The 72,089-nt window shown below is 35.8% G+C and overlaps 1 pseudogene; it reads right to left on the reverse strand.

Annotated features, from left to right (window-relative positions):
• Positions 1–7,295: 7,295 nt before the first annotated feature.
• On the reverse strand, positions 7,296–7,942 carry LOC132027164 (MAM domain-containing glycosylphosphatidylinositol anchor protein 1-like; annotated as a pseudogene).
• Positions 7,943–72,089: the final 64,147 nt, after the last annotated feature.

A 72,089-nucleotide genomic window follows, 5' to 3' on the forward strand; every position in this document is an offset into this window, starting at 1 on the left:
TATTTGTAAACATTTCGGTGTAAGGTGCAACTTCCTCTCACTATTGGAGAACTCAAACTAATTTTACTATTCACTTCATCTAAATGAATTATGAAGTTAAATACGTGTGCAAAAAAAACACTGAAGATTTGGAATAATCAATGCATTCAATAGTTCCATGTCACAGCTTACTTCTTTTGGTGTAAATAAGAGTAAATGAACAATATTTTAGTTTGCTGTCAAGTGTTCTGCTAGATCTAAAGGCATTTTTCTTCTGCAAATAAGAAAAAAAGATGTATTTTATATCCTGTTTTGAGAATAACCTGCTTTTGAAAATGTGGACTTTCCGTTCTTGGATGAACATTCTATCATTTGACATTAAGAGTTGCATAATAGCGTCTGGCATTGGCTCTGGTGAGGCATGCACTTCGATCTGAGTAGCTGATGGTCGACAGCAATATGTCTGACCTGTTCTCACCTGCACTGGTGGAGCACAACATTGAAGAACTTGCCGCGTAGACAGTCAGTCCTGATGGGGCCATGAATGTGTGCGAGAATTTGATTTATTATTGTAAAGCTAATTCCTCTGACACTCCCTTCTAACTTGTGAACTTCTACCCTCTTCACAACAGAGACTCTACAAAATATATGATCCAACATGGATTTTACTCAAGATTTAAACTAAAAGGGCTTTTATTTTTTATCTTTTGGATTGCTCTTGAAATTTTGTTGAACTTTATATTTTTCAGAAGGCAATTTTACTCATTTTAGAAAAGTTATTTCCACAAGAACATAAAAAATTTGTATGCCAAATGTATTCAGGAATAAATTAAATTTTTTCTATTAGGAGCCAAACTATAACTTACATAATTATATGCTAAGTTTAATACGAAGTGGGCATATTTTACATAAAATTTCACCAAGACTTCAGGTGATCATATTTGTGCAGATTTAATAAACATATATTCATATTATTGTTTTATTTATATCTGTATCTTCATCTTATATCCCAGTTCTGAGCACAGAGTATGTGCTCAACCAACTTTGTTGATTTAAAAAAGTATTTTAAAATGTATTGGCATCCAATATGTGAAGCCCTAGGCTTAATACCACAGTATCTGCTCTCAGGGATATTTCAATATTACTAATATACATACATATATGTATGTGTATATATATGTATCTCTCTCTCCATCTATATGAGTGTGTATGTATATACATATGTATGTATGTATGTATATACATACACACTCACTATACATAAACACTCACTGGCGAGAAGTCTTATTAGCCCTTTCTCCTAGATAGCTTAAATTCTAATTTTATGATTACTTTAAAAATTATGAATATGTTGGGGCGCCTGGGTGGCTCAGTGGGCTAAAGCCTCTGCCTTCAGCTCAGGTCATGATCCCAGGGTCCTGGGATCGAGCCCCGCATCGGGCTCTCTGCTCAGCAAGGAGCCTGCGCCCCCCCCCACCCGCCTGCCTCTCTGCCTACTTGTGATCTTGTCAAATAAATAAATAAAATCTTAAAAAAATATATGAATAGGTTAATGGTGCCAAGGGATAAATGTTTACATTTTAAATAGATATATGTGTGACATTACATTGACAATCTAAGAAATAGTCATGCCATAAAACTTTATGTATTCTGGCTTTCCTAAACTCAGAATTTCAGAATATTTGACCTGAAATGAGCTGAAGTTGATATTTGAAGTGCTTTGAGAACAATGTCAACAACAGCAGCAAAAGACTTAGTACTCAAACTAAATCTCAAATTGTAGGAGATTTGATAAATCAGTTTAGGAGAAATTGATTTAGGAGAAAGTTCATCAAGCCCTTTAAAAGTATACTTGCATATACAAAATCATTATAGTATTAAAAATGAGTTTCACTCATCAAAACCAACAGAAATTTAACTTTACTGGGACTAAGTTTTGCCCATTATCAATTAAAAATTCATGAATTTGCAAGGAAATCGTTTATTATGAAAAAAGAATCTTGATCCTGGAGTCCTGGAATCGAACCACACATTGAGCTCCCAGCTCAGCAGGAAGACTTCTGCCCTTACCCCACAATTCACGTTCTCACACACTCTGCTCTCTCTCTCTCTCTCTCTCAAATAAATAAATAAATAATCTTAAAAAAAAAATCTTGTACTCAGACTAGCAATCTTTCCATTAATTTCTAGTCAGTGAGGTTTTACTCTATTAGTATTTATGATTATTTGAAGGCATATATTCAATAGACATTTATTGAACACTTACACATATCAAGCACTAGGAATATAATGTGAAAAAAAGTCTCTCCCCTCATAAAACTTACATTCTAACAGAGAGAAAAATGATTTAAAAAAAAAAAAAAAGGAACAATTACAAACAACTGCACACTCAGGGCACCTGAGTTGAGTATCTGCCTTCAGTTCAGGTCATGATCCCAGGGTCCTAAGATCAAGGCCTACGTTGGGCCCCCTGCTCGGTGGGGAGCCTGATTCTCTCTCTCCCTCTGCCTATTGTGCCCCCTGCTTGTGCTTATTCTCTCTCTCTCCATCAAGTAAATAAATAAAATCTTTTTTTTTTAATCTTTAAAAAAAAGTTACAAACAATATGTCAGATGGCCTAAGTGATAAACATAAAAATAATGTATGCTGGTAAGGGCACTGAAAGACATATGGGCAAAGGGATGTTACTCACTGCTGCAGGCAGATTATTGAGGGGAGACCTCTCTGAGAGGTGATATTTTAATAAAGTTAAAATAAACTGATGGCAATATTTATGCAGCTCTCTGGAGGGGGAAAAAAAAAAAAAAAAAAAAAGAATGTTCCAGGTAAGGGAATAGCATATGCAAAGTAATAGTCTGACATTTTTAAAGAAATGTGAAAGGAGGCCAGTGTAGCTAGAGCACTGGTAAATCAGAGAAAGCAGTAGAAGATGAGATCAGAAAGATGATGTAGGGTTAGATCATATAAGACCTTATAGATCATAGGAAAAGTTCTAACTGTCATTCTGGTGAAATAAAACATATTTGTTAGGAAGGTGGCAAATGATAGGATTTTTGCATAAAGAAAACTGTCAGTCTTTTGTAATTACTGACACTCTACATAGTTGTGGGAAGGGAGCAGGGGTGGAAATGCCAACAGCACGTAAGAGAGTGTCGTCTGAATCCATGCTAGAAATAAAGTGGTTTGGATACAGAGTTTAAGAAGTAGTGAGAAGTTTCTAATTCCAAACATAGTTTAAAAGTAAGGTTAACAGATTTGCTGTTGGATTGAAGATGCGGGAACGTTAAAGAGTCAAGAACTGCAAGGTTTGGAGTCTGAGCTAATGTGAGATGGAGTTACCATTCACCGAAGAAAGGAACATTGGAAATAGAGCATATTTTGTGGAGAAGATCTAAAACTGGATTTTTATGCGTTAACTTTGAGATGCATATTATACGCAGAGGTGGAAAAGACATGCAGGTAGTTAGATATAGGAGTCTTTGGAGGGGAGACAGCCAGGCTGGTGATGCACAAATTAGCAGGTCACAGCATTGTAGCCATACCCCATTTCATTTAAGGGGTGGAAAGAAGAGGCGGGACCAGCAAAGCTGATGGACAGGAGGAGGTTCTGGAGGACAAAGAGGAGGAGTTTGACTGTGAGGTCAAGCTAATGAAATGAATTGTGTCAACAATGCTGATGGGTTATATAAAATGACAACTGAGAACGGACTACTGATTTGGGGGGAAAAAGGGAGTTCACTGGTTATTGTAGCTGGGCAGTCTTTACACCTACCTAAAATAGCACCTCATCAGCCTCTGCCTCTCCATACTGAGGTAGCTCCTTTTTTATGTCTGTAATTACTTGACATTACATGTGTGGGTGTGCTATGTGTGTGATTTGTTTGCCCATCTTTCATCCTTCTTTGGTTAGACAATGTGATTTTTGAGAGCAGGGACCTTACTCCCATTTGAATTTCCAGTGCCCGTAGATCATATGCCTGGTAAATAATAAATGTTTGTTGTTAATAAATGTTTGTTGAAATAAAGAATATTCACTTGCAATGCTCTGCCAGGTTAGTTTTTCTGCTTTTCTCAAGAGTTGAAATAAGCATTTCAGTGGGGTGGGGAATGGGGGAAATGAGGTGAAGGGGGTCAAAGGTACAAACTTCTGATGTAAGATAAATAAGCTTTGGGGATGTAATGTGCAACATCATAACTATAGTTAATAATACCGTATTGAATATTTGAAAGTTACTAAGAGTATATGTCCTTAAAGTTCTAATCATAAAGAAAAAATTGTACTTATGTGAGATGATGGATGTTAATTAATTTTATCATGGTAATCACCTTGCAATATATGTATACACCAAATCATGTACACCTTAAATTTATACAATTTTCTATGTCAATTACATCTCATTATAACTGGGGAGAAGAAGAAATAAACATTTCAAAATATTTGTAGGGGGGAAAATTCACATTTATATTTTTTTTAAGTTACAAAATCAACTTTCATAGATTAAAAAGAGTTGACTCAGGCCTTGAAGATGAGAAATGGAATGGGAATTCAGGAGTTGAGTTTTAACATGAGGTGTGTCTCTCACATGTCCCCACTGTAAGAATAATTATGTGTGTAAATCCAGGGGAGGGCACAGTATTACTCACAGCTCCTCTTTCTCCAAATACACAAAGAGTTCTATTGTTTGCAGCATCTAAGCTATTCCCTGGTGATAAGTTAGGCCAGACATTAGCAATTCTCAGGGAGGAAGTGAGCAGGGTGTGGGTAATGGTTGTTTAGAAATAGTCCCTCAAAAGAGGGTTTTTTTTGTTGTTTGTTTTGTTTTGTTTTGTTTTCCTCTTTCAGGGTGTCCATGTCCAGCCCAGAGAAATCTGTGCAGTCAGGGAAATTGCTAGAAATGCTTTAGGGTGCCTCTTCCACCCATACCCATCTTTAAAAAATACCCCAGCCATAGAACCTGCTGAGTGAGCGTCAGAACACAGGTTCACCTGCTGCTACCACAGAAGATTGGACCAGGATAGTTGAACTTCTAACTAAAAGATACCTAAGGACTAGTGACCTTTAACTTCCCTGACCTAATTGGCAAAAGTGAGCTGGGCTAAAAAGATACCTTCTGGGAAGTGCTGGACTTAAACATTCAAAAGAAAGTTGGTGGTGGTTGTTTGAATGAAAGATCCTACAACCTGGGACTGAGATGACCACCAGCCAATGAGTCATGTGCCAGGTGAATAAACACATGAAGCCATTTGGGCTGGAAGGACCATAGGTCAGATTCAGCAAGGGTGAAGAGAGGAAAGGATTAGGGGGAGGGAGGGAGGAGAAGGGAACAGAGACACTATCCTAAATCTGTTTTCCTTTTTGTCCTTCCTAAGGCCTGGCTGTTTAAATTTTTTTCTGGATTTATGAGACCCCCCTCATTGCCCTTACAATAAACTGTGTTTTCTAGAGCTGGTTTGAGAGTTACGTTCCTTACAATCCGAAGACCCATCACTAAATCATATGGAAGATACAAAAGAACAGCTGAGATGGTTAGTCCATGGCTCTGTAAGTTTTCAAAAGTTAACACCTTCTGATTCTGGGGCTTCCAGAAATCCTCCCCATTCAAAAAATGACTATCAACTGCTCCCATCCTTGTCCATCCCAGTTGTCTCTCTAGCATGTCCAATGCCAAAAATAAGCAGAGCAAAACAGTAGATGTAAAGGTGGGGCAGGGACTGACTGGGGTCAGGTCCCAGGAGATCGCCTGCAAATGCATCTAAAATTGATTCATTAAAGAGTGTCCCAAGGCAGGGGGAGGGAAAACAAAGGAAAGTAGTCATTTGCCCTACAAATGCCCTACAAATTTCCCTCCTAAGGGAGGGAAACAAGGCAAGGATGAGATGTCAAACAAAGACCCAGGGATGGTAACTTTGCTAACTTCTGCAGGGGACCTCTGCAGCCCCTTAAGTCACAGACTTAAGTCACACCTAAGTCAGACCCCTAAGTCACACCTCCAGGCTACAGGGAGCTGAGTGTATTTCACACCACAAGTCAGTGGTGGAGATGCAAATTCCGAGGCTATTCTGGTTCTCATAGCCTTGAGGGAAGGTGCAGGGGAAGTATGAGGAGCACTGAGACAAGAGATGTAGGTGAAGGCATTCAGGGAGTTGTTATACATGGAAATGGAAAAGATTTGGAGAGGATATGGGTGGATAAGGAGAATCTGCTGGTCAGGAACGTAAACAGCATGGATAGAGGGATGGTATAGGAAAACAATCATATCACTTCACTGCATACCTTAAAAACAACAACAACAACCACCCACTCTTTTTATATCACTACACATTAGTCTCATTTTCCCACCTCCACAATGGACATCCTAAGAGTAAATGTGATGTGATTTCATTGGCAGATGGTCTCACTCTTGCTCCATTTCCAATCCCCAAATAATGTCCCTTGTCTTATATGAAATTCTTAAGTCTCAGAACATAGAATGTAGTCCCTTTATGGACGGATTAATGTGAAAATATCCCCAAGACTGGAAACACATTGACTCAACTCAGAACTGAGACTTGTCCAGGGTATTTGTGGCTAGGTCCTCTGCCCAGCCTTGGTAAGCATTTGGTGTATGCTGTCTGTTTTATCTGTTTAGAAGCCACATCTCAAACCTGACTCATCGCCATCTCCTACATGAATTACGGGGCCATAGTTCTATGGATTAAGATTGGGTCCATGATGCCGTCTTCCCCCATCAGATTCCTTTATTTGCAGAATTTTGGATTCAATCTTTCTCTATAACACAGGTGGTATTTATACAAAGGCAATTTCAGTAGCTATATCATTCTGTCCTATAAGATCAGGAAAGCAGAAAAAGGGTTTCTACAGAAAGAGGGAAAGAAATACATATTAGGCATACAGAGAAGAGCATGGCTGAAAGGCAGCAGAAAGACTGCTAGTATTCCCTTCTCTGACTCCACCATGTTCCTGAGGCCCAGATGCATGATGGTTCTTGGAGCCCCAGAGACCCCAGTATATTCTTAGCATTCATTCCCATTTTGTGTTGAAGTTGGGTTGAAATTTAGTTGGGTTGGAAAAAAGTTGGGTTTTTTTTTTGTTTGTTTTGTTTTGTTTTGTTTTTTCAGATAGAAACTTGTGCTTTAATATATCTGTGTGTGTGTGTGAGTGAGTGTATGCGTGTGTCGAACGACTGTCTCCAGGGCCTCAGCGCTGGGCCTCTGTCCTTGTTTTCTGCTCATCCTCGAAGCCAGTGCAGGCCCCCTCCCTGGCAGGCCGGCCCTGCCCCTGGGTACCCCGGCTGGCGGGGGTCAGTCTTTGGTACGATGCGGACACTTTGGTGTGCCGGGGGCGGGGTGGGGGAGCCACGCAGCTCTCATCATCTCTGTGATGCCAAGAGGAAGATGACCATGGGCCCCCAGAGCTGTGGGTGGGGCTGGCGGGGGGCTCCACTGCCCGGCATCACCACCACTTTGTTGAGATCCATCTGCTTCCGGGGACACTCTCCCTTCTTCGGTGTGACGTCATCTACGGCGATAGCCCCCAGGTAGCCAGAGCCTCGCACCCCCTCAAAAATAATCTGGAAGGGCCCGCTGGGTTGATGGGCACGTGCGCCTGCTGCCATACGTTGCCCTTATTGCCACTGAGAGACCAGGCGTGTGTGTCCAGGGCCCCTTTGTTCGGGGACCGCACCAAGAGGTTGAGGGAGCCGATGTGCTTCCCGTACATGTGGTAGAAAAAGGAGACGCAGTAGAACTTAGCACTGGCATTGTACAAGGGACTCACCAAACGGGCTTGGTCCCCCAGCTCCCGGGGCCTTGATGTCTCGATGAACATGTAGTAGCCCTCAAGGGTTGCAACCAAAGAGTAATAAATAAGAAGGGGAAGACAGTAACAACTTTTCTGAGCTATGGACTCTGCCTGGGAGAAATTCTGAGTAGAGAGGAGAGGGCGTCCCTTTTCTCCTGGCATCTGGATGAGCGTGGCGTGGTCCAGAGGCTAGGGTGGCAAAATGCATAATCCAGGGGTTTAAAAAGTCTTTCCAGAAGTTACCAGATGGGAACACTTTTTAGAGGATCATTTTCCAGATCCTCAAAGTTCATGCTTACTTTTTTTTAAAGTTGATCTGTTAGGCGATCTCCTAACCTGAGATCTGACCTGACCATTCTCCTTTGCCACACCTCTCTTCACAGACTCTCATGCCCTGCCCCTTCATCTGAAATTGGTATGGTAGTTATCCCAAGCTGTGAAACCTCTTGGGTGCCAAACAAAGGAACAATTTGAGAAGTGAGGCTGAGAGAGCATCACATGGTAAAGCTAGAAAGGCATGAACGAAAATATCGGAGGAAAGTATTCTGTCTTATCCAAGTGAGAGACTCATGGCTATGTTCCTGTCACTTTATCTATCTCCCCAAAACCACACATTAGTTATGTCTTCACATTCAGAAGTTAGATGATAGTGGGGATGCATATTTACATGTTTATTGTGATTGAAAAACAAAATCAGGTTTTGGATTTTTTTCTTCCTCACAGAAAGCCTAGTTTAGATTATTGGTTTCACAATTAAGAACTGAGTTTGCCAACTAAATTCCTTGGCAGATATTTTTCCTCTAAATAAGTTAAATTTGTCACTCTAATGGTTTAATAGAAAATATTTAACACACAAATACAATACATAATTTGCTAGAACATACAATTATGTGCAGCTATTAAAGCTTCAATATAAAATTTTACCTTACAACTGAAAATATAATGTTTAAAAATCATTTTAGGAGATACCCAAGCAAAAACTATATGATACGTCTAGATTACCAAAATGTATCCATCCAGATTAAGTCACTGTGATCAAGTCAAACTGACCAAACACATTTTTTTTCCTTTTTATACTCTTGAAAACCTTGTGATCCTAAGACTACAACACTTGGATTAGCTGAATCACCAAGGTATAAAAGCATTCGCTCATTTCTTATTTGAACATGTGAAAGTAAACCAAGTATACTAGCTACCTGAAAGGTTGTAGTTTTTGATATTCGAGGGAAAAGGAATAAAAATAAACTTTTTAGTTGTTTTATAATTCTACATGTTATTAACATCAAACTTTAATAGTATAGTTAACAGAATATATCCTATATATTTATTTTTTCATACTGTTTAAGTGGGTATTTTTGTCTATCTAAGTTTATCTAAGAGCAAAGCCCGAGATAGAGATCCTTTTCAAATGATTTAGTGAAAAAGAGCCCTCAAGAGAAAGATTAAGGAAAGCAGGAAGGACAGGAAATAAAAACTAAGCAAGAGAGAGGTCCTAACTGGTCATTAGCTTCAGGCTAATCCCACTGAAAAGCTCTGAGCCTGAACCACACCACAGAATGAGACACCCATGTTGCAGGGAGATGGCCTTTTGGCCACATTAGCCAAGATCTCTGGGCAAGTGGCAGTTCCTGTGTGACTGACACTTTGGGGGCAATTCTCTGGAGAAGAGGGCCACTGTCAGTCAAAACTCACAGCTGATGGAGAATGGGTGCTCTGGATGGTAAAAGGGATTTGGAGGGGACAACAACAACCTCTGAAGTTTTCTATTTAGGAATAAGGAAACCAAGGCTCAGAACATTTAAGGATCATGAGCCACTGTTCCACAGGTAGTGAATGATGGAGTTATGGCCCAAGTTTGGTCATTTGACCTTGAAGCCCCGGTGAAGTTCAGATCTTTTCTGTGTCAAACTGTTTCATGTCCTATAGCATATATAGTCTATGGAGCTAAACAATTTGATATGAAATCAGACTAGCTATGCTGTTGTACTAGCTATGTTCTTGGAAATATATCCTTTGGAGCCATGACCTAGCGAGGTTACTTAACATTTTTACTTAACATTTCTGAGTCTCAACTTCTTAATCTGAAAAGTGTGAACAATAATAACTAGCAGCATAAGTATTCTGATGATGAAAGAAAACAAACATGTAAAACACTTAGTGCTCTTCCTTATGTCATACATGTGTATGTATGTATCCATTTCCTTTCCTTTTCTTTTACCTATAGGTAGACCCATTAAAGTAGTGTAGAGAATATATTGGGTAACACATAAATAATATATTGGTCAGCACATAAATACATACCTATGTTGCTAAGAGGGAACACTGTCAAAAGAGACTAGATTTTCTAGAAAGTCCTATCTAAGTTGCTACCACAAAAGCTTTAAAATTGACTATTACAATTTAATGACAACTTTATCCCCGTTTGAATCTGTATGATTTTTTAAAAAGCCTTCAAATCATAACATACATATAAAAAATGAAAAAGTCATTTGCCAGTTTGAGGTTGATGCAAACGGAGTCAATGTTAACATGATTTCTTTTACTTAATTGTTACTGTCTTTTTAAAATTTTCACTCATGAATAGTATTATGATGTGTATGTGTGTGTGTACATACACACATACACATACCTATATATTTATATACACACACTTCTTTAAGTATTTCATTGCTGATGAACATTTAGTTGTTTCCAGTTTTGGACTATGATTAATAATGCTTGGTGAATATTACTGAACTTCTCATGTGGTGCACATGTGTGCATTTCTTTCGGGTCCAAAAGGTAAGAGTTCTTTCAGGTCCAAAAGGATTATGGAATATGTTTATGATCAGCTTGAGTAAATACTAACAAATAGCTTTCCAAAGTGGCTGTAACGAATTATACTCCATTCTCCCACAATTTATAGTACTTCCTGTTGCTCCATATTTTCACCAACACTTGGTTTTCTCTGTTTGGTTTCTCTTTTTACCATTCCAATGGCATGCTGCTACATACTTATCAAAATAACATTTTACTTTCCATTTCCCCGATGCCTTATGATACTGAGTACCTTGCATATGTTTTTAGCTATTTTGGTATTCTTTTTTGTGAGTCACTTTTCAAGTCTATTGCCATGTTTCTTTGTTTTCTTTTAAAGATTTTATTATTTTATTTGATGGAGAGAGAGAGAGAGCATGAGCAGGGGGAGGGGCAGTGGGAGATGGAGAAACAGACTCCCCACTGAACAGGGAGCCTGATGTGGGCTCAATCCCAGGACAACAGGATCATGACCTGAGCCGAAGGCAGACACTTAACTGACTGAGCCACTCAGGCCCCCTCATTGCCATATTTCTATTGGGTTTAATTTTTTTATTTTTAAGTGTTTACTTAAATTACAAATATTTGGGGTGCCTGGGTGGCTCAGTGGGTTAAAGCCTCTGCCTTTGGCTTAGGTCATGTTCTCAGGGTCCTAGGATCAAGCCCCACATCGGGTTCTCTGCTCAGTGGGGAGCCTGCTTCCTCTTCTCTCTCTCTCTCTGCCTGCCTCTCTGCTTACTTGTAATCTCTCTCTGTCAAATAAATAAATAAAATATTTTTTAAAAATTACAAATATTTAACATACAGTGTAATATTAATTCTGGGTATACAATATTGTAATTCAGCACTTCCAGACATCACCCAGTGCTTATCACAAGTGCACTCCTTAATCTCCATTACCTATGTAACCCATATGTACCCCTACCCAAGGTTCCTCTTGTTCTCTACACTTAAGAGTCTGTTTCTTTTTTTTTTTTTAATTTAGTGATTCATCACTTACATAGGATAGCCAGTGCTTATCATAACAATTACCCTCCTTAAAGGGATGGTGGATTTTATCTTTTTCTTACTGATTTTTAGAACTTCTCTCTGTATTTTGGATACCAGAGCTTTGTTGGTTGTATCTTCCCTCCCTCTGTAGTTTACTTTTTTGCTTAATTTTTTTTTAATTTTTAAAAGATTATTTATGTATATATTTACACAAGAGAGAGAGTGAGTGCCAGGGGTGGGGGGAGGAAGAGAGAATCCCAAGCAGACTCTGAACTCCACACGGAGCCCAAACATGGCTCGGTTTCATGACCCTGAGATCATGACCTGAGCTGAAATCAAGAGTAAGATACTCAACCAACTGAGCCACCAAGGTGCCCCTCCATTTTTCTCTATTAATGGTGTTTTTTGATATTCTTATTATAATGTACTCCAATTTGTCAGTCCTTTCTCTTATGATCAGCACATTTTATGTTTTCAGAAATCTTTACTAGCCTCATATTTAAAATGTAATCTCGGGATGCCTGGGTTGCTCAGTGGGTTAAATCCTGTGCCTTCGGCTCAGGTCATGATCCCAGGGTCCTGGGATTGAGCCCTGCATCGGGCTGTCTGCTCAGCAGGGAGCCTGCTTCCTCCTCTCTCTCTCTGCCTGCCTCTGTCTACTTGGGATCTTTGTCTGTCAAATAAATAAATAAAGTCTTTAAAAATAAATAAATAAAATGTTATCTTTTATCCATGTTATCTTTTAGATACTATCCTCTAGATACTTCTTTCTTTTATATTTCATATTTTGTTTTACTAGCCATCTGGAATTGATTTTTATTTATTTATTGTATGATGTAGTAGTTAAGCTTTATTTTTTTTTCAAATAGATATCTAATTAATGTAACATCATTTATTGAAAAGATTGTGTTTTGCCATTGTTCTACAGTGTCTCATTAGACATAAATCAAGTGTCCAGATATTTGGGTCTGTTCCTGAACTCTATTCTGGTCCTTTAGTTTATCTGTCCTTACATCCAAACTGTACTTTCCTTATTATTGTAGCTCTGTAATTACTTTTATATTAAGTAGAACAGGTTTCTCCAATTTATCCTTCAAGGTTGTCTTGGATAGTTGTATTTTAACATACATTTCTACAAAAAAAATTTACTGGGATTTTAATTAGGATTGCATTCTATTTTTAGATTTATTTTGGCAAAATCTTTACAATACTGAGCCTTCCAATCTATGAACATGGTATATTTTCCCACATATTTAGGTCTTTAATTTTTTTCAATATTATTAATATTTTGGGAGAAGAGGTATTGTATGGATTTCTTTTGATTTTTAAAAACTGGGTCGTTGAAAGTTTTTGGTAAACCTGTGTCCTTTTGAAGAAAAATTAATTGACTCAGAATTTGACTCTGTTTTTCTGAGAATGCCAGTGCTTCAGGCTGATGCTCATTTGCACACAAGTATCAGGTAATAAGGAGGCTGTGAAGGATCCTCCCTCAGATATATTATCTTAATTTTCTATACTAATAACTTTGATGAATTTTAATTCAGTGTTCAGTATTATGAAAGGTTTCCAGAGAAATGGCCATATTAAAAAAATAGTTCACATAGTCAGTCTATCATACTCTATGTATTTTAAGTGAGAATTTATACATGTAGTAAGTTGTGTCTAGAATGTAGTTTAAGGAAAATACTCATTTTGGTTATGACATGATATACCACTTATGGAATTCAGGGTCACTTTAGGAAACAGATAGTAAATTTAATTTGAGTACTTTGAAGAAAGTTTAATAAGGAAATGTTTTACAATAGAATAAGCAGTATATATGCTGTATCATGAATCTGGTAACAGCAAAGCGTTCTTTGCTACTCTTTCACCTACACTGACAAGAAGAGAAAAAATTACCAAAACCTGAGACATGGGATCATTGAAGGCCCTGGGACCTTCAGAGCAGGCACACATAAACCCCAAATGAAGGAATCCTTCTGGCTCATAATTCGTCTTCCAGTGATCCTACTAGCCTGACCCAATCAAAAACCAAAGATAAGAGAATATTTGACACAGTTCATGTATTTCAGCTTCCAGGATATAACAGCTCAAAGCAGAGAACAATACAGAATGGCTCCAGAGGACCAAACAGAAGACATCCAACATATTACTTTTATAAATCAAGAAAACCTTTAAAATTCTATTCTTCTCAACTTCCAGAAAGTTAAACTATTAAACCATCAATTTCATTAAAAATAGTACCTCTAGACATTTTAAATATAGCTTCACTTTCTGCTGTATAGTGCATGCTGTTGGCATCCTACTGAGGTTGTCTTTACCCATCTGTACCCATCACCCTGTTACTGGATTTGACTAGCAATAGTAGTAATAATAATAACTATTCTTATTATTCACCATTGGCCCTTCTCTAGAGAATCACTCTTGGCTGATAAAGAGCTTCTTTCTTAGGGGGCTGCTTTCTCTCTCTGCCCTCAAGAAGTCAACCAATGTCAGGCTGACAATGGTTGGCTCACTTGCCATGATGAAGGATTAACTCTTGTGCAACTTGTGTTTTCAGATTTTCCCAAGGAATTAGACTGAAGCTAGTGTCTAACTAGGACTACATTCTTGATTAGTTTTTTACACACTACCCTATGTAGATTCGCTCCCTTTGTTCCACTGAGAGCACTTCCCCAATAAACCACTGGAACAAGAAGTCCTGTCTTGGGCTCTACCTTTAAGATACCTGATCTAAGATGTTCTGTAATATGATACATATGTGTACATGTTGTTAATGACAGCATATTTTTGTATCTTCAATTGTTTATTTTAAAATAGCTGGCATTTATTAAGCACTAAAAATAGACTTGGATTTTAATAAGTATTTTATAATATATTACAGTTTTATCATCTCAACAAAACAAAGAACACTAATAATTCTCACCATATAAATGAGGATATATTTAAAGGTTAAGGAATATCCTGAGGACACAGAAATAAGAAACAGCAAAGCTGATATTCAAAAAGGACCTCTTGAACTCCAAAAACAAAACTATTAACCACTAAAATATATTATCAACTTTTTAAAATTAAAACATATAATATTTATTGAGAACTTATTAATCATTTTACCCACATTATATTATTAAATTCTCATAATGTTCTATAAAGTGGCTGCTAAAATTATCCTTATTTTACAAAACAGAAAAATTGAGAAAGACAATATATAAAAGATATATAAATCTAGAAATAAAATTCTCTATCTCCAGATGAAGGCCTCCTTCCTCAGCACCTCCTCTAGAGGTAGGTAGGTGGTCTACATTACCATATCACATCAATATGGTCTTTTTTTTTCCTCCACAATGACTAGTCCCACTGAATATGCAGAGGGCTAATAATTATTTCCATATTTCTAGCACCTCCTAGAAATATACTAAACACACAGTAGGTATTCATTAATCTTACATAAATGAATGGCTGAAGAGTCAATAGATTGGGAAAATTCACTTTTGCCCTAGTTTGGGCTATGACAGAATACCATGGACTGGGTAGCTTAAGCAACAAATATTTATTTCTCACTGTCCTGAGGCTAGGTAGTCCCAGTTCAAGGTGCCAGCAGACTGAGTGTCTGGTTAGGACTTGCTTTCTGGTTTGCAAATGGCGGCCTTCTCTTTGTATCCTCCTATGATAAAGGGCAGAGAGAGGGAGCAAGCCCTAGTGTGTCTTCTTATAGAAGGACTAATTCTATTCATGATGGCTCTACCCTCCTGGCCTAGTCATCTTCCAAAGACCCCCTCCCCCCACCTCCTAATATCATTATGTTGGTGGTCAGGATTCCAAAAACCGGATTTTGGAGAAAACAAACATTCAGTCCATAACAACTCTTTTTCAATTATATTAAAATCTATTGCTGAGTCCTTATCACTCATTGAATTTGGCAAGAGAAAGTCTCTTCAGCTTTTTGTTTTTCTCTCTTTTTTTTTTTTCAAAGATTTTATTTATTTATTGGACAGAGAGAGAGATCACAAGGAGGCAGAGAGGCAGGCAGAGAGAGTAGGAAGCAGGTTCCCTGCTGAGCAGAGAGCCGGATGTGGGGCTTTATTCCAGCACCGGGGGATCATGACCTGAGCATAAGGCAGAGGCTTCACCCACTGAGCCACCCAGGCGCCCCTGTTTTTCTCTCTTGAGAATAACTTTAATCTGTGAGTCCACGTATTACTACTTGTTACTGTAAGTATACTCTGAAAAAAGAATCATCAACTATCAGGACTGGATTAGAATCATAAAAATCCTCTCTTAGGTGAACTCTCATTTTATAAATGGGGAAAGTGAGAAGATGTGGAGAAGCCGAATTCACCAAGTCACAAAACATCTGGTCAGCAAGCCAGCCTGGACCTTGTTCAGTGCAATTTCTGTTGGTCTGGGTTGCCTCCTTAACCCAAACAGTAAGATGTATATAGGCATATATATTTATATTTAAACCTTCATCATCTATGATGGCCTATGTCATTTAAGAATAAGAAGAGCTAGCAATTATTCAATTTTAAAATATGTGCAGCATTATGTTGGGAGCACTACATACTTCATCTCTTTCAGATCTCCAAACACTCCAATGAAATAAGTATGGTTACATTCTCCTGTTAGAGATAAGTAATTTGAGGTACAAAGAATGTAAGCAGCTTACCAAAGTGGTGGTTTTAAATCAAAGTATTGAGCCCAGAGACGTCCACTAACCACTAATACTAAGGAGGTTTGTTCTGGCTTTTACCTTCCATGAAATTCCTGATAGAAGATATATGTTTTTACTGTTTGGGTAAAAAAGTCATTAAAACCAAGAATTTTCAGCTTCAATTTTCTCATCCTCTCACTGAAAACTACCACTGGCATAATAGAGTTCAAGATATTTTTCATTAAAGGAACACATATTTTGTATAAAAACAAAAATCACTAAATTATGGTGCTTAATAATAAGAAAATCATATTTTTAGTGTAGTACAGTTCTTACTACTTGGAATTAAAGAAATTTTATTTATTCTATAACTTTCATAGTTCTTTTTCTAGTACAGGTACTTTTTAGGTTTAAAACAAAGTAGAATTATTTTTATTGATTAAACAGCTCACAAGAGATAGAATAAATGAAGGCAAAGAAATTGTTTTCATAAAAGTGATCATCAATGCACATGCTTAATGTTGAGATATTGTAAGTGTGAAAAGTAAAAAAAATGTTTAGTAAACAAATCTTCTCAAGTATTACATGCTTTATTTACAGATTGTTACCTTGATTAGTAATCATGCAAGCATTATTGTTTACATATTTTTAAGGAGAGAGGCAAAAACATATGTCTATTTGCCAAAAAGCATTGAGGCAGTCTCAGTACACATCTAGATGTATAAATGAAATTGACATGTGAATTTATCTTTAATTCACATTTTTCTCTAAGAAGACATCACCATTTTTCTTTAATTAAGGCATAAACAGAATATATGCAATTAAATGTATCATTTGATTCATTCATGGCTTTGCATAGTTTGATAGCTCTTTCAATTTTATTACATGAGAGCATCATATTACATGCATGTACCACATTTGGGTATCTTTCCCTTTAGTCAAGGTTGTCTTTGTTCATTCAACTTTGAATTTGAATTTGGTTGCTCTGAAAATAAGCACTGTATTTCAATTATATTTACAAACTTCACTGAAGGGGATGAAAACAAGTCCTGTTTTAAATATTTGTTGCTGTAATGGACATATCAACAGTGATGACCACTTGCCATTGGATATCTGAGTAAACACGGCCTGGTTTCGAGCTGGAGGTCTCATATCAGCTCCAAGCTCCCTTTAAAATTTGTGTGCTGCCTTGCTGTATTTTTCATTTCTCTATGCCTCTGTACACTTGTTCATGTGTGCTATTCTAGTTTTCTGCCATGTCAAACCCTGATGTGAATATCCTCTCCTTAACTACTTGCTCAGAATTTCAATCTCAGTCAGCATTTTGTGATTTAGTGCTCTAACTGAATATTTGAGGCGTTCTGAGGAAGGGCCGTTTCACACAATCTACAACATTCTACCACTTGCTTACTCCTTTGTTTCTTCCTTTCCATTCTATTAGCTTCCAAAGTCTGGAAACCCCCATTTGGTCCTCCTTTTATATCACAGCCCCCTTGTCCAATGGATTCTATCAAGTGGAGAAGCCCTGCCAGGTCACTCTGCTCTCTCAGTCACCACCTAAAATTCCGATGAACAAATATTCTCAAATTTTTTTTAAAGATTTTATTTATTTATTTGACAGAGAGAGAGATATCACAAGTAGTCAGAGAGGCAGGCAGAGGGTGAGGGGGGGAAGCAGCCCCCCCCCCCCTGCTGAGCAGAGAGCCCAATGTAGGGCTGGATCCCATGACCCTGAGGTCATGACCTGAGCTGAAGGCAGAGGCTTAACCCACTGAGCCAGCCAGGTGCCCCTATTCTCAAATTTTTAATATGAAGTACAAATCCTCTAAATCTTTTTGAGTAAATTCCCCTTTCTTTTTATTTAAATCAATTCCAAAATAACCTTCTTTACTTGTGTAAAGAAAAATATATCAAATGGAGCCAAATTTATTTAACAATGTAAAAGTCACAAAGAGAGATGGTATTATCTAACTTAAAAAATTTAGACCTGAGCCTTAACGCCTTAACCATCTCTTAAAAATATCTAACAACTACGATTAATTTTACATAAAAGAAAGACAAATATTTGAATACAGAGGGAAAAGAATTGAGGCATGGAAGATGCTGGCCAGTGGAGTACATGAGAATTATTGACTACTTTTATGAGCAGGTGGGATGGAATATACTTGGCAAGAAAAAGTTTCTCTTTACAGCAATTAAAAAATAAATTTAGAGAGACAGAAAAGCTTAGGGAGAATAAAATCAGCACTCATGCAGCCAACACTAAGCATAAGAAATAAATCATTACATGTACAATTGAAGCCTCCTGTGAACTGTCTCTTACTGCATTCCCCTGAATTTTGTATCACACTGCTGAATGTTTTATATTTCTACTACATATGTATGAATTCCATAAATAGATATGTTATTTTGCATATTTTAAAAATTTTAGAAGTGCTATTATACTCTATATGTTCTTTAGCAGTTTGCTTTCTCAATTTGTTTTTAAGTTCTATTCATGCCCATATATTTAGTTTGAGTTCTTTAATTTTAACTGCTGTATGGTTTGTTGTTGTTGTTTTAAAGATTTATTTATTTATTTGACAGAGAGAGAGATCACAAGTAGAGAGGCAGGCAGAGGTTGGGGGGGTGCGGGAAGCAGGCTCCCCGCTGAGCAGAGAGCCTGATGAGGGACTCGATCCCAGGACCCTGAAGGCAGCGGCTTAACCCACTGAGCCAGCCAGGCGCCCCTGGTTTGTTGTTGTTGTATGAATAAATAGAAGTTTATGCAGAGTTCCACCAGAAGACATTTAATTTTCTCTCTTCTTCTTCTCTTTCTTTTCCTTCCTTCCTTCCTTTTTTTCTTATTTTAAATTTTTTATGGATGATGATGATTTTTTATTTTTTTTATTTATTTATTATTATTATTTTTTTTTGCTATTAAACCAATGCTGCTATGAGCATTTGGTTAGCTTCCTTTATTTGTGTGCACATGTGAATAGTATACACCTAGTAGTAGAATTACTGGGTTAGAAGGTGTGCACATCTTTAATTTTATTTGATATTCCAAATCGTTTGTTAATGTGGCTAAACCAATTTATATTCTTCCAGGAATACATGATCTTCACTAACACTTTTAATTTTATCGAGTCAGATGCATGGGAAAGAGTACCTTACTGTGTTTTCAATTTGCGTTTTTCTCAGTAAATGTGAAGTTCAGCATATTTTAGTATGTTTACTGGTGATCTGTTTCCTTGTGGGTAAATTGTTTGTCATAACTCTGGTAGTTTTATACTGTGTCAGCTTGACTAAATAGACCTGTTTCCCAGAATCCTTTCCTTTTATAGTTCCAGGTAGAGTTGGCCAAAGAGAAATTTGTGTGAGATTTGGAAGCAGCTCCCATTTTGCTTTGAAAGTGTCATGATCACATATGTTGAGAAATAGATGTAGAGATGTTCACGGTTTCCACTTTGCCCTTTCTTTTCCCCACTATATTTAGCTCCTTTTCATATAGCCAGCCCTGGCCAGTCATGTTCCCAAGCTCCCCAGGAGACTCAGAAGCCACAGCCTTCAACATGCCTCTCCACCAACACTCCTTTGTGTTTTCATGCTAAGTCATAGGACTTAGGAGACTGCCCCTGACTTCAGGAGAGCTAGTTAGTAATTTGTCTCTAGTTCTCTAATTTCTGTCTTTGGAATCTTCATTTCCCAGTTTTGCCTAATTGTGTAACTTCTTATTATTATAATAAGATTCTCATACAAAACAAAAACACAGTAAAGTTGGAAGCTTTGAAGAGCTTATAAATTCATGAAAACCTAACTAAGGCTGAGATCGGAGAGAGAAGGCAGGGACTGAAATGAAACCAACACTGGCATAATTTTTGCCTCAAAGCATTTGTCAAATCTTAAGTACCTCTCCAGATTCCAAGAGGATGAGTGTAATAAAAGTAGACTGAAGGGTACGCCAGGTGGAAAGAAACCAAGAGGGTAAGAACTAAGCAAAGCTTTAGGCAGTCTCAACAGAGCTAGGGGGGGCGGAGGGAGAAAAAGAAATTAGAGTATCAAGTTCTCCAAGGCAAGGAGGTCTGGTAGAAACTTTGGTTTCTAATTGGATGACTGAAGAGGTACATTTTATGAGTGATTGACAACCAATAATAGAACAGAATTTACAAACTGAAGCCCAAATCAAATCAATTTAAATCCAGACCGTATAAAGGTAATCTGCCCCACATTCTTTAAATGATAGAAGCAAAAATAAATTCTCTATAGAGAAAGATAGCATCATTCTGCTGTTTAAATTATTTCTAGAAATGTTCATATAAAGTATCCTGCATTCAATAAAATTACTGTATGTTAATTCAACACAAATACTGTACAAAAATAAAACATATACTGAGAAATACATTCAAATGAGCAGAAACCAACAGATAAAAAAGTAGAAATAAACACACAGGAAATACATATATTGGAATTTTCAGACAGGGGCTTTAAAATGACTGTGATTAAGATATTTTAGAAAAATGAAACGAAAGAGGAGAATTTTATCAGAAAGTTAAAATCCATTAAAAGATATCTAAAGGAAATTTTATAACTAAAAAATTTAATACTTAATTTAGAACTTAGTAGATAAATTTAAAGCTGGTTAACACAGAAGAGGAGGCCTAGTGAACTGAAGCACCAAGAAAAAATTATGGAAAAGCATATTAAGAGACACATGGAGACATAGTGAAAATTTATACATGCAATTGATATTCCAGAAGGAAATAAGAGAAAATTGGGAAAGAATCCTTATTTGAAGAGGTACTGGATTAAAAAATTGAAAAAATTGATGAAAAAATCTATAGCCACATATTTAAGAAGTACAACAGACACAACATAGGATAAATATAAAGAATATCACATGAAGGGTCATCATAGTAAATGTCCTTAAAATCAAAAGGAAAAAAAATTCTTAAAACCATCCAATAAAAATATCAGAAGATATATTTTTTGTTGTTTTTTTGAGCAAGAGAGAGGGCACATGTGTGCATGTGCACGCATGAGTTGGGGGAGGGGCAGATGGAGAAGGAGAGAGAATCTTAGGTAGACTTCAAGCCCAGCATGGAGCCCATGGTAGGGCTCCATGTCAGGACCCTGAGATCATGACCTGAGATGAAATGAAGAGTTGGACACGTAACCAACTGAGCCACCCAGGCACTCCTCAGGAGATATTTTGAAATGTAATTTAACAAGGTGAGTTTAAATCTGCGCACAGATGCCAAGGGCCAAAAATAGCCAAGTCATTCTTGAAGGGGAAAATCTCTTGAGGACTTTGAATGTAGAGGAACATTTTTAAACAGGACACAAAAAATATGAATAAGTATCACTATATTAAAATGTTCAATATATGCCATTAAGAGAGTAACACAAAGGTGGGAGAAGATATTTGCTATAATAGGACTATTACTATGTAAAATGACTAGTAAGACAAATACAGACAAAGCAATAGAAAAATGGGGGAGAGATATTAACTGACACTTTAAAAACTTAGAATGACCAAGTGACCAATGTACATATGAGAAGGCTCTTCTCCACATTAATTAGCAGGAAAATTGGAATTGTGTGATTTCTCTACACTCACCAGCATTATAAAGTATCATAAAGCCTTGTAAAGGAGACATGTAGATCCATCATATATGGTTGAAAAAGGATTGGTATAAGGACTTTGGAAAACTATTTAGCATAGCCTACTCAATTTGAAGATACATATTCCTGAAAACCAGCAATTTCACATCTAAATCCACACTCAATAGAACACATTAAAAGCCCTCTTCAAAAACATTCTTGCCTGCCTTAATTTTATTAGCCAATGGAACCAATCCAAATGTCCACTAAACAAAATGAGCAAAATTTGATATATTCATAAAATATAATACTTGATAGCAAAGAACATGAATGAACCCACGCTAAAAGTAATTTCAAAAAGAAAATATGTATGGGCACTTTTTCTGCCAATACCTGAAATCTGGCTTTAAGTGGGACCTGGCCTGAGAATCATCTGCTCACACCTGGGCAAGGCTTTGCTAAGAGTTGGGTAGGGCTAGGGAAGTTCTACTTTCACCAAAGTTGTACAAAGCTAGAAAGAGTGGTGGTTTAACCCTAACAATCAGCTTTCTGATTTAGTTCTAGATGCTGCAGAGAGCATCAGGGAGTTCTCTTTAGTAAAAAGCCACAGAAAGCTAATTTGGCCCTGGGCAGTTCCTTTCTTTCAAAATTTAAGATTGCTCCAAATGTCTCTGTTTCTCATCTCTCTTCAAAAATGAGTTGTCGTTGTTTTTCTTAAATTTCTGGTATTTATATTTGTTATAATCAGAAGGGCTAATCCAATAAAAGCAAGTATATCATGATTAGGAAGTTGTAATTAAAGTTTTATCTTAATCTTATATCAAACAGCTTTGCTTCTTTGATAAATACTCTTGTTATCTAAATACTTTTTTAAAATATATTTTCATATTTAAAATGTATAATGCATAATGTCTGAGAAGGAAAATAATTGTAGCTTCTCCTTTTTAAATTGTATGCCTTATTTTTATTTTTATTTTTATATTATATTGGCTAGAATCTCTGATAATGTAAAAATGGTCACTGAAGGCAGATGTCCTTGTCATGTTCCTGACTGAAAACAAAATTCTAAGTTTTCACCAATCAATATTATGTAAGCTGCAAAATTTGATACTGTTTATTAAATTACCGAAATCTCCTTTTATTCCTAGTTTGCTAATAATTTATTTATTATCATATATGGAATATTGAATTTTATTATTTGATCTTTATATAATTGTGATATTTGTTATTTTTCTTCTTGAAATTATTACTATAATAATTCAGTTATTAAATGGATAGCTTATATGAATTATCTACTATTAAAACAACATTGTATTCCAGGGATAAATCTAAATTTGTCATATATTTAAATACATGTATGTGAGAAGGTATAGTAATATATATTTTCTGGATTCAACTGACTAATTTTTTAAAGTATTTTTATATTTATGTTATAGAAACACTAAGTTATAATTTTATTTTTTATTATCTTTTTTCTAATTTTGACATCAAGATTATCATAGTCTCATAAAATAATTGGGAATTTATTTTCCTTTTATTTTTTTATTTTTCCTTTTTAAAAAAGTTTTTATTTAAATTCCAGTCAGATAACGTATAGTGTATCCTTTATTTTTATCATATGGAACATAGTATATAGGATAAAGATTAGCTCTTATGTAATTATGCAAAGAACACCGCTGTAAAATTACATTTTATTTGAAAATGTTTAACTCCTCTTTTAATTACTTTCATTGCTCTATGCTCATTCTCTTATAATCCTATGTTTTCTTGAAACAATTCTGGTAAGATGCTTTCTTTTTCCTAGCAATTTGCCCACTTTTTATAAATTTGCAATATATTGGCATAAAATATATATTATTAAGTCTTGTATATGTATAGTTCTGTCTCTTTTTAATGTATCATAGTTTTTATTTGTGCCTCCTGTTTTCTTGACTTATCTTTCTGTGAATAATATCTTTCCCCATTGTTTTTTTCTCTTCCTTTGCAATGTTTTGTTAGATTTATGTTGGTTCTTCCATTTTATGTTTCATGTTACTTTTTTCTCTTTCCCATTTCCTATTTCTTTTTCTTCATGTGTTGCATTCTTACTAATTTCTCCAAATATATATTTTGCTTCATTCTTTTCTTTTCAATCTGCTTTATAACCGAATATTCTCCTGTAAGTTTTTTTTTTTTTTAACAGCCATTACAGTTTTTATTCCTCACATTTGTACTTGTTTATTATTGCAAAATTCCTGGTCTTTTTGGATAATGTTTGTTTCCCATGTGTTTAATTTCTTATTTTATCTCTTCCACAATTTTAAACATTATCTGACTTACATCTATCAGTCTTTCATCTAAATATTTTAGGAATATATGTGTCTGCCCTTTTTAAAAAAAATTTTTTTTTTGCTGACTTTGGTTCATTGTGGGTGTTTTCCTCATGTGTTTTATAATTTTGAAAGCAGAAATCATGTTCAACTGACTTTATCTATTAGGATCCTAGAAGGATGATGACATGTTTTGTCTTTATAAGAAAGTCTTGGGTTTGCATCTGCCAGGCTTAAACATTACCACTTTGAGAAACACAGTTTATATTAATTTTCCAGACCATGAAAACTGTGTTAATTTAAACCCCTAACCTTCCTAAGGCAGACCTATGAATACAATGTTTTAAGGGAGGTGTTTTTTCCCTACCTAGAGCCAAGGATGATACAAAGTTCCTTTGTCATATCCGTTTTCAAGTGGAGAGATTTTAATGAAGTTCACACTTTCATTGTGGATGATGTCCTTCAAGGGTCTTAGTTGTATGAGTCATCTTCATTCCAAATTATCAACTCACAGGTGCCCAGGGCTTCATGTGGCCTTTAAAGGCCAAGCCTCTTGATTACTCAGCCTAGCAAAACCTCTAAGACTGCCAAATTGTTAGTGCCTGATTATAACACTGGTTTTCAATTTCTCCTATGTTTGGAGACACTAGAGGTATCCTTCAGTTACTTGTGAAGTCAAACATTTATGTTAAGGACGTTTATCCAGGATTTTGACAGATTTCCCTAAGAGGGCTTTTATCTTTTCACCATATAATACACAAAATTCTTGGAAAGAAAAGCTGACCTTCTCCAAACTCTCCATTTCAAAACCCTACATTAGTTTTTTCAGTGGCTGATAATCACTTCTGAGAAATAGAAAGGATTGCTCACTTAAGAAAATGGCTCACAGGGCACCTGGGTGGCTCAGTGGGTTAAGCATCTGCCTTTGGACCAGGTCATGATCCCAGACTCCCAGGATCAAGTCCTGCATTGGGCTCCCAGCTCCACAGGGAGTCTGCTTCTCCCTCTGACCTTCTCCCCTCTCATGCTCTCTCTCTCTCAAATAAATAAATAAAAATCTTTTTTAAAAAAATGGCTCAATACCTTAAACTATACTAAACTAACTATTGTTTCCATTGAATGGCATGAAAAAAATAAGAAAATATAATTTATGAAGAAATTATACAAGGTTCAAAATTATCAAGGACTTCAAGAACATTTTATTTTGGGGATTACAGTTATGTACTCTGTTGTAAATTAAAAGTAAGAGCTTAAAATTTTTTAAATTTTTAAATAGTCATAATTATATTACATTTTAATAAAAATAAGATATTTTCATGAAAATTATATTTTTCAAAACAAAAAATGAGGAAAGTGTCATTGTTTTATATTTTTGCATATGTCCTTAATAGAAAAAGAGCTGCATTCTCACATGTTTCTGCATTCAATGTGTCATGATATTTCACTGCATTTATTGAAGAATTGGTTGCCTATAGTACAGATATAAGCAGAAAATCTAGTCTTATAGGGACAGGTAGTTGGAACAGGGAGGAGTTATTTTAATAAACTTTTCAGATCTCTATGAATGTTCTTTGATTCAACATCTTTCTAGCCCACTTAATACAAAGGAGGATGGCCAGACAGTTGGCTAGTTACTTGGAACAGTGTGGAGTAGGAATGCCATTGTGTTGTGTGTCCTCATAGTCCTAAAGTTACAGAAACAATAGATATTGCATAAGTTTAATGCTCCTTCCTCATCTTAAATCTTCTTTTTCTCTGCCTTTTTTCTGCCTTTTTTTCTCTGCCTTTCCATTCCTCACCCACCAACTTTCCTTCCCTTAAGATTTTCCAAATACAAAGGGTTGAGAAAAAGATGAGTGAAAGAGAAGATGCAGTAAGACTAGAACACTGGAGATGAAATTATGGAGAGTATAAATGAGAGAGAAAGTGATCAAAGAGGCCCAGAATATATTGCTGTGGAATAGAAAATAAAGTGCAATGGGGAGACAAGAGACGAAAGACAAGCAGTAAGATAGGAGAGAAATCAGCTAGGAGACAGGCATAAATACCCCAAGGACAGGAGTGGAGGACCGAGGCTCATATAAGGGGAATCTTTTCTGTAATTTATCAGGAAGAGAGCTACTTTTACAGAACATTAAGAACAGTAAGAATATAATTAGCATGGCATATCCAACCTCATATTTGGTAACAAAAGCCCCTGGAGACTGTGGGTGCCCTCCATGGCTATCCTCATTCCAAAAACCGAGGAACTCCCAATAAAAAGCCACCCTTCCCCATATTTCCTTAGAAGGAAAGTCATTATGTGACCACAACCCATGGTATTAAAAAACTTTCAGTTTGTTTTCATTCTCTTGAAGCTTGTTCTAACTCTTAGGATATAATAATTAATTTACTTCTCCAGTGTCTAAAATGACTCTTTTCTCCACCTCTACCTTGTATATTACTTATTTCACATTTCAAAGAGTTCCATCTCATGCCATTATCTCATTTTTGCAGGTGGAAGATTTTATCTTCAGGTTGTAATCTAATTAAACCATTTGCCAAGCCCCTTCGTGCTCTCAGATTGTCATTGTTGGGCTTCATTTCTAATGTGTCCTTGTTTATGACTTTGTGCAATACCCAGATAAGTTTTATCCTTTGATTTTCTTTGAAGGATAACTAACTTTTGAATTCTTCCACCTGAGATTCCCAGAGAACCGATGTTCTCCGAAAAACATTTATAATGATTGCCTAGTCCTTTATCTGGATTGTTGGTGTCTCTGCCATTCCATGAGCAAAGTTTGGATTATCTTTCCATAAGCAACTTTCTGATTTTGTTATATAGAGGCTCATTTACCATTCTTATGCCCTCTCATGTCAAAAGAGATTTCTGTAGTTTACCTGTTTTAGGTCAGAATCTCACTGCAGTAAAAAGCCTACACCATTTATAGACTTAGAGATTTGACTACGGACTGCTGCCTCCAAATTATTTATACATCTATAAAAGAAGACTACAAAGATAAGGATTTTTTTAATCATTATCCTATAACTCCTATTCAAGTCCACTGAAAACCATGCCTCCCATTACTAGATAACATAATGCATTTATTTAACACAAAATTTAAAAAAAATCTGAAAATCTAAATAGACTATAAAACTACTGGTTCTCATTTTTCTCATATTATTCCAAACAAGTTTTCTTAAAGAAGCCATGTTAGCTTTTGTACAAGATATACATGTATGTGTATGTAATACATAGATAATAAAATATGTAATATATATATATATATATATCCTTATATTTTCTAAGCTTCAGTGCTTTATTGTAAATTGTAACAACCTCTGTGAAATGGGAAAGAGATTTAGGTAAATGGTAGTTCCTAGTATCCCCTCTGGAGCCCTGATAGAAATGATTATCACACTGCACAATCACCAGCTGTCTTATATAAAAGCCTGAACATTCTGGGAAATATTCCATAATTGTACACCTCAAAATTTTCCAATCTTATATGCCAGTGACAGGTGAATTATTTATATTTTCCTAGTGATTTGGTATAGAATATTCTGTAGTTTTACTTTTCTACAACTTAGAAATTCCAAAATATCAATTTCTAAAACAATTTGGGAGTGAGAAGCTTCCTAAACTTTTCCTCAGTAAAAACCCAGACAAATAATGTATTATCCTCTCATTGTTCTCTCTCTCCAATCCCAAATTCTCCTTGTATTCCATGAGACTCAAGGAATTCCGTGGTTTTTTAACTGAATTTTTCCCTTTATTCTATTATTACTTTCATTTAGAAGCCCATTTAATAGACCCTTCAAAATATATTCCCCCCCCACCCTGTTTTTAATTGTGACCACTTCATTTAATAAGGAACAAAAATTATTCTATGAAACTACTATACTAGATGAAACAATATTATAGATATCGGGTTGAGGGCAGGGGTCTCAGGTATGCATCCCCAATTCCCCAACTTATGTATGCCACCTCTCACCAGCCTAAAATTTCTTCTCAGATCATAATAGCTTTGTAGAACAATTTCAGGTCTGAATCACTAAGGGGGAATGTTCTCCCTAATGCGACATAAGCAGAACTCACAACTTTCTAGAGAAGTTTTGAACACAGAAGAGGAGATAATTCAGGAAGAGTTCGAGTCGTCGTGGCTTTCAAATTGCGGTTAGTTCACAGGTGGGCAGGAGCCACATCTGGGAGCTTGTTAGAAATGTTTGCTCCCCTTATTCCAGACCTACTGAATCAGACATTCTGTAAGTGGGATCCAGAAATTTGTGTTTTAATCTCCAAGGAATTCTAATGCCCACTAGAGTTTGTAAACCGCTGCAGTAGAGATTTAGGTGCATTTATCAAAGGACAGACAACGTCCAGGAGTAGTGCTTCTCAAACATGACATGTACAAAAATTATAGATCTTTGGTGGGACTGCAGAGTCTGCATGTCTAAGAACCTTCCGGGTAATGCTGCTGGTGTTGCTGTTGCTGTTTTATAGACTTTATTTGACAGCAAGGCCACTGATAAAAGGGAGGAGAGACCATATGAGGAGGTGCCAAGAAAAACAGGCAAAATGGGGTGGCCTTGAGGAGTGTGGCCTAATACTGAGGAAGACTGACTAGACTTGGTTTTATTGGGAATCTTGACAGCTGACACAAAGGAAGGCCTTATCGTGGTTCCAAGATTTTAAGAAAGGTGATCTGACATGAAAGGTCAGTAGGCAAAGAAAAAGGAATGTCAAGCTTTAAGCTTGTGCCAGGTTAGCTTGTCTGGTTTGGGACTTCATGGTGTACTATACTCAATTCTTTACGGTACTCTTTGGCAGAAATATATGCTTGAACTTGCCAGGACCAATACTAACTAGACACAGTGGGGCAAATTGTACTCATAAAGGACGGGAACCAGGTTTAAGTCATGTTGGTGAAACCCAGGTTAGAAAGCCTACAGTTTGCAGGGGGGGGCTGATGTATGACATTGGGCAATTTACTTAATACCTCTGCTCCTCTGTTTTATCCTGTCTAAAATGTGAAGAAATTAGAATCTATCTTACAGAATTCTTATGAAGTTTAAATGAATAAAGATACTTGCAAGGCACCCAGGGGAGTGCCTAGCACACAAGAAAACTCAATTAACCCTTCCTCATCTTTATCTTTGTCTTCACCTTATTATTTTCATTATTATTATTACATCTGCCACATTCATCTTTCCTAGTGAATGGGGGAAATAATGAGGCTGAAGAAATTATGGGCATATCACAATAATAAAATGGTAAGTGTTTTGAGACCAATCAAGAGGATTGAGAAAGAACCCTTTTCCAAAGGGGAATATTAACCAAAACAACATATCCTGTATTAAATCTTTTCATATGAAAAAACTGAAAAATCTCTTTATTTTATGACAAGATCCTAAAGGATAAGTAGTTATTACAAAGCTGTTGTTATTTGACTTACTTCAAAATCTCAGGGTAGGGTGCCTTGGTGGCTCAGTCATTGGGTGTCTGCCTTCGGCTCAGGTTGTGATCCCAGGGCCTTGGATCAAGCCTGGTATCAGGCTCCCTGCTTGGCAGGGGGTGGTGGGGTGGGGTTGGGGGTTGTGAGATGGGGGAGGGGGCTGCTTCTCCCTCTCCCACTCCCCCTGCTTGTGTTCCCTCTCTCACCGCATCTCTCTCTGTCAAAAAAATAAATAAATAAAATCTTGAAAAAAAAAATGTCAAGGTAACAACATCTTAGTGACATTTAAGAGAAGTAGCCAAGTCCTAGCATTAGTTCACATTCTTTTAGCTCTTCTGAGGTCACTCATAAGTCAGATTTCCCGACCAATAAATCTTTTGACATGTTGAGCTGCTGAAGAAAATCAAGTGTTCCTCTGGGGAGCAGATCTCTGAGGTTTGAGTATTTTTTTTTCTTTTGCTTTTTGTTTTTCCTTCTGGTTTTCTTTTTCTTTTCATTTTTTCAAGCAAAGTCATCACTGTATCAGTCTGCTATAGAAAAGAATTGGTAAAATAATTTCTGCAACCTCTCAGAATATGAGATTAGTATTTTGGGATAAGAGGAAGAGAAAAAGAGTTTCTCCTAAAATTTTGCACTGATCATTTCATGTATCTCTGTGATTACTTATTTAATATTGGAATAATTTGTTTTCATTTTTAAGAACATAGATATTACCACAGAATAAAACTGAGGATTTTTAAATGTATTGATCTTAACTCTTTTGTATTATTCAGAAAACACTTATGATCTAAAAATGATAAGCTAATTTGAAATACCTTAATACATGTGCATGTGGCTCTACCTCTCTCTCTCTCTCTCTCACACACACACACACACACACATACACAGTAATACTGATGATTCTTGGCAGTAATTCTGATTGGCATAAATTTTTCAAGTATTTTCAACACATTACACATTCAAATTCTTGGCAAAATAAAACAAACAACCCTGAAAAAATATAAATCAGTTAAGATTTTTCAGCTTTTACTGAGTTTTTCAAAAAACAGGCCTTTTTTTTTTTTTTTTAAGGTTTTATTTATTTGACACAGAGCAGCAGGCAGAAGGAGAGGGAGAAGCAGGCTTTCCGCTCAGAGCAGAGAGCCTGATGTGGGGCTTGATCCCAAGACCCTGGGATCATGACCTGAGCCAAAGGCAGACACTTAACCAACTGAAACACCCAGGCACCCCCCAAAAGCAGGCCTTTAAAAATAATTTTCCGTATTTAATGTTTTCAAGTGTCTGTTTGTTGCCTGATTAAGAAGAATTTCCTTACAGCCCTCAATGAAGGCAGTGTGAGGTAACAATGTACATGAATCTTTCTTACTCAAGCAAAGCTGTTGTTGTGTTTCCCAGTGGTTCAAACAGCCAGTAATATTTAACTTGTATGCTTCATGTAACAATAAAACAAATAAATGGACCTCTCAAAAGTTACATCCTGCATTACATAAATATTTCTCTTTAGCACATTATAACCTGCCTTGCCACAAAGTATTGTAGCCCTTCCTAGCCACAAAGTAAGTACTCTCCTTATTGAGGCCTAGACATTTTTATTGATTTTCCTCACATTGCAGTGAAATAATCTGTGCCAACAAATTATGTAACAATATTTAATGAAGCTCCCCAAAGCATCTTATTATCAATTAGTATCCAACATAGCCACTAGTAGCAAATGGAATGGATCTTCCTAATGGATTAATTATTTTGTACTTCAAAATTACATGGGGGTGGAATAGTGATCAAAGAATTTGCTTTGGTCGGTCCATGTTTATTCAGCTGATGTACAAAGCTCCCACAGATCTGGCTGAGGAATTTTGAGATTCATAGCAACCTGGCTACGGGAAGCAAGCTGCCTTCTACCTCCTGTCAGTCATGTTACAGAGCATGCAGAAGTGAGCCCACAAAGCTCAAAACCAAAAGACTGTGGTCTGTTTTTCCCTCAGCCCAGAGGCCAGTGAGAGTGAAAGTGTTCAGGAGATTCTCTACATGGATAATAACAGTATAATCTCGTGACAAAAAAGAAAAGGAGGGGTGATATCCTGCCTATAGTGCTGACCTTTTTTGTATCGCACTTGTTTTTTTTTTTAAATCTCCAGATTAAATAAACGAACATCCTCCCATTCTGAGAGAAAGTAGAAAGTAAAACACTTTACCATCTCTTTCTGTGGTAATTAACAAATAAATATTCTATAAATAAAATAGTTTGCACTTCTCAGAATATAGGGAAAACATGGAATAAGCCTGGCTCCTAGAACTGATCTCTGAGTTACAAATATAACATGGTTTGTTCAAACCCAAATACAGATGGCTTTTGATTCACAATAAAAAGGTGCCAGTTAGAATAATAACCCCAATTCCAGAACATTGAGAGCACATGCAATTTTATTTACCTAGGGTAGAATCAAATGACCCAAGTCTTTAAAAAAAAATCATTGAAAATGAGAGAATTAAAGTATGTAGTTATTAATTCACCAGGTATGGTTTGATCATAGAGCCTTCAACCCTAATACCCACCTGCAGGCTTAGGCTTACCACTAGACTCCCAGACGCCACTTGACAAGGATGACAATTACTCCCCCTCATGATGGCCTCTTATGTCATACTCCATCCTGAAAATGGGGCTTCGGACTTCTTCCCAAGGCTCATATCTGCATATTTCTCAGCTACCATTTGTGTTAAGAATGACATCACTAGGGATTGTAGGATGTCTTTAGGCTGTCACTAGCTTCAGAGTTGGAGCCACACGTTGGCCTCATTTTTTTCTTTCAAGATGTCCCTTACTTTCTAGCCACTTTGGGAATGAATTTTAAGTTGTCAAAATATTTTGCCCATAATTTTTAGAAGATTTGTGATGGATCAAACTGTGGCAGGCCAAAGTGCTGGTTTGCAAGGACACTGTAAACTCAGAATACCTTCTCAGTTCTCTACAGTACATTCACATAATTTATATGATCATTTATTTTAACCTCATTTTTTTTAATTACCTGACAAATTACTGTTTCTAATCTTATCAGGTAAGCACTTTTTCCTCTATTCACTATGCTAGTATGAAGTTCTTTCCCCTTTTCTTTCCTTCTCCTACTCTTCCTTCTTCTTCCTCTTTTTCCTTTTCTTCCTCTTCCTCGTCTTCCTCCTCCTCCTCATCCTCCTTCTCTTTAAATCCTTCTTCTAATAGGAGCGAGAAGGAATTCAGATTAATTCAAGTGTTTCTTTTTTTCTTTTTCTTTTTTTAAAGATTTATTTATTATAAAGAGAGAGAGTGCATGAGCAGCTGGTGGGAGGGGCAGAGAGAGAGTGAGAGAATCTCAAGCAGACTCCCTGCTGAGTGTGGAGCCCGATGCTGGGTTTGATCAGCAGTTTCTCATTTTCCTTAGTCTCCAATCTTTGAACATCACCCGCCACCCCATCTGCACCTGGCCTACTGTCACATTTTACGAATTTTTTTTCTAAAGATTTTATTTATTTGAGAGACAGAGAGAGAGAATGAGAGAAAGCACAAACCGGTGGAGGGGTGGAGGGGGACAGGCAGAGTAAGAGGGAGAAAACAGACTCCCCACTGAGAAGGGAGTCCCATGTGGGGCTCATGACCTGAGCTGAAGGCAGGCACTTAAGGGACTGAGCCATCCAGGTGCCCCTATCAACATTCTTTTAATCCATCTTCTCAAACATTCATGTTCCTTCTTTCCCTGGAATTGGAGGCTGTTTTTCTAGAAAATTCCATCCTACTTTTATTTCGTTTACTTTTCTCTGCCCGTTCTATCAATTTCCAAGAGACAATGACATGGTAAAGAAATAGAGGGAAATTTTGGGCCTGTGACTGAAGACTGTGTCACTGAGATTAAGGTAGAACATGTTGCGTGTTGGTGAGAAGGAGAAGTCTAACTTAGGAAAGTGAGACAGGTCAGAGAGTAAATATATTTGTCCAGAAAGACAAGCTTAGCCTTGTATTGCTCACAAAAGGTAGAATTATGGGAAATTTGAAGACTGTCATTTAGGTTGAAGCTGGAGAGACAAGGAAAGAGAAAAGAGAAAGAGAGTAAAGAAAGTAGAAGGCCGGATAAAAACAGAATGCAGTCATTTGAAAATTTGTAGTAGGTAAGACAAGTATTCAAAACCCATCGGTGTCCTATAAAATAAAGAAAATCTGGGTTACCTTAATGTCTGGGTAATTTGTGCAATATTTACCCATAAAAATTGCCGTCTTTTTGGCTCATTAATCCATTCTGGCTCAATTTATAAGAATTCTGCTTAGTATTTTTTAACATTTATTTTTCATCTAGCTTTCCATTTCTTTTGAGTTTTTCCCTTATATCTTACCAGAAGCCCTTCCATTTTTTTTTTTTTTTTTTAATCTCCTTTCAGGAAATTCTCTAATTCAGATAGTGGTAATGGCTTTCAACTTAGGGAAAAGCAAAGGGCAGAACTTTGTGCAGTTCTCAACTAGTCTTTCATGTTCTTGGTTCTGTAACCTAGGGGAAGTCATGTTACCTCTTTAGTTTTGATTTAAATACAATAATTTTAATAGTTCCTGTTCCCCCTCCCCGAGACAATGCTCCCTAATGTGAAGCTAGTAAAGGGAATGCAATTTGTAAACTATGTTTTACCTTATCTAAAGGTGTCAGTATTTTGAGATTAACTTAGTATATGACATCTGGGTAACAATTTAAGTATCAGGTGCATTACTTTTTTAAATAACAGCTTTATCGAGATATAATTCACATCTCATACCATTCTCCTTTTTAAAGTATACATCTTAGTTTTTAAATATAATCACAGAGTTGTGCAACTGTCACTACCACTATCTAATTTAGGAAATTTTTATCACCCAACATCCCCAAAAGAAACCTTATACCTATTTGCTATGATGTTCTGTTTCCTCTTCCTTCCTCCAGGCCTTGGGAACCACTAATCTACTTTCTATCTCTATGTACTTGTCTCTACGGGATATTTCATATAAATAAAATCATACAATAAGTAAATTTGTGTGTCTAGTTCCTTTCAGTCAGCATGTTTCCAAGATTCATCCATATTTTAGTATGCATCAGCATTTCCTTCCTTTTTATTGATGAACACTATTCCATGGTATGGAAAGTCACATTTGTTTATGTATTCATCAGTTGATGGACATTTGGTTATTGGCACTTTTTGACCATTATAAATAATGCCTTTTAAACTTTCACATTTTTGTGTGAAAGTTTTGAGTATATACCAAAGAGTGGAATTGCTGGGTCATATAGTATATTAGTTTCCTATTGTCATTGTAAAAAAGTTACTGCAGACTTAGTTGCTTAGAACAATACAAATTTATTATCTTGAGTTCTGGAGGTCAGAAGTTTAGGACAGGTTGACAGGGGCCGCATTGTTTCTAGAGGCTCTAGAAGAGAATCATTTCTTTGTCTTGCCTAGCTTCTAGAGGCTGCCCGAACTCCTTGCTCATGGCCCCTATCTAACATCTTCAAAACCAACAGTGTAGTATCTTCCAACTCTACCCTATGATTCCTGCTTCCTTTTTCACATCTATTTTACTGACTCTCCTGCCTCTTCCTTTCCCTATAAAGATGCTTATGATTACACCTCCCCTACCCTGATGTTCCAGAATAACCTTTACAGCTCAAGAACCTTAATTTAATCATATTTGCAAAATTCTTCTTGCCATGTAATATACGATTCACAAATTATGGGATTAGTAGGTGGACATCTTTGTCTTATTATTCTGCTTATCGTATATGGTAATTCTATGTTTAACATTGTGAAGAACTGACAAACTGCTTTTTAAAGTGAGTACCAGGGATGCCTGATGGCTCAGTCAGTTAAGTGTCTGCCTTTGGCTCAGGTAATGATGCCATAGTCCTAGAATCAAGTCCTGCATTGGGCTCCCTCCCCAGCAGAGGGTCTGCTTCTCCCTCTCCCCCTATGCCTCCCTGCTGCTCGAGTTCTCTCTCTTGCTTTCTCAAATAAATAAATAAAATCTTAAAAAAAAATAAAGTGTGTACCGTTTTACATTCCCACCAGCAATGTATGAGGGTTGCAAATTCTTCACATCTTTGTCAACACTTATTTTTAATCAATAAAATTTAGTTTTTAGAGCAACTTGAAGTTTACAGAAAATTGGCCAGACTGTACAGAGTTCCTGTATACTTCTTGTGCAACACACACACACACACACACACACAAACACACACACACAATCTCGCCCAACTATCAACATCCCCTACAATGGTACCTTTGTTACAACCTATGAACTTAAAATGACACATCATTATCACTCTAAGTCCATAGATTGCTTTGGAGTTCATTCTTGGTATTGTATATTCTACTGGTTTTGACAAATGTATAAAGCCAAGTATCCGCCACTAGAGTATCAAACAGAATAGCTTTGTTTCTTAAAAATCCTCTGTACTCCATTTATTCATCCCTCTTTTCCCCAACCTTTATCAACCACGGACCCTTCTAACGTCTCTCATAGTTTTGCCTTTTCCAGAATGTCACATAGATGAAATCACACAGCATTTTCGGATTGGATTATTTCACTTAGCAATATGCATTTAAGTTTCTTCTAGGTCTTTTCATGGATTGATAGTTCCTTTTTATTATTTTTTCACTGCTGAATAATATCCTATTCCCGAATGTACTACAGTTCATCTATTCACCTACTAAAGAACTTCTTGGTTTCTTCTAAGTTTGGCAATTATGAATAGAGCTGCTATGAACATCTGTGTGCAGATTTTGTGTGAGCATAAGTTTTCAATGCATTTGGGTAAATACCAAGGAGTGTGGTTCATCTGGCAAAAGAATGTTTAGTTTTGTAAGAAACTGTCAAACTATTTTCCAAAGAGGCTATAACATTTTGTCTTCTCACCAGGAAGAACTAAGAGTTCCTGTTGCCCTAGTTCTCACCAGCATTTAGTGCTGTCATTGTTTTGGATTTGGACATTCTAATCGGTATGGATATCTCACTGTTTCAATTTACAAATCCCCAGTAACAGGTGATGTGAGAGGTCTTTTAATATACTTATTTGGTATCTATATATCTTTTAATTATTTTTTTTCTTGAAGAGTTTTAAAAGTTCTTTGTGTATTTTGAATAATAGTGTTTTATCAGGTGTCTTTTTGCAAGTATTTTCTCCTAGTCTATGGCTTGTCTTCTCATTCAGCTTATCAATTACTTCTTTCATGAATGTGCTTTTGGTATTGTATTTAAAAAGTCATCACTTAACTCACGATCATTTAGGTAATCTCCTATATTATCTTGCAGACGTTTTATAGTTTTGTGTTTTCCCTTTCGGTGTATGATTCATTTGGAATTAGTTTTTGTGAAGGGTGTAAGATCTGTTTCCAGGTTCTTTTTTTTTTTTTTAATGTCAATTACAGAGTTATTCCAGCATTATTTGTTGAAAAGACTATCTTCTTTCTATTTTATTTCTCTTGATCTTTTGTCAAAGATCAGTTGACTGTATTTCTGTGGTTCTATTCCTGAACTCTATGTTCTGCTCTATTGATCTATTTGTCTATTCTTTCACCAATTCCACAGTCTTGATTACTATAACTTTATAATAAATTGAGGTTGGGTAGTGTCATCAGACTTTGCTCTTCCTCAATATTCAGTTGGCTATTCTGGACCTTTTTGCCTCTGCATTAAATTTTAGAATCAGTTTGTCAATATCCACAAAATAACTTGCTGGGATTTTGATTGGCAATACCTTGAATCCATATATCAAGTAGGGAAGAACTGACATCTTGACAATATTGTGTTTTTCTGTCCATGAATATGGAATATCTCTCCATTTATTTAGTTTTTTGATACCTTTCATCAGAATTTTATAATTTTCATTATATACCAAAGTATGTCTCTCCTTTGCCTGCTAAATATGAGCAATAATTTTGTTTTTTATTTCAAATTCTACTTGTTCATTGTAAGTATATAGGAAAATAATTGACTTTTATGTACTTATCTTGCATCTGCAACTTTGCTATAATTGCTTATATGCATCAGAAGAGTTTTGTCTTTTTTTTTTTTTCTGTGTATTCAATCATGCCATCTGTGAACAAAGATAGTTTTATTTCTTCCTTCCAATATGCATACTTTTTATTTCCTTTTATTTTTTGGTCCTTTTTTCATTAGCTAATACTTCCAGTACAACATTTACAAGCAGTGGTGAAAAGAAACGTCATCCCTGCTTTATTCCTGTTCTTAAGGTGGAAGTTTCGAGTTTTTCACCATTAAGTGTGGTGTTAACTATAAATATTTTTGTAGATGTTTTTTATGTAGTTGTATTTCTTCTTTATTAATAGTTTGCTGGATTTTGTCAAATGCTTTCTTCATTTGTTGATAAGATTATGTGATTTTTTTTTTGTTAGCTTATTGGTGGATGGATCACATTAACTGACTTTTGAATGTTGTACCTCTTGCTCACCTGGGATAAATCCCCCTTGTTTGTGGTATATAATTTTTGTGTATACATATTGTTAGATTCAATTTGCTGATATTTTGTTGAGAATTACATCTGTGTTCATGAAAGAAATTGGTCTGAGGGGTTTTGTTTTGTTTTGTTCTTTTCATTTGTAACATTTTTGTCTAGTTTTAGAATTAAGGCCATCCTGACCTCATAGGTTAGGAAATATTTTTCTCTGCTTCTAAACTCTGAAACAGACTGTAGGTAATTGGTATATTTTTCTTTAAATGTTTTCTTTAAATAGTTTAAATATTTTTTCTTTAAATAGTTTTTTAAAATAGTTCTTTAAATAGTAGAATTAACCAGTGAACCCATCTGGACCTGGTGCTTTCTGTTTTGGAAAGTTATAAATTTCTGATTCAGTTTCTTTAAATAGACACAAGATATGGAGATTATTTCTTCTTTTGTGAGTTTTGGCAAATTGTGTCTCTCACAAATTGGTCCATTTCTCTTCAGTTAACAAATGTGTGTGCATAGAGGTATTCATAGTAGTCTGTTATTATCCCTTTAATGCCCATTAAATCTGTATGGATTTTGCCACTTCCATTTCTTTTTTTTTTTTTTTTTAAGATTTTATTTATTTATTTGTCAGAGAGAGAGAGATCGAGCACAGGCAGACAGAGTGGCAGGCAGAGGCAGAGGGAGAAGCAGGCTCCCTGCCGAGCAAGGAGCCCGATGTGGGACTTGATCCCAGGACTCTGGGATCATGACCTGAGCTGAAGGCAGCTGCTTAACCAACTGAGCCACCCAGGCATCCCACCACTTCCATTTCTGATATTAGCACATTCAAACACATGATTTCATATTGTTTTTTGAAGAACCCACTGAAGAAAGTATTATAGTACTATTTTTATATGTTAGCAAACTGAGTTTCAATGATCTTAAATAAATTGATTAATCATTTTCCTTATAATTAATGTCTCTAATTGCCAATCTATGAACAGTAAAGGGCTGGTTTTGTGATACATCTTGGTGAAATTTTTTATAATATAAATCCCAGGACACTCACTATTGAAGATTCTAGTTTGATTGGTTTAGCTTGGAACATCTTTTCTATACTTCATGCCCCCAGATTAGTTCAGGGAGTTAACTAGGTTTCACCTCTTACAACTACTTAAAAAGATTGGAAAAATCTGCTCAGGAACCTGTGCTGGATTCTGAGGCTGATGGGGAAGTATTCTGTGATCCACAAGTGATGGCTGTGATGGGGCCAGATGGAGAGTGTAGAATCCCATTGCCAAATACTGGCCAAGTGCAATTTAGATGGTGACAGTTGGTAGGTGGGTGAGAAGGAAAAAAAACAAGGAAATTAGAAAATATTAGTTATATTTTGATTAAAAAATGCCTGAGAACATACTAAGTATTTTATGCAGCTATATGTAACCCTCTTAGCTGTATCAGAAACTTAAATGTAGCTATTGGAAAAAATGCTAGTGAATGACCACAGTAGAGAGCCAAATAAAAGAGAGGGGCCAAAATACTCTTGCAAGTTTCCAAAATAATTGGATTCCGGCACTGCCCCAGTCCTACCGGAATGCCTGGGCCAGGAATGCTAGGACAATGTGTAAGAGCAGCTGCTGTGTGCCCATGTTTTTTCTGTTGCAATCTTACATCTTAAAGCAAAAAAAAAATGTGGCTCTATCTATTTTAGCAATTGATCAAATATTTATTATTTCAAAATTTTCAGGGAGAAATCAAATGTATTTTTAAATTCTAAATTGCATATGCTTATTTATCATGTCTTATTATTGTATTTTATATTCGATTCTATTTGGAGAAACAGCTTGGAAGTTGGGTCTGATAAAAACACACCTAAGTACGTACAATGACTGTCATAGATATATTCATAGAAAGAGGTGATTAAGCTGTGCCATTTATAGACAAATGCTTCCTTTTGGGGTTTAGTTTTCCATGACAATGTAGGCTTCTTCAAGGAAGAACTCCACACTTGGGATTCATTTAGGCTTGGAGAACCGTGCATACAGCTTCTTGCTGTGACACTGGCAATAGGTATCCTGCACTCCTCACTATTTCAGTGATCATGAGCAGGTAATTTGAGGCAGATTAAATAAACTCCTAGGATCCCCAACAAATTCTTACTTTGTCTACCACTCTTGTGGACATTGTTAATTCCCCCATCCACTTAGCGTTGAAAGAAATGATAAGATCCCTTCCTATAGTCAGTGTCAGGGAAGACCTTCGGACTGCTTAGTTACCTCTGTGCCTTTAGAAGGCTTGTAAAAAAAACATATAACAAATATGAAGAGAAAAATGTTGCAATTGATTAGACATATCTATCATCAGGCCAGAAGTGGGAAGTTGCAACACATAATTAGTAATTTTTTCCTTTGATTCATATCAGTAACAGTGGCTACGTGGGGAAAAAATAAAAGTATGTTAGGTATGATGTTCCTATTATTAGCATGAAGGTGGGAAAAGAAAAGAACTGGACGAGAGGGCTGGCATGAAGGTCTGGATATAATTTCCATAAAATATAATTTCCATAAAAACTGAGCCCTCACAAATCCTATTGTACCAAAATTATTAGAAAATTTAAAAAATCTGCAAAACTGTCTCAGATACAGGTATTAAATGCATTTAAAAATATAATTGACTTTGAATTATAAATGCAGTTTTGTGTCTATTAATAATAATATTCCCCATTCAAAATCCATAAGATGTCTGTTCTTAGAAAAATCAATTTGGAAAAATAGTTTATTATTTTGCCATTTAATCATTTGAACCTGGACATTGGTCATTACCTTGGTTTATAGTCTGAAGGTCTGGTATTTCCACTTGGTTTTACCATTGTAACAATTGAGACCCGATGTTTTAAAGATAATTACATTTATTGTACAAGCTAACTGAAAAAGTGCTAAATAATTGTCACTGCCTAAGAGATTAGATTTTATTTTCTGCTAGTAACGCACTAAGAAGCTTTTAATAGAAGGAGCTACAGTAATATTTAAAAATTGTTGACAGCTACTTATGAGAGGGACTTAACATTTGTAAACAAAACTTGACTTTATCAAAAGCAATATCAAAGGGTTATTTTACTCTGTTACACCTTATAATGTAGCTCCAATATATTCTGGAGCAAGGATAGGGTGGGTGGGAAAAGTTTAATATGGTAGAATATAGAGAAAAACCTGATGTTAGGCAAACCAAATGACAAGGAACTAACGAAGTTAGTCCAGATACTAAAAGTGTGTTCTTTGTTTAATGACGCACTGAGATTTTAAAATAAAAGTTCCCATTTACCCCATACTCTGGGAAACACACTCAACTGTCCATATTTCCTGAAGGCAATGAGAATTTTTTTACTTTTCTCTTTTTTTTGTTCCTTTGAGAGCAATACCTTTAAGTCAATGAACAAAACAAGGAAAGCCTCTAAACAACTAATTGGAAACCAAACTGGAACTAAGACACATACTGAAATCAGGGCTATCAATACTTCACAGTGGCTCAATTTCTGGTTTTCTCATTAGATGCCATACATGTGTTTCCTGTTATGCTTACTAAAAACAAAAATATCTTATATCAGATCACATTTCCTACAGATACCAACAAGAACTAATTTTCCAGCTTGCAGATTAGCTTTTAAATGTGATCATGCATCATATTTGAATAGGCAAATGAATACTTATTAAATGAATGGTACTGGGTAATTAATTAACTACTTGGGCTTCACTTTACATTTTATGAACATTAAAGAAAGGAAAGAAAGAAGAGAGGAGGGAGGGAAAGAAGGAAGGAAAGGAGGCAGGAAGGAAGGAAGATAGAGAAAAGGGGGCAAAATGCAAGACATTCCAGTACCTAGTATTAGGTAATCGAATACTAAGCTAAAACTGTAAGAGAAAAACTTGGGAAAGCATTTAATTTTAGGACACATATTTTCTAATGCAAGAAAAAATATCACAAAGAAAAAAGCGGACTTGGCTGCATAAAAAATGAAAAATCAAAACCACTCTGTCAAAAAGAGCCAAATTAATAAAGAAAAAACAACAAAATGAAAATAAATCTATGGTAAATATGATTAACTAGGAATTCACATCCAAAAAATATGATTGGTTCCTAGAAATACATAAGAAAAATCTTAAGATCTCAAAATCTTGGGAAAAAAAAAAACAAAACAGTCACAGAACTTTGTTCACATTTCACTCAAATAAATATTGAAAATACAATGAAATACTTCACTTTAATGGTAGTGAAAGAAATATAATTTGAAATAAGATGTTATGTTGACCAAATGCTTATAAAGCAAAATATACTAAGTAACAAAAAGGACTTAGTAGAATAAAAGAATCCACATACAGTATAAATTGAGGTAGTTTTTCCAACTCAGTTTGGCCAGATTGAGAGTCTCCAAAAAGTTAATAACTTTTTAGTCAGTAATTTCCATTACAAAAACCTATCTTATGGAGGGGTGCCTGAGGTGGCACAGTCAGTTACGTGTCCAGCTCTTGGTTTTGGCTTAGGCCATGACCTCAGGATTGTAAGATCGATCCCCAAGTTGGGCTCTGTGCTCAGCCTGGAGCGTGGAGTCTGCTTGGGTTTCTCTCTCCCTCTCCTTCTGCACCCCCCACGAGCACTCTCTCTTTCAAATAAATAAATAAGTCTAAAAAAAAAAAGAGAAACCTATCTTATGGAAACTATTATGTACAGAAATTGTCACTCTACTGTTATTTATGAGGAACAATCTAAATATCCAATTATAAGAGAATGATTTATATAATCTAGTCAACCAGCAAGATCAGCATCACTAGGAAAATTGTTAGAAATTCACATTCTTGGTTCAACTCGAAACCTATTTTCTGTCACTTCAGGGGTGGGTCCAGCATTTATAAAGCCTTCAAAGATAATTTGATGCATACTAAAACCTGAGAACCACTGATATAATGGAATATTACACAGACATTCAAAGTGTTCTCAAGGAACTCTTAACATGGAAAAATTCTTATAATCTAATATAAAGTGAATAAAAGAGTAAAAATTGCTCATATTTAATATGACCATGGGAATTATGCATAATATGATTTCCATTTTATAAGTACATATATATCATATATAAAATCAAAGACCTTCATGTATATGTGTATTCGCATCTCTACACACACACACACACACACACACACACACACACACATATATATATATATATATATATATATACTAGCAGAAAAAAATGCTATTCTCAATGTATCAGAGGATTGACTCTGAATTTCTTCTTTGAATCTTTACATATTTTTCCAAGTTCTCTTCTGTGATGGCATATTACTTTTTATTATCATTAAAGGATCTTGGCCACAAACATCTTCATATGCATATACAATGTTCAAAGCCCCAGGTTTCCTATAACTAACTATTTATTAACCTTTCATGTTTACATTGGTTTATTGCAAAGAGAGACCCCTTCTTCAACAACAGAGGGTGCTTCATCATTGAAGAAAATGGTAAGATGTGGTACTTGGGTTGTCCTAGCCACAGGCAGGATGTGGCTACCAGAGCAGAGCTGTAAGTCTTTGAGCAACTAGCCACATCCTCCTCCCACCGGTTCTTTTTTAAGCTGATGACAACTCCCAGGATTCTGACATTAACCAAAATTCACATCTTCTTCCTATTGCTCTCATAGCCCCCTTCTTTCATCAGCAATTCTCACATTAAACTTAGTACAGAGAGCAGGGTATAGAAATTAAAGAAATATTAGGTATTTGACATTTCAAACAGCCAATCTCATTTAGCCAAAATATTGTGGGGGGGTGGGTGATAAATAACTGTTGTTTATCATCTCATGTCAAAAATTATCTGTTCTTTGTTATCTTAAAAAAGCATCACAATTTCTTCTCTGGTTTACTTTATTTGTTTATTTTTATCTAAACACACAGAAGGTTCAACCTGTTCTACTAGTACTCGGACAATGTGTCAATATAACATTGTTTACAATGGATTTTAAAGCGCTTAAGTGTTGGAAACGTTTTAAATACCATAGAAAATAAATATTTTAGCATGTGTCTCTTTACTTGTCTAAACTACTGGAAAAAGATCACTTCACTTTTTCTTCCTGCTCATGTTAATATAGATAGTGAGAAGATTTGGGGACAGCCCCAACTGCTCACGATTGACAACTGTCCTCAGGGCATTTGGAGACTAAGAAAAGGCATCATTCAGTTTCTAGGCTATGGTCTGCTTTGGCCTTCAAAACTTATACTGGAGAAATTCCGTGGGTGGAAATACAGTTCCACTCCTTAAGTAGGTGCAGAAGTTGCTATGATCTGGAGGATTCCATTTGCATTAAAGAACAGTGAAATATTAAAAAAAAAACAACAAAACTCCAAATTCTCATAGAAAAGAGTATAATTTAATGATCTTGAAAATTAAATCCACTTATCAAGGCTACTTAATAGCAATAAAGTCTTAGATATCCTTATACCTGGTATTCAAAATGTGTGGATATATGAGTATGATCAGAGACTGATTTTGAAAACCTAAAACCCCTCAGAAGATGGTTAATCTTTTGTGGAGTGTAGATGCTGTCAGCTGAATGGTCATAGTCCTGTCCTGCCACCTGAATGTTATGTGTATCACCAAGGTGGTTTTTGTGACTTCCTACAAGTGTGCTTTGTGTCTCTGAGATACACTTATAGATATTTGTCTAAGTTGGGGATGACTCCTCAGATTTTCAGAAGAAACCTATGTGACATATGGAAATGGACTGGGACATGTAAATGCTGAAGATAAGGTGATCTTACAGAAAATAGAACAAAGGTAAATACAGCAAGGATCAGGATGGAAAGCTCAGTCAAAAATGAGAAATTTAAAACACCTGTGTTTTGTCAACAGTGGCTTGGCACCTAGAATAGGGAGGACAGAGGAAGTTAAATCCATGAGACTTCCAGAACCCAGCTACAAAAAATGAACTGCTAGGACCAGATGGTTTTATGGCTTTAGTAAACAATAGATTTGCATAATGCTTCCTCAATAATTCTGTCAGGAACAATGTTGAGCTAGAAAACAATGTACAATTGTGTCCTTTTTTTGGGGGGGGGGGAACCTGCTCTCTAAATGGCCAATAGATAATGGGGGAGAAGATGACATGTTGGGAAGAACAGATTATATAAAGGACTATTATCAGATCATCTTGACTGTAGAGTAATTATAAATGCCAACATGTTTGGAAGTATTAGGTCTCTCTTGGTGGCCACATTGTTCATTGATTCTCAAACAGGAATGAGGGCTCCTCTGATTTGGGACACCCCCTCCCTAAGGTTTCCTTGTTTGTTCTGTTTTGTAGCTTCCTTTGACTTTTCTTTCTAAGGCTTGGGTGACTGCCATTTGGTTTCTCTTCAAGAAGAATCAACAAACCACTTAATGTTGAATTCTTTTCTAGTATACACATGTATCACTACTCCCTATTGATCTCAGGATGTGGAATCCCCACACACCTTTTGAACAAAATCCTCTGTTTCAGCAAGTGGATAGGAACTCTCATCTACTTCATTCATTCAAATCATTTAATTGACAACAATTATTCCTAGAGGTGATTCCTCTGCATATAAATAGAGATTTCTACTTTTAAACACCTGAGTCACAAAATAGGCTAGTGGAATATCACATTACTAAAATTAACCCTTTATACCCTGCCCCACACATGGTAACAATCCCCTCCCCACTTTTAAGTAGAATGCCAAATATTGGTGTTGGAGCTTACAAATTCAAAAGCCTACAGTGCTCAGGTAGGCAACATAACTAAATACTGCTCATGTTGAAGGGACAAAGACTAACAGTAGGGAAGGCTGGGGACTATAGTGAAGTGGCTAAAAAGTCTAAAAAGAATTCAGCAGCCCTTCAGCTCTAGACAATTACTGCCATAGAAATGCAAAAGTAGCCCAAGCAAAGGCCAGTCTCCTGGATTTTAAAGCAAAATTAATTTTTAAAAAGCTCAACTTTATGATAATACTAATGATTTTTTTAAGTTAGCCACAAAGTCTAAATTTTTATGTTGTAGGGACAAAGTACTTTTGTGAACAATATTTATCTTATAAAGTACCAGGCTATGAACCTACCTCATCTCTAAGCCCAGTTGTCCAACAGAAATCAGTATAAGTTACATGAGTGATTTAAAATTTTCCAGTAGCTCCCTTAAAAAGCAAAAAGAAATGGGCAAAATTAATTTTATAATACATTTATTTAACTCAATTATCCAAAATATTGTCATTTTAACATGTCATGATTATAAAAATTGTTAATGAGCTATCTTATACTCTTTGTGTTGAGTCTGAGATTCAGTACAGTAGTCCCCCTCCACAGTTTCAGTTACCTGTGGTCAACTGCAGTCCAGAAGCAGATGATCTTCCTTCTGACCTACCATCAGAAGGCCAACAGTAGCTTAATGCTACATCACGATTTAACCTCACTTCCTTTTACCATATAGGCATTTTATCACCTCACATCACAAGAAGTATGAGTAGAGCAGAGGAAGATATTTTGAGAGAGACAGAAACCACACTCACATTACCTTTATTACAGTATACTGTTATAATTGATCTATTCTATTATTATTGCTATTACCCTCTGACCATACCAAATTTATAAATTAAACTCTATCATAGGTATATATGTAAGGAAAAAACATAGTATATACAAGATTTAGTTCTATCCATGGTTTCAGGCATCCACTGGGGGTCTTGGAACATATCCTCCATGGATAAATGGGGGTGGGGGTCACTACAGTATGTCCTTCACACAGACAGCACATTTCACTTTTTACTGGCACATTTCAAATGCTTAACAGTCATATGTGATTAGTGGCACCACATGGGATAGAATAGTATGCTCTATGGCTTAGAAAACCTGCTCTTATATACACATAAACAGTGAGCAAGTTCTTGATTAGATAAAGTGGCAGAGTCTTTCTGCATCAGGGCTCTTCCTGTTCCTATAATATCCAGTTGCAGCTGCCAGAGTAGATGCAGGAAGCAGACAGGAGAGCTCTGGTCATGGGATACGTTTTCCCAAGGAAAGAGTATAAGGAATCTTAAACACTGCTTGAATTATGTGAAATGAAATCTTAGAAGTATCTTGGGAAATCATTTAATGCATATGAGGCTCAAACAAGTCAGCTGCAAGACTGTCTCCCCTGCTCCCATTCTCTTGCTACTGACTTGTTTGTGCCTCATTTCTTCTCCCGTGCGCCTCCTGGCACATATGACTTTCTATAACATCATGAAATATGGTAATTCATCCTCTCCTTGTGCACATCTAGTAGTAGATGAGTACCTAAGTAAATTAATCTTTTAGTACTGGATTATTTTAATTTATAAAGTTTTTTGTGTCATGTGAAAAGGGGGTTTGACTCATTCTAGAATGAAATTCAGGTGAAGAGAACAGTGGGAGGCAAATATTAATTTAAAAATGAAAAAAATTAGTCAAAAAACATGAAAAGCAAAAACTTTCTAATTCTGAGATGTTCAAAGATTAAATGGATTTCCTTGTATCTAGAGGTGTCTAAGCAATCATTGTACAAATAACTGGTTAACCTACTTGTGGTATATCCATTATATGACTAGATAATTTTTTTGCTCTGAGATTTGTGATAGGTATAATAATAATAATAATATGCACATATATGTGTATATATATATTTAAAATACAGATAAATGTTCACATTGTGTTATTTTGAAATTTGTAATGTCATGTTATTTTTATCTGCACTTTCTATTACTAGTGAAATTGAGCATATTTGCCTATTTCTAGCAATTTAGAATATCCCTTTCGTGAATTCGATGTTCATAGTTTTTTCCCATTTTCCTATTTGATGTCTTTTCCTTATTGAGTTTTATGTTTTTCTGACTCAAGCAAAAAGTTGAATTATATGTGCTATTCATATGTTTTCCCATGTTCAGTCTTAGTTTTACTTTTTAGTTGTCTTTTAAAGAATGAAGTTCTTAATTATAATTTAGTTTAAATTATCAACTTTTCTCTTTTATGATGATTGCTTCCTGTACTTGTTTAAAAACTCCTTCCCTATTCTGAGGTCACGAAGATATATCCTATATTAATATTTATCTGATGCCTAACCTCAAAGGGAAAGCTTCTAATGTTTTACCATTAATTATGTTGATTACTGTAGATTTCTATAAATACCCTTTATCAAATTAAGAAAATCCTCCCTTGGGGCACCTTGGTGGCTCGGTGGGTTAAGTCTCTGCCTTCCACTTGGGTCCTGGTCCCAGGGTCCTGGGATTGAGCCCCACATCAGGCTCTCTGCCCAGCAGGGAGCCTGCTTCCCCCCACTCTGCCTGCCTCTCTGCCTACTTGTGATTTCTGTCTGTCAAATAAATAAATAAAATCTTAAAATAAAAAAAAGAAAAAAGAAAATACTCCCTTATGATAAGATCATTTGATTTACTTTTCTGTTTCCTATTTGTATGGTGGTTTACATTAGTTGATTTTCAGATATTAACTAACCCTGATTCATGGGATACAGGAAATTTAGTCATGGTGTATTATCCTTTTCTATGTTTCTAATTTAAGTTTGCTAATATTTTGCTTAGAAAGTTTTTCATTCTCATTCATGTGCTTACTGTCCTTTTCCTTTGTTCTCCTGCCTTTTCTGAAGTTTGAGATTGAAGTTATGCACATCATGATGTAAAGTAATGCTAACACTGTTAACTCTTTCTTTCAGATTCATTTATGTAAAATTGGGATTCCTTTTTTTTTTAAACACTTTATTTTGAAATAAACTCAGGCTTCCAGAAAAAACTACAAGAATAGAACAAAGAAATCTTGCATATTTTCCCTCAGTTTCAGTTTCACTCATTGTTAATATATAGTTAACATCTGAACAACATAGATTTGAACTGTGTGGGTCTAAGAGTGGATTTTCTTTAACAAATACAGTACAATACCATACATGTATTTCCTCATGATTTTCCTAATAAAATTTTCTTTTCTCTAGCTACTTTATTATAAGGATAAAATACTTAATATGTATAACATATAAAATATGTGTTAATCTATTGTTTATGTCATTAGTAAGACTTCCAGTCAGGAGTAGGCTATTAGTAGCTAAGTTTTTGGGGAATCAAAAGTTGTATGAAGATTTTTGACTGTGTGAAAGTTCAACACCCCTACCCCTATGTTGTTCAAAGGTCAACTGTATTATTGTAGTAGCTTTACCATTCTCTCCCTATTTATTTGCTGAACTATTTGAGAGGTCTCAGACAACATGCCTTGTACTCCTAAAAATTCCATCATACATTTATAAGAAGAGCATTTTGTTATGTTGCTAAAGTATAATTGGCAAAATTAGGAAAATTAACATTAATAAAATACTATTGTTTAATATATAACCCACAATTAATTTTAACCAATTATCTCAATAATGTCTTTTGTAAGACATTTTATCTCTCTGATTCAGGATCTAATACAGTATTAGAAATTGTATTTATTTGTTATGTCTCTTTAGTCTTAATCTAGATCAGTCACTCAAATTTTATTTTTTTGTACTTTGTAACATTGATAGTTTTGTAGGGTAGTAGCCAATTATTTTATAGAATCCCCTCTAATTAAAACAGAAATTACTTCTCCCTGGAATGTCTATGGAATTCACTTAAGACCCACATCTGGGTTTAGAGGTTTCTTTCTGGGATGACTATTAATGACAGGCTTAATTAATTAATTAATTAATTATCCTTAAGATTTATTTGTCTATTTTAGAGAGGAGGGGTGCGGGCACAGGGAGAGAGAGAATCTTAAGCAGATTCAGCACTAAGCACAGAGCCTGATGTGGGTCTCAATCCCAGGACCCTGCGATCATGACTTGAGCAGAAACCAAGAGTTGGATGCTTAACTGACTGTACCAGCCAGGTGCCCCTCACTTTCTTTAAATATCAGAAGACTATGAAAGATACTTTTCTCTGTTTTAGCCATTTTATTTAAATTTTCTAAAATCATCCATTTTAATTATATTACTATAAACTTGTTCATAATATTATTTTATTTCTACTCTCTATAGAATATGTAGTAATCCCCTTCAAATTTAGAATCATTACTGTGCTTCTCTACCTGTTTTTTCTTAATCAATATTGCCAGTATTTTTCTATAATTTTTAGTTTTTTGAAAAGCTCAAATTTTAAATTTGCAATTCTATTTTTCATTTATTTTTTATTTAAATAGTTTTTTGTGTTTATATTTTCCCTCTTCCCTTCTTGTCTGTATTTCTTTAAATGTTCTTATTTATAATGTCTCTACCTCATTATTTTTTGCCTTTCCCGTTTTTTGTTTTTTATTTTTTGTTTTATTATGTTAGTCACCATATAGTACATCATTACTTTTTCAAGTAGTGTTCCATGATTCACTGTTTGTATATAACACCCAGTACTCCATGCAGTATGTGCCCTCCTTAACACCCATCATTGGGCTAACACATCCCCCTACCCGCCTCCCCTCTAAAACTCTCAGTTTTTTTCCCAGAGTCCATAATATCTTATGGGTCATCTTCTGATTTCCCACCTCATCTTTCCCTTCCGTCTAATGTCCTCCATGCTACTCCTTATGTTCCACATATAAATGAAACCATATGATAATTGTCTTTTTCTGCTTGACTTATTTCACTTAGCATAACCCCCCTCACCCAATTCCATCCATGTTGATGCAAATGATGGGTATTTATCCTTTCTGATGGCTGAGTAATATTCCATTGTGTATATATGGATCACATCTTCTCTATCCATTCATCTGTTGAAGGGCTTCTCAGCTCCTTCCGTAGTTTGGCTATGTGGACATTGCTGCTATGAACATTGGAGTGCATATGGCCCTTCTTTTCACTACATCTGTATCTATGAAGTAAATACCCAGTAGTGCAATTGATCAGTCACAAGGTAGCTCTATTTTTAACTTTTTGAGAAATCTCCATACTGTTTTCCAAAGTGGCTATACCAACTCGCATTCCCACCAACAGTATAAGAGGGTTCCTCTTTCTCCACATCCTCTCCAACATTTGTTGTTTCTTGCCTTGTTAATTTTTGCCATTCTAACTGATGTAAGGTGGTATCTCAATATGGTTTTGATTTGAATTCCCTTGATAGCTAATGATGTTGAACATTTTTTCGCATTTGATAGCCACTTGTATGTCTTCTTTGAAGAAGTACCTATTCATTTCTTATGACCATTTTTTGACTTAATTATTTGTTTTTTGGGTGTTAAGCTTGAGAAGTTCTTTATAGATCTTGGGTACCAGCCCTTTATCTGTAGTGTCATTTGTGAATATCTTCTCCCATTCTGTGGGTTGCCTCTTTGTTTTGTTGACTCTTTCCTTTGCTGTGGAGAAGTTTTTATCTTGATGAAGTCCCAAAAGTTCATTTTCACTTATTGCCTTTCTCCCTTTTGATACATGTAATTATAAGATAACATTTCCTTAAGCCATTATTTGTTTGTAGCTGACAGGTCTTGACATAAATTATATTTATTAGCATTCTGTTCAAAATATTTCCTAATTTCTATTGTGATTTCCTTTTTGACACATGGTTTGCTAGCAAATGTTAATCTTCAGGTTATGCCTATGTTATTGATTTTTACCTCGGTTGCATTATGGTTAAAGAAAAAATAACTTATATGTTTTCAATCATTTGAAACTTGTTGAGAATTGTCTTTTGGCTCCCAACTTGGTCAATGTTTGAAAAATTTCTCCATGTACTGGAAATAAATGCATATTCAGCAGACATGCAATGTTTTATTAGTAACCCTCAAGTCAGGTGTGTTATATATATGGATAAGATATTTTATATTCTTATAATATTAGGCAAATTTTTATTTTTTTAAATTTTTTTGAAGATTTTATTTATTTATTTGACAGAGAGAGATCACAAGCAGGCAGAGAGGCAGGCAGAGAGAGAGGAGGAAGCAGGCTCCCTGCTGAGCAGAGAGCCTGATGCGGGGCTGGATCCCAGGACCTTGAGATCATGACCTGAGCTGAAGGCAGCGGCTTAACCACTGAGCAACCCAGGTGCCCCTAGGCAAATTTTTAAATCACAGCGTCAAATTATTTATATCTCCACTGATCTTTTGTACACTTGTTTTGTCAATTAGTAAAGTATTTTTAATGTCTATTTCTTTCCCAGTTTTGCCAATTTTTGCTTTATGTGTTTTGAAGCTATGTTATTAGGTGGGTTCAAATAGAAAATAAATATATCTCTAGTGAATTAAACTTTTTATCATTATAAAGTGACTTTCTTTGTACATACTAATACTTTATGCCTTCAATTCCATTTTATCTGTAGTGCCATCTTCCTTTTCCAACAGTATTACATAGTATATATATTCGAATATTTTTACTTTCACTTTTCTTAATCCTTAGACTTTATCTGAAACATTTTGGATGAGAAGAATTGGATTTTTAAAAATCCAGTCTGACAACACTTGATTTTTACTACAAATATGAGGCTTATTTATATTTAATATAATTACTGATGAATTTGCATTCTAATCTATCATTTGGTGGTGTGATTTCAATTTTTTTCTACTTGTTTTTATTTTCTTTTTCTTTCCTTTTTACCATCCTTTGATTGATTAGGAATTATCTAGCCATCATTTTTTTCTCTCTTGACCACTTTGAAAATTATATAAATTATTGCTTTATCTCTAGTAGATATTCTAGAAATTACAACATACATATCCAGCATCACAATCTAAAATTAATCAATGCCTTCATCTTTTTCCTTTTATATAACCATCTATTATCATTATTTTATAAAGACAAATTATATTTATATTTATCTTCATAGTCAATAATTACTTTATTTGTTCTTTTTGAATTCCAGACTTCCCATATACGAGTACTTTATTTTTGCTTGAAGTATATACTTCAGTATTTCCTTCAGGGAGAAATCTTATTTAATTAACAGCAATATTATAATACTTGGAGAATATCTTTGCTGAATACAGAATTGTAGATTGACAATTATTTTATCACTTTTATCACAGAAGGAATCTGCCCAAGGTTGACCCATTTGTTTTGTAGGGAGGCTAGGTCACATTGCACAGAGTGTTGTTCACATGTGCTTCTGAAAGACTGGCTATATCAGACCTTTGACCAATCTTGGACTATTGGTGATGCTTCACCACTATTGGCATTTTTTCAGATTGACCTCCAAACAATTATGACCATTAAACAAATTTATGCCATTTATATCCTGAAGTGGTGTGCTTATTGCAAAAGCTACTGAACAACAGGGTAATAGTCGAGATCACTGATAGATCTTCCATATTTCCTGTCTTCCATAGCATCTTGTATTGTTGTCTTGGAAAGTTCTCCTCAAATTTTGACTCAAAAAGTTTTCTGACTCTATTCTTTTTATTTCTTCTGCTTTTCCTTGGTCATTGAGTGAGGCTATTCCAAGAAAAGGATCATTTCCTCTGGTTTGTTTCCTGGTTAATGATCAAGATAAAAATTTGGGATTCTGCCTTGACCATTCTTGAGTGTGATACTTCTTTATTTCCCTGAATCATAACCCCAACATCATGACATAATTGTGTACATAACAATGCACAAATATTACAGATAAATTCCTAGAATTAATAAGGGATTTTGCAAAGTTGCTTGATATAAAGTGATATAGAAAATAAATCCCATTTCTGGAGTTTTACTACATAAATAAAATAACATTTAAAAAATCAAATAATACCCTGTATTGGTAGTACTACTGGTATATGCATAAATTGTATTTTCCTCTTTGGAAAACAGTTTGGCATTATCTACCAAAGTTGAAATTGTGCATACTATACAAACTGCAATTGGACTCAGATGTATATACCCAAGGGAAACGCATGAACATGTGTACAAGGAGACATATGCAGTAATGTCCATAGTAGCACTGTTTCTAATAGTCTCAAACTGATAACAAATCAAATTTCCAGGAATAGGAAAATAAATTGTGCCATATTTCTACAGTGGAATAATAGCAATAAAAGTGAAAGAAACTGTGGATACATAGAACATTGATGAATCTCTTAAAGGTAACCACACACAAAATAAGATATATTAGGTAATTCCATTTATGTTTGGTTCAAGAAGTAGGAAAAATTATAATGTTAAGTGCTACAAGCTTAGTTGGAAAAATTATAAAGAAAAGCATGAAAGTAATAATCATAAAAATGTAGATAGAAAAACGCTTTGAAGTGGAGCAAAAGGATAGTGACTGGAAGATACATAAGGACAGTTTCTGAAATATTGAAAATGTTCTATTTTTCATTTGAAAAATAGATGTTTTATTTACTTTAAAGCACTAAGCTGTGCATTTTTGTCATGTGCCCTCCCCCACATATATTTTGTATTTCATATAAAGGTCTATGGAAATTGACAACTGGCAAGGATTTTTTTTGAACCAGAATTATGAATATTTTAAATTTTATAGATATTTCCAGATCATTCAGTTGAAAGATTGTAACAATTTACTTCCACCAGCAATGGTTTTGCACTGACATGTATTACTGTGTGAAACTCCTTTGACTTTTCTTTATCATCCCACTAAGCTATCTTCCTAAGTGGGATGTTATCTTTACTAGCTCAGATTTTTCCTTGCTCCATTATCTCACTTGTACAATAATGAATACAAATAGACCAATCCCCAAACCTCTGTGGCTTCACATCATGAAGTTTCCATTTGGATGTGGAAATAATGGGAGCTACACACGTCACTGGTCTGTAGCAATTCTCAAATCCCACTAGGCATACATGGTAAAGTCTTATTTCTCTCCTAAGCAAAATTCATTGTGGAATGAAATAATAGCCCTCCTTCATATTAAAGGTCAGCCTTTTAGAGCTTGGGGATTCCAGTATGGCTGCAACAGAGGAAAAGAGAAATGGAAGAGGCGCTCACTTCAATAAATATTTGTTAGGCAATTACTTTTTTCATCTCAAACAAGAGGTTTGTGGTATTCCTTGCACACATAGAAAATAGTTTAACACTTCTCCATGGGAGACAACCCAAAAATCTCATCCTGGCAGTGCATTTAGCTCAAAATAAAAGGTCTATAGATAATGTACAGTAGTTACTATACCAGGATCAGACTATCTCCTCTGTGTCTGGAAGTGTAAAATAAGAAAAGAGAATTCATTTCATCCCATACCTTCATACAATCTATAGGAAAAGGATACTGGTAATAAAGATTTTTTGTAGCCAGCTCTATCAGATCTTGAGTTAAGATATATCACCTGGGGAGGGTTTATCTATTGATTATTGTTAGACTGACTATCTTATTTCCACCATGACAGAATGCTCTTTATTGGAAATATTCTAAGCACTTGCAGTTATTTTTTATACTCTTCCCCCCAAATAATATATTATTAAAGATTATCTACTTTGATGAATATAATTGAGTTATATATATCCACAATCATTTAATTATAATTCTAAAATCCAAAATTTCAACAACAAAACAAAACTTTAAGTTCTTTGATATTTAGTGATAAAATCTACCTTGGTCGAAATGAGCATATTCATAGTACCTTTTTATCACATTACAGGTGAATATTCATATTTTTCACTGCAGATATATTAATGTATTGATTATAGGCCATTGCTTCAGATCCCTACTAGGACTGTCTTATATCTTCTAATATATGCTATGTGCCTTGTATTAGGTTTCTAAAATTGGAAAACTTTCAAAACACATGTGCCCTAAGAATTTAAAATAAGGAGTTATGGATCTGTATTTACATTTTTGTTTAGTTTGGTTTTTTTTTTAATTTATTTTTTTAATTTGCTAAGTATTTGACACCAGGACAAAGTGTTTAAATGCCAAACAGTGCCTTTAAAATCTTAATATTTCATTGTGCAGTCATCGAAAAAACCCCCAAATCGTTCCATTTGCAGTAATGTGGATGGAACTGGAGGGTATTATGTTAAGCCAAATAAGTCAATCAGAGAAATATAATTACCATACGATCTCTCTGATATGAGGAGTGTGAGAGGCAGGGCAGGGGGTCATGGAAGGTAGGGAGGGGAAAAAATGAAATAAGATGAGATCGGGAGAGATACAAAGCATAAGAGACTCTTAATCTCAGGAAACAAACTGAAGGTTGCTGGGGGTGGTGGCGGGGGAGGGATAGGGTGGCTGGATGATGGACAATGGGGAGGGTATGTGCTATGGTGAATGTTGTGAATAGTGTAAGACTGATGATTCACAGACCTGACCCCAGAAGCAAATAATAGAATATATGTTTTTTTTAAATACAAGATATGTTAATTAAAAATTTTTTAATATTGATTTAATCTTTCAATCCATGCACTTTAGATACTTGTCACTTTTATAAAGTAAAGCCATTATTAAGAACCATCGCCAATATGTTACATAGTGTTTTCTCTCTGAGTAAGAGATATTTATTTCTGGGGTTTAAGCAGGAAAAGCTATTACTCCTGAAGACTTATCTTTGTGCAAATTTCCTTGTTTATTGCTAGAAGTTTATAGCCATATTTGATTCCAACTATATGGCTTACAATTTTTTTCTAATGGTCTCATTTTCTCATTTCTGACTCTCTATTATAGTTTATAGATTTTTGCTTTTCCATTCTACTTGCTTTGTCTTGGTTTTGTGCATTTTCCTGTTTCCTTATCTTAATTATAGAAGTAAAGTAGGAGCACAGATAAATAATATAAATGGATATATAAAACTTACATGAAGGATTAAGGGTAATTTAAACAGGCTAAATTCCTACCGAGGATAAATTCCTACAGAAAGGAACTCTCTGGTATGTTTATGTGTGTGCTTGGACAATTTCCTTATATATTATTCTGTCATTACCCACGTTTTGTGAATAGTTCCTTTATTGCCATCCTTAAGTGATTATAATTTTTGTGTCATCTATTTTCTGCCAGGAACCTGATTGATAAAGTAATTAATACCAGAAGTAGTCACAGAAAACAGACTGTTAAAATATTATCTGAGATTGAATTGCTCATGAAATCAAGAAATGCAGAGATAACTTTCTTGCAAAGAGAAAAAGGGTAACAGATAAATCTATGATGTGCCGTGGTGTCACAATTACTTAAACTATCACCACTGGTAGTGCCTGAGGAAAGCAAGGAATTAGGACAGCACTTCTGAAATTTTTTTATAAGATTTTATTTATTTATTTGACAGACAGAGATCACAAGTAGGCAGAGAAGCAGGCAGAGAGAGGGGGAAACAGGCTCCCTGCTGAGCAGAGATTCCCAATGCAGGGGCTTGATTCCAGAACCCTGAGATCATGACCTGAGCCGAAGGCAGAGGCTTAACCCACTGAGCCACCCAGGCGCCCCTGAAACTTTAATAAACATACAAACCACTGCAGTTCTTTATTAAAATGCTGTTACTGATAAAATAGGTCTGTGATAGTGTTTACGAAGCTGAATTTCTAACAAGCTCCCAGATGATGTTGAGACAGTTGGTATGATACCACATATTAAGTAGGAAGAACTGGGAGATCAAATGGCTGTCACACTTGGCTTCTACGATGAAGACTGAGGAGTCAGCTAGATCCTTCATATGTACCTTTAGAGAAGTAAGGTAAATGGAAATATTAAAGCTATGAATATACATTTGAGAAGAAATAGAGAGACTCTCAGTCCTCCTTGCAGGTCTGAAATCATCTGTCATCTGCTGTAGGTTCAGGACAGACAGGACTCAGGACCACACCCACATTCTATCTGACAATAAGAATTACAGGATTGTAGCAACAATTAAATGCTAAGATTTTAAATTAAAGTTAAGGCACTGATGGGGAAGGAAGAGGCCTTGGAGATGGAGACATTTCAGCAGACATGGACAAGGCTGAGAACTCTGAAACTTCAAAGTCCTTTGAAACTTCAAAGGCCATCCTGTTGGCAGAGGCCATCTCTGCTATCTGAGGTAGCCAGTCCTTCTTACCATAAAAAGCTTTCAACCACTCCCTTTGGGACAATTTTCTTACAAGGTGATGGCAATTCTCTTTCTGGCTTACCTTCACTTACTCTCTGGCTTCCAAGACAAGTTAAGAATTAGATTCCAAGATAGCCTTGGCTGGGAAGTATAAGATCTTTAGGAGGAGATTAGTATACAACAAAATTAAAAGATATCATTGATCTTCATTAGAAAGATATGTAAGTATATGTAAAGGTAAAAGTATAAGTTATAATAAAGTTATGTTTGGGAGTATTAAACCAGGGGGGTGGAAATATAAGGTTGAATATAAGGTAGAATATAAGTTTTGATTAGGCCAAATTCATTGGCAGGAGTGCACTTGCCCTGGATTTTGAAAATCACCTGGGAGTGGTAATAAGGTTATGTTATCAAAAATTAACTTTCTTTCTTTCTTATGGTAAAAAACACATAACATAAAATATACTATCTTAACAATTTTTGTTGTATAGTTCAGTAATGTTAAGTACATACACATAGTTGTGAAACAGATTTCCAGACATTTTTCTTGCAAAACTGAAACTACATATTCATTTAGTAATTCTTCACTTTCTCCTCTTCCCAATCCCTGTAAATACCATTCTATTTATTTCTACGAACTTAACTACTTTATATGATACCTCATGTAAGTAGAACCAAATGGCTCAAGAACATTCCTGGCATGGTGTCTCTAAAGGAAACAGTCTAAGCTTCAGAAACAGGTAAATGTTATAGTGAGTCTACCTGTGCAGGACCCACCTCCCTCAACCGTAACCTTGTGAGGACTCAACTTTTATCAAAGTACTAAAAAAAAAAAAAAAAAAAAGCATCAGGAGGACACCAGCAACCTTAAAGAACTTTGTGGTGACTAGTTTCTGTAGGCCAAGGATAAACTTGCATCATTGGAATTAAGTTTCCTGAATTCAGTGGGAATAAATGACTCAGGGTATTAGATGTTATATGGCAAAGCTTAATCATCATAGACTGTGTGGTCCCCATTACCACAATAAGCCACAGATATGGATTTAGTCAGTGTTTTGACTCAAATAAATCTGTGACCTAGGCTAACTGATCATGGTGGACATGAAAGAATATATGTTACCTGCAGAAATAAAGTATTAGTAACTTACACAAAATAACCTCCGTGGTTGCTTCTAGAAAACTAAATTGCTGTAGGAGTAGGAGAATTATATAATGTAGTCTTATATCCTATTTCCAGAACTATACCATTTCACAGATTCACACAGCCTTGACAGAGGGAGACTAAACATTCTGAAGAAAAGAGTGCAATGTATACTGTGATTCTTTGCCCAAGATTTTTCCAGAGGGACCTCAGCCATGAACTTAAGCAACTGAGCACTAGGTAAAAGAAAAAACCTTGAAACTCTAGGACTGATTAGATAGATACTGGCTTTAAATTTTTGTTGATCCTCAAAGACCCAAATGTACCTATAAATAACTGGACACAGCAGGCACTTATATAGGTCAAGTGATGAATGGAAGTTTGGCTCTATTCCATCTCACAGAATGTCAAGACAGACTACAGACCAGTCTTAATATCTTCTCTGCCCCAGAATGTACACATATAGTTAATATCTGTTAGAATCACTACAGTGGCTCCCTGCTTCACTTGGAGTAAGGATATTAGAGCAGGAAGGGCCAAGTGGAAGCCCCTGCAGCTGGCTCTAACAACCCTCACCAAAACTGTGCATCAGGAACACTAATGTATCTCTGTGGAAATAGAGATTGGGCCCATCACCAAAGACCTGAGATAGGCATATATCCTACCTACTTGATCATTAACTGAAAATTGAGCTCAAAATCCAGACAGTCCATGGAAAACCAGATTAGATACACATATAAGCAGGCAAACACAAGAGCCAGAGTTGAAATTCCAAATGCAGTGTCCTTCCTGGAGTAAATTAACAGTCTGTGGAAATCAATATGCAGTTATTGATCTGGTAAATGCTCTCTTGTCAGTTCCCAACAATTAATAAAATCAGAAGCAGTTTATATTTACATGGAAGAGACAACAGTATAATTTTACTGACTTGTCCCAGGATGTTGCCAAACTTTTATGTTCTCTCATGATCTTGTAACATAGTTTAGAATGTCCTTGATCATCTTGGTAACCAACAGAACATGGCACAGGTTTATTATGCTCATGGACAGAATGATAATTGGACCCAGCAAAAACAAAATAGCAAACATCTAAGATGCCTTAATAAAATTAATCTATGCCAGAGGAGGGCAATAATCCTTGCAAAATACTGGAGGTCTGCCACACTGATGAGGTTTCTGGGATACAGGGTTCTGGGCCTTATCAAGTTATTCTTTATATGGACAGTATCTAAAGTGGCAGACTCATTCTATACTTTGTGTCACCTAGTATGAATTTGTGAGACATACTATTTCATGGATCTTTTTGCATTTGGAGGCAACATATAAAATATTCGGACATTTTAATTTAGTTTAATTGAGTTTATTAACTCATTTACAATATATCTAGTAATGTTGCTAGTTTTGAGTGCAGCCTGGATATATAAATAGGGGCTTTGCAGCAGTTCTAGTTTGTGCTGCATGCTGCCCCACAATCTACTCCTTATAAGCTAACAGATGCAATTTTATTTGAAATACCTGAGGCAAAAAAGGATGCTGTAGGAAGCCATTAGAAAGCTCTGAAGGCAAATAACATCACATGCCTTTAGGGTTTTTGAGCAGACCTATGCTTTCTTTGGCCAACAACCATTCTCCATCTGGAAAGTGGCTCTTGGGCTGCTGCTGGGTCTGGATAGAGACAGGACACCTGACCCTGAGACAGCAAGTAACAGTGGGGCCTGGACTTTGCATCATGAACTGGGTATTTTCTGCACTACTGAAACATACAACTGCATACGCAGCAGCATTTCATTATACAACGGAAGCAGTTTATATAAGACTTGGCTTAAGTTGATCTTGATTATAGCAGTAAACTGCATGCACATTGGTTCAGACACCTGCTGTATCTCTTCTTCACTGTCTCCTATTTAACTCACACATAGAACTTCACAGGAAGTTTCCTGTTACCAGTTAATGGAGGAGAAAGTATAATGAGTCTGGTTTATGGATAGATGTGCATCACAGTTTTTGCCACATAGAAGTTGATTACTGCTGCATTATAACCCCTTTGTGAAGTGACTCTGAAGAACTGTAGTGAAGTAAAATTCTTCAAGAATATAGTCTTTGGAGATACATCTGGATGTCCATTTTTTATGGAAAAAAAAAAAAGATGAACTGAGATTTGTATCTTGTTGATTTATAGGCATTGGCTAATTGGCCAAATATTTAGTCACCTGTAACAAACAATATTGGAAAATTGGTGACCAGGAAATAATACTTTCTTATTATTTTCTTATAATAAGAAAAGTGAGCTTCTTTGTAGTCTATGTAGATGTTCATATGGTTATTGACAGTGAAGGAGATTTTGCATAATTAGCATCACAAAATGACTTGGAGTCTTGTCAGTCACTTTCCCTCCCTCCCTAAGTCCCCCAATACTTGCACAATGAACGCATGAACAAAATGACCATAATGGCAGGGGTGGAGGCTAAGTATGGGCTCAACCCATGGTCTTTTCCTCACAAAATCTGATCTGACTACTGCCATTGCTCAGCCCCTAAACTGACAGCAATGGAGGCCAATGTTGTACCCAAACAGGGACCATTTCTGGGATATGACAGCTAGTTGATGCCCATTGACTATGTTTGACTCTTCGCCTTAGAGAGATAAGCACTTTCCCTCATGGAATTAGACATTTTTCATATTTGCATTGGCCTTCTCTGCACCCTGATTTGTAAACTGGCAGATGTCATTATATCCTAAACAAATATGTCTCTAACCAAGACACACATATTGTCAAATATATATATAGCAATGATGGGATATACCCACTGAATTCACTGGTCTTACTCTGTGCCACATCATCAAAAAGCAATTGGCTTAATAAAATATTGCTATGGCCCACTGAAGGCTCCTGCTTTATTTTTATTTATTTTATTTATGGCTCCTGCTACTGATAAGAATTTTCAAATTTATTGTACATGCCTTAAACCTGCAGGCCATAGATCATACATGTGGTCTCTCCTATAGCCAGAAACAAAGGTCGGATATTAAAGTAGTCCTTCTCACAGTGACATTTAAAACCATTTTTTAAAAATTTTACTTTCTGTCTTCAGTGATCATAAACATGGTAGATGTATAAAACTAGTACTTAAGGAAATTATGGTTTTGAAGAAGGAAGCTTCTGGCCATTTTAAGGTCCTTCTGCCATTGCACCAATAGTCATAAAGTCACTAAAAGTCAGCCACAGTCAGCTGTGCATGAATTTAATCCCAAACACTGGGAGAAAGTACTTTCCGCCCCCCCCCATCTTCTTTCAGTGTTTTTTCTTTTTCTTTTTTAATTTTTTTTTTAAGATTTATTTATTTATCAGAGAGAGAGTGAGAGAGAGCGAGCACAGGCAGACAGAATGGCAGGCAGAGGCAGAGGGAGAAGCAGGCTCCCTGCTGAGCAAGGAGCCCGATGTGGGACTCGATCCCACGATGCTGGGATCATGACCTGAGCCGAAGGCAGCCACTTAACCAACTGAGCCACCCAGGCGTCCCTTTAATTTTTTTTTAATTTTATTTATTTATTTGAGAGAGAAAGAGAGAAAGGAGAGGGGAGGAGGTCAGAGGGAGAAGCAGACTCCCCGCTGAGCAGGGAGCCCAATGCGGAACTCAATCCCAGGACTTCAGGATCACAACCTGAGCCGAAGGCAGTTACCTAACCAACTGAGCCAACCAGGTGCCCCTGAGTTTTTTCTTTATCTTTGGTTTTCTGTGGTTTGAAAATGATATGCTTAGGTGTAGTTTTTGTTTGTTTGTTTGTATGTGTTTGCTTGTGGTCTTTTTGACATTTATCTACTTGGTATTCTCTGAGCTTCCTGGATCTATGGTTTGGTGTCTAATATTAATTTGGGGGAAATTCTCAGTCATTACTGAATCAAATAATGTTTCTGTTCCTTTCTCTCTTTCTTCTCCTTTCTGGTATTCCCAATTACACAAATGGTATACCTTATGTAGTCCTACCCACAGTCCTTAGATATTCTGCTGTTGTTTTGTTGACTGTAAAAGCCTTTACTCTTGTGTTTTTTGTTTTTTGTTTTTTTTTTTGAGGAGTCTATTGATATATTCTCTAGCTCATAGGCTCTTTCCTCATCTATGTCCAGTCTACTAGTGAGCCCATCAAAGGCATTCTTCATTATTATTATAGCATTTCTTTTTGATTCTTAGGATTTCCATTTCTCTTCTTATACTCCCCATCTGTTTTTCAATACTGTATACTTTGTCCATTAGAGCCCTCAGCATATTAACTATAGTTGTCTTAAATTCCCGGTCTGTTCTCTCAACATCCCTGCCATGTCTAATTCTTCTGCTTGCTGAGTCTCTTCAAAAAGTGTTTGTTTGGATGTTTTTAAAACTTTTGTTACGCCTCATAATTTACCTGGTACCAGGTAAAAGAACCTACTCTAAAAAAACCTTTAGAAATGTGGGGGGCAACTATTCTATAGTCTGATGATTAGGTCTCATTCTTTTATTAAGCTTATGCCTCTGGATGGTGAACTTCGCAAGTATTTCTGTTTGTTTGTTTCTTTTCTGAAGGGAGTAAGATGGCTAGCGTGGGCTGTAGTTGGGTCTTCCTTTCCTCAGGTCAGTTAGAGTTTGATAATATCCTACCAGGCTAGGCTCTGGTTAATTAGTTTTTCTTGAGGTAAGTCCTTGTTAAGAAAATGAGTGTTCTGGAATGTTTCAGGATGGTTCCTTTTCCCCACTTCTAGAAACCCAAGAGAATATATTTTTAATATTTACTGTGTGAGTTAAGCCTCACAATATTTTGAGAGCCTCCTATGACTGGGTCCCCTGGAATTTTTAACTCTCAAGAGTTGTCCCCTAGCAATTTGTTAATTATAGTTCAGGTTTCATGCTACTGGTTCCTGAGGCAGTTTTTGCTTGAGGGTCTCTGCTTCTCTGTAAATTATGATCACCTCTATTCACCTGTCTGTCTCTCAACTCCTGGTAGGAGCAGTTTGCCTCTTGTTCTCTTCTCTCTCACGCATCTTAGAGGCATTGATTATTTTTCAGTCTATTTATACATAGAAAAATTATTGGCATTTATAAATCAGATGCCATCTAATTAATGTTCAATAAGTGTTAATGGTGGTTATTGCTATGTACTAAAATTTAGGGTGATTTTCTTACTTTTTAAAAATATATTTTCCATCAACTATTTAAGGTTTATAGTGATGTTTTATAATCACAAAAAATATAAAACTATTTTTTCTTTTTAAAGGTCTGGAGTATTCTTACTTAAGAGAGATGTTTTGCTTGGCCTAATGTTTCAGACCATATTCTGAACTTATTTCTTGATACATAATTTCTGAGCTCTCTCTCAACTAGCTTCTTTCTTCTACTCTTGGTGGTATTATTACTCAAGTATATGCTATATTTGACATCTGTTGGTTAAAACAGAAAACTAACTGCTATCTTAAAGTAGTTTTGAGGGTATATATATATATATCCCATATATCTATTTCTATTTTATGTATTTCATCCAAAATGTGTTTTAAGACATAGTTTATCCCTAATTGAGAGAATTTCTATTGAGCAAATTCAGTGAAAAGTATACAAAGGCTTATTTTCCAAGTTAAATATTGTTGGTTTGACCTTGAAACTGGAAGAGAACATAATGATGTTTCACTAAGATAATCACAGTGTAAACTTCTAGGGTATTTAACTTAATCCTATCTTAAACACAAAAAGTTGTTGTTGTTGTAATTTTTTGCAGTCAGTATCTAGATATTAAGGAAGTTTGTCAATATTTTAATTCACCATTTGTACTTATGGTTCTCAGTCCAAGCAGAAAAACTTCCATGTCTGCCATGTCTGTTTCCTCAGTACATATGGAAGGGAGAACAACCCTTCTTAGAACACTGAGGCTTCTTCTGCAACAGGAAGACTGTCTTGCAATCACTCCGGCTTTGACTGCCACTACAAAATACCAATTTCTCTTTTACTACCTGTGCCAAAAAAAAAGTGGAAGTTGCATAAACAGACTAATTCCTTTCTTGGCTCACTTTCATATCAAGGTCTCAAATGGGCATGTCTGAATAGTAGAGTCAAATATATATAACTGAATCCAAGCTTCAAGGCAGTCTGGGAATTTGAGTTCTGATCCCCTTTGGAGGAGTTTTAACTTCTTATGTCTTTCTGCTATGTTCTAGGCTGCTTAAGTTTTAGTTTAATACACTTGTTCTGCATTTAATTTTGTAACTGTTTTTTTTTTTCTTTCCAAGATTTCCAAAGGCTAGTTTTCAGCTCTTCCATTGATTAAAGAAGATAACTTTTTTTTTATTTCAAATATATTGCCTCCTCATTATCTCTGAGTATTCTAAATCTACTTATTTTAAAAATCATTTTCAGATTATTTTGTTATTTTCTGCTGGTGTGAATTCTTCTGTTTGACATATCTTCTGAGAGCTGCTCTGTTGCAGACTTGCTGATGGAACAGCTGCCTCTTAATCACTGGGATAATATGATGCTTTGGCTGCCCATGATCCTACAGGCCCATCATCCATGCCATTCACCAAAGAGATTGTCTTAACATTATAAGCTGACAAAAGATGCTTTTCAGTGGCAGACATTTGTTTTTATTTTTTTCAAAGATTTATATATTTATTTGACACAGAGAGAGAGAGAGAGCATGCAAGTGGGGGCAGGGGCAGAGGGAGAGCATGAAGCCTGAGGTAGTACTGGAACCCATGAACCTGAGATCACAACCTGAGCAGAAATTAAAAGTTGGCTGCTCAACCAAAGGAGCCATCCGGGTGCCCCAGACATTTGCTATTTTTAAAAAATGATCTCTTTGTCTTGTAGAATGGAATTCAAAGAGATTCTATATGCCTCATTTCTTATTTATATTTATTTCTAATAATGTTACTAGGAAAGTGATTTTATTAATAATGTTACTTATTTCCTGAATGTAATACTTTCTGAGGGTCCTATTTTTTTTTTTTACTTTTAATTTTTAATTTTTTATAAACATATATTTTTATCCCCAGGGGTACAGGTCTGTGAATCACCAGGTTTACACACTTCACAGGACTCACCCAAGCACATACCCTCCCCAATGTCCATAATCCCACCCCCTTCTCCCAAACCCCCTCCCCCCAGCAACCCTCAGTTTGTTTTGTGAGATTAAGAGTCACTTATGGTTTGTCTCCCTCCCAATCCCATCTTGTTTCATTGATTCTTCTCCTACCCACTTAAGCCCCCATGTTGCATCCCCACTTCCTCATATCAGGGAGATCATATGATAGTTGTCTTTCTCTGCTTGACTTATTTCGCTAAGCATGATACGCTCTAGTTCCATCCATGTTGTTGCAAATGGCAAGATTTCATTTCTTTTGATGGCTGCATAGTATTCCATTGTGTATATATACCACATCTTCTTGATCCATTCATCTGTTGATGGACATCTAGGTTCTTTCCATAGTTTGCCTATTGTGGACATTGCTGCTATAAACATTCGGGTGCACGTGCCCCTTTGGATCACTACGTTTGTATCTTTAGGGTAAATACCCAATAGTGCAATTGCTGGGTCATAGGGCAGTTCTATTTTCAACATTTTGAGGAACCTCCATGCTGTTTTCCAGAGTGGCTGCACCAGCTTGCATTCCCACCAACAGTGTAGGAGGGTTCCCCTTTCTCCGCATCCTCGCCAGCATCTGTCATTTCCTGACTTGTTGATTTTAGCCATTCTGACTGGTGTGAGGTGATATCTCATTGTGGTTTTGATTTGTATTTCCCTGATGCCGAGTGATATGGAGCACTTTTTCATGTGTCTGTTCGCCATCGGATGTCTTCTTTGCAGAAATGTCTGTTCATGTCCTCTGCCCATTTCTTGATTGGATTATTTGTTCTTTGGGTGTTGAGTTTGCTAAGTTCTTTATAGATTCTGGACACTAGTCCTTTGTCTGATATGTCGTTTGCAAATATCTTCTCCCATTCTGTCAGTTGTCTTTTGATTTTGTGAACTGTTTCCTTTGCTGTGCAAAAGCTTTTGATCTTGATGAAATCCCAGTAGTTCATTTTTTCCCTTGCTTCCCTTGCCTTTTGCGTTGTTCCTAGGAAGATGTTGCTGCGGCAGAGGTCGAAGAGGTTGCTGCCCGTGTTCTCCTCAAGGATTTTGATGGATTCCTTTCGTACATTGAGGTCCTTCATCCATTTTGAGTCAATTTTTGTGTGTGGTGTAAGGGAATGGTCCAATTTCATTTTTCTGCATGTGGCTGTCCAATTTTCCCAGCACCATTTATTGAAAAGGCTGTCTTTTTTCCATTGGACATTCTTTCCTGCTTTGTCGAAGATTAGTTGACCATAGATTTGAGGGTCTATTTCTGGGCTCTCTATTCTGTTCCATTGATCTATGTGTCTGTTTTTGTGCCAGTACCATGCTGTCTTGATGATGACAGCTTTGTAATAGAGCTTGAAGTCCGGAATTGTGATGCCACCAACGTTGGCTTTCTTTTTCAATATCCCTTTGGCTATTCGAGGTCTTTTCTGGTTCCATATAAATTTTAGAATTATTTGTTCCATTTCTTTGAAAAAGATGGATGGTACTTTGATAGGAATTGCATTAAATGTGTAGATTGCTTTAGGTAGCATAGACATTTTCACAATATTTATTCTTCCAATCCAGGAGCATGGAACATTTTTCCATTTCTTTGTGTCTTCCTCAATTTCTTTCATGAGTACTTTATAGTTTTCTGAGTATAGATTCTGTGTCTCTTTGGTTAGGTTTATTCCTAGGTATCTTATGGTTTTGGGTGCAATTGTAAATGGGATTGACTCCTTAATTTCTCTTTCTTCTGTCTTGCTTTGGTGTAGAGAAATGCAACTGATTTCTGTGCATTGATTTTATATCCTGACACTTTACTGAATTCCTGTATAAGTTCTAGCAGTTTTGGAGTGGAGTCTTTTGGGTTTTCCACATATAGTTTCATATCATCTGCAAAGAGTGATAATTTGACTTCTTCTTTGCCAATTTGGATGCCTTTAATTTCCTTTTGTTGTCTGATTGCTGTTCTATTTTTATAGACTCTGAATTTCCATGTTTTAACTCTCCTTGCAATGACTAGACATGTTTATAGCTTAGTTATTGGGGGTTTCTTTTGTAAGATTTTATTTATTTATTTGAGAGAGGAAGAGTGCACATGCATGAGTGGGGCAGAGGCAGAGGGAGAAGCAGACTCCTCACTGAGCTGGGAGTCCATCTCTCTAAACTTGATCCCAGGACCCTGACATCATGACCTGAGCTGAAGGCAGACACTTAACTGACCCAGCCACCCAGCTGCCCCTATAGCTTAGTTATTGTTAAATGATTGCCATATGATTGAACATGTGTGATACCTACTTATCATATAGTAATTAGGAGGGATAATCAGTTTACCTGAAATTCAGATGATGAAGTTCAGTATTACACTGGTTGAAGGCAGTTTTTGTAACACCTCAGATAATTATGCTGAAGGTTTAGGTTGATAAGGTTAGGGCTACAGGAAATTCTGTTAAACCCTCCTTCTGGGCTTTCTGCAGCCTGACGAGGGCTCTCTTTGAACTGGCAGAACCCTAAGCCAAGCACACTTAACATCTACTAGTCTGACACTGCTTATTATTCTTTGCTTGAAAAAGATCATAATTCTTCTGTCTTACTGTAGGAAATCTTCATCTTCTATAAGATTTATGGGATAGGGAAAGTTTTTTCACAAAGACCCAATCCAAGTCCTCTGCAGAACCACTGGAATCTCAAGAGTTTGTAAGATAAAGATAATACATAAATGTATCACTGCTCTATTGCCTAGCAAAGGGTCTGCTCATGGTAAATGATTAATTTTTGTGTGTAAAGCTTTAATTTAACACAAAGTCTAGGAGGTGAGAATGGCAGAATAAATAAATTCTCCATGAATTTTGACCAAGCTGGAATTCTTAAATTTTTTTTTAATAACAAGTAGATGACCATCATCAAAACACTATTATAAGAACAGAATATTCTTTTAGAGACTACTTAGATTTTGGTGATTGAATCCAGTGGCATTTGTAGAATACTAACACTTTCTAATAAAAATGGAATGATTTTGTAAGTACTGCATATTGTGTTTTAGAAATAATTTAAACTAAGATGTAAAATTTAATCAGATCAAAAATTAATCCTATACATACATTTCCTCTAAAATTATCATCCTTAAAAGTTAAATGCCAACTAATTTATACTAAATTTATAATAACTGATCACCTCAAAAAGAACATTGCCATCATTGTTACATTTTTAGGTAATTGTTGTTAGTGACAACTCATAAATTTTACTTGTTAGACTGCTCTTTTTATAGATTCCTCTTTTGAGTTGTCTTTGTTATGTGCAATGGGGTCTTTGAACCTTTGCTTTATCCATATAATGAATAATGAAGAAATTTAAATTTGGGTCTTACATTTATGCTCAATTACAAATGCAGAATCATTAGGCATGAAAATATGGGATTGTGTAAAAGAATCTGTCAATGTTCTGATTCATCAAATTCCTTGGGGTACCAGGTGGTGGGTATTATAGAGGGCACGGATTGCATGGAGCACTGGGTGTGGTGCAAAAATAATGAATACTGTTATGCTGAAAATAAATAAAAAATAAATTAAAAAAATAAATAAAAAAATAAAAAAAATTCCTACTCTTTCCTCTTTACCTCTAGTTCATAGGCAAAAAATAAAAACAAAAATCTTTTTGACCCTCATTGTAGGCCTGTTACTATTAGCACATAGAGAGTAACACAAGAATTATTTTCCTAATAGAGCTGGCAATGTTATATAGCAATCAGTAAGGACTACATAAAATAGATTTGTAAATGATACCTTGAAAGATAGAAAGCTCATTTATAAATGCATAAAGACAGTTAAAATATATCTATTTATTGGGAGATCTATAGTGGCTTCATGATCCTTCTATATTCTTATTCTATGCCTGCCAGAAAGGGAGAATGCTCAGTCACTTCTTTTTAAAATTTCCATCCCTAATTATTGGCTATTTTTTTCTGTTTCAGCTGAGTTTCAGGGCAGGCTATCCTGAAATTAAACCTAAAGGTGGAGGAGGAGTAGTTAAGGAGAGCAGGAAAGTTCTTATTTTGACTATGTTGACAACAGATGGCTCTATGCTCTCTGATCCAGCAGCTGTTTTAAGTGGATTCTTCTATGGAGTGTTTTTATGGGTTATGTGAAAGTCCTTCTCCATATTTGGATATTTCTTACCTGAAATACCTTCTTCAAACTTTATTATTATATCTTCTTGCTTACTTCCTTTGTAGCTCCCAAGAGTTTTCTCCAAAAAACTTCCTCACAAATTCTTTACAACTGGTTCTTTCATCAACTCAATGTGGCTAGCAAGTCTAAGGATCGTGTAACATTTTTCTTCCTTTTTTTTTTTTTTTTAAAGTTTAACTGCTTTTAAACTTGGCATTTTATCTGACACTTCCTTGGGAAAACAGCATTTATTTTACTTTGGTGTACCAGCCTAATCATATGCTCCCCATCATGAAAGTATATTTGAAATGTATATTGAGAAAGGGTTCTTTTGCAATTAGCACAGCTTTGAACCCATGGGGCCTCATAATTTCATTGAAGATCATAAGAATTCTTATGTTTTACCATGGGGACTGCCAGAATCATAAAAAGTTCTACTTCCTGCTACCTAGAAAGTGATTTAGGTGTCAGTTATGTTTACTTAATTTATTGCCTCTTCCCTGAGGTGGGAGGTGGTGAAAGGGGTTAAGAATTGCCATTTATGGGGCACCTGGGTGGCTCAGTGTGTTAAAGCCTCTGCCTTCTGCTCCTGTCATGATCCCGGGGTCCTGGGATCGAGCCCCACATTGGGCTCTCTGCTCGGCCATGAGCCTGCTTCCCCCTCTCCCTGTCTCTGCCTGACTCTCTGCCTGCTTGTGATCTCTGTCTGTCAAATAAATAAGTAAAATCTTAAAAAAAAAAAAAAAAAGAATTGCCATTTATTCTTATCACATAAGGATATTTTTAACTGTTGAAAACAAAAACATGTTCAATTCTCCAAAAGTTCAAGGTTCCCTAAAATTAAAAAAGATATTTCCAATTAAAATAATTCTTTCAGGGTGTTTGAGTGACTCAGTTGGTTAAGTATCTAACTCTTGACTTTGGCTCAGGTCATATCTCAGGGTTATGAGATCAAGCCGTATGTCAGGCTCCATGCTTGAAATTCTCTCTCTCTCTCTCTCTCTGATTACTCCTCCCTATCCCTACTTGTGTGATTTCTCTCCCAAATAAATAAAATCTTTTAAAAAATAAATTTAAAAAACCATTTTCTATAAAGTTAAACATAATTCTTTTATAATTTGGCTATTTTTCTTAAAAATATTCCCTAGGTCTCTCCCCACTCCATTTCTTTCAAGTTGCCTGAATAATTATATTCTCAAAGGATCTTCAGTCATTCAGACTTTTGGTCTACACTGCAATTTGCCTCACAAGAACAGCACACTGACAAAAATGCAAGCTAACCATAGCTTTTGCCCTTTGCTTTAAAAAATGTCAAAATGACTTCCATTGTAAGACTAGAATGTTAAACATAAGATGCAAAAATAAAATTCTCATTCAACTGGTATACATGCTCAGTTTTCTTCCCGTTTCCCCAACTGAATGTTGATTTACATTTATACAGAGTCACTTATTCTTTTCTTTTTGTCTCAAGGTTAATTTATATTTATTCACCTGCTCTTTCAGCTTAACGTATGAAAAAGGCCACAGAAATCTCTGAAATTAGAACCAAGAGTATTGCTTACATGAGGATAGTTTCTACCAATTCTTTTTTTTTTAATATTTTATTTATTTGATAGAGAGATCACGACTAGGCAGAGAGGCAGACAGAGAGAGAGGAGGAAGCAGGCTCCCTGCTGAGCAGAAAGCCTGATGCGGGGCTTGATCCCAGGACCCAGAGATCATGACCCGAGCCAAAGGCAGAGGCTTTAACCCACTGAGCCACCCAGGCGCCCATTTCTACCA

This window comes from Mustela nigripes, chromosome 1 (assembly GCF_022355385.1).
Source record: "Mustela nigripes isolate SB6536 chromosome 1, MUSNIG.SB6536, whole genome shotgun sequence".
Lineage (NCBI taxonomy): Eukaryota > Metazoa > Chordata > Mammalia > Carnivora > Mustelidae > Mustela > Mustela nigripes.